The sequence below is a fragment of the Lolium rigidum genome, chromosome 3 (genome assembly GCF_022539505.1).
Source record: "Lolium rigidum isolate FL_2022 chromosome 3, APGP_CSIRO_Lrig_0.1, whole genome shotgun sequence".
Lineage (NCBI taxonomy): Eukaryota > Viridiplantae > Streptophyta > Magnoliopsida > Poales > Poaceae > Lolium > Lolium rigidum.
This window is the reverse complement of record NC_061510.1, coordinates 370,275,232-370,346,410: the sequence shown is the minus strand read 5'-3', so window position 1 is coordinate 370,346,410 and position 71,179 is coordinate 370,275,232. Positions and strand designations below refer to the sequence as shown.

The following is a 71,179-nucleotide window of genomic DNA, read 5'->3' as shown; positions in this document are numbered from 1 at the left end:
CTTTCAACAGTCCTTGAGCAGACAATCCAGACAGGGGAAACATGGGAACAAAAATTATTGGCTCCCAACCTCCAAGTGGCCTCACTCATGCTCTAACTAACTGCTGTTCTAACCCCACATTTCTCTCTCTACCACCCTACCAGCAGAGCATTTTACCACCTTATCTCTCCTCTCTTTTCTCTTCCCTCTATATATACACACCCCTACCCTGCTCTTGGTTCCTCTCTCTTCCACCTCCTAATCACCACAAGACATCTAGCATACACACATAAAGGGAGGAAGAAACCAAGAGATCAGCAAGCAGCTCAAGTAGCTAGCGTGGACGTGTCCAAGGTTGGAGGCTCAACGCTAGCAAGTACAGGCTAGCTAGCCAACCAGCTGCTCCACAGGAGCCGATGGCTGGCGCCGACGTCGACGTCGGAACGGAGCTCCGGCTCGGGCTGCCGGGAGGCGGCGCCGAGGCGGCCAAGACCACGAAGAGGGGCTATGAGGACACCATTGACTTGAAGCTGACGCTCCCCACCGGCGGCAGCATGAAGGAAGACGCCGCCAGCAAGCCGGAACAGGCCGCCGAGAAGGCCAAGAGCGACCCCGAGAAGCCACCTGCTCCCAAGTATGTCTGCATACATACATATCTATGCTATATTGCTATGTGGTAACACAAATCATTTCGTTAGTGATAATTTAGTCGGATGTTTTCTTAGTTCCGGACTTAAGGATTAGGATGTCTGAATTTCCTAGATGCTTCTGATTATCTCTTTCTCTTTCATCTTGGTAGATATGCATAGCAAAAGATCCATCCATATAGAAAAAATTAGGCGTATGCAGAGTTTGGGCATGTCAGCATGTGCAGGCTTTTCATTTTCCCTTTCTGATAAATTTTCTCGAGTTTGGATTCATTCTATATTTATAGCATGCTGAATAAACATTACATGCAAATGGGCAAACACTTAAAGTAGGGCAAAATATCCGGAAAAGAGATCCCATGGCAGAAAGCGCACAAGGCGACACCATCGTCTATGTTCTCTGTCGCCTCTAAAGCGCCCGGGCGAATTATTATCACCTTTTTAAACCATAACATATTCACACTTGATGCCTGCTTTGCGCGGCAGCCGGTAGATGTCAGAGAAAATTAATATGATGTATATTCTCTCTTCATCTTTTGGTAGATTCCACTGGAAAAGCAAGGGGTTATTGTGTTATCGTTTTCTGTTGTGGAAACGAAGAAATATTATTCTGAGCAGTGAGATGAGAGCACTATTTCTGTAGATAATCATGCCGGTCATGATTCATTAGCGCTAACTAAAGTTGATGCCGTTTTCATTATACACCATAATGGTAGAGTACTACCATAAAGTTGCCACAGGCATACACATTAGTTAACCAGAGCTGGCTCCCTGTCAGGAAGAATATAGTAACATGCATGATCGAGATAGATGGAACTTCCAGCTACAATATTAATTAAAGAATCTTATTTTGTTTTTACATCACAAGTAGTCTAGACTAAGAGCTTATCATAACTAATTTGTGGAAACAGCAAGTGTAAATGCGTAGCTAATTTTGCATCTTATGTATCCACCAGGGCACAAGCTGTGGGTTGGCCACCAGTCCGATCCTACCGCAGGAACGCCATGACCGTGCAGTCTGTGAAGATCAAGAAGGAAGAGGAAACCGAGAAGCAGCAGCCTGTTGCTGCTGCTGCTACTGCTGGTGGCAACGGCTCTGCCTTTGTGAAGGTGAGCATGGATGGCGCGCCCTACCTGCGCAAGGTGGATCTGAAGATGTACAACACCTACAAGGACCTCTCCATTGCTCTGCAGAAGATGTTCAGCACCTTCACTGCAACTGGTAAATCCGTCGGCCTCAGAACCTGCAGCAGATTATCAACTTGAACTTAACCATTTTGCCTCAACTGTACAAATGGAACTTACTTTGACTTAACAAGGGCCACAATTATCAACTATTTTTTACAGGGAATGAGGGGAAGATGGTTGAGGCAGTGAATGGTTCAGATGTTGTTACTACTTACGAAGACAAGGATGGCGACTGGATGCTTGTTGGAGATGTCCCGTGGGAGTATGTTACTTCATTCTTGCGCCCCTTATCTACTCCCGTATTTAAGACCTCATGATTAGAATGCAATTAAGCGAGGTCCAAAGTTCAGTTTCTTTCGTCGGCTGATCAAATACCCTGCAGGATGTTTGTGGCTTCATGCAAACGCTTGAGGATCATGAAGAGTTCCGAAGCCATCGGTCTTGGTCAGTGTCTTCAGCTAAAATTCTCTTCCAACTCAAGATTTATATCTTAATTCTAACCCCTATGAGATTTTTTTGTTTCAGCACCAAGGGCCAAGGACAAGTACAAGACCAAGAGCTAAAGATGGGGCAGTAATAAGAGGAAGAGTATGATGCCATAAGAATGGTGTTCTTGCAGTGTGCTATGGTTTTAGATATATGATGTTTTAATTAATAGTTGGATTAAAAGAAGGGAGAGTTGCCATGTTTAATTTGTTGATGGACCAGAAGCAATTATCTATCTGTGTGTAGCTGGATTGGTGTTATGTGATGTTCCCTACCATGTGTCAAAGAATCTACTTGGTGATTTTATTCCAATGTTGTTGATTAAGTATGTGTAATTGTTAAGTAAAGGGCATCAATGAGACTATTATTATTATGGTATCATGTAAGTTAACTTGTTTGTTAATTATAAGCACAATATTTTTGTACTCTGTGTGTGATCAAGTGGGGGGAACAAGCCATGTGCTTGGTGATGGGGAATCCATTACTATAACCTAGCCTATCTGTCATTGAGTTATTGAGAAGGTTGGGTCTTGAGGGATGATGGGTATGATCATAGCAAGAAGCTTCCTTGCTCTGCCAGAGTTATGGTGATACCAAAGCTAAGTACATTGCATAAGCAAATTAAAACATTATATATTCAGGATGCATTTATTTATGGCAAATAAATGTTTCTAATATATAAAAACAAGATGCCTAATCATGATTGGTCTGCAAGGTGGTACATTGCATTGGAATCACACAGCAGTACGATCAGATCATCAAAAGGATTACGTGAATGCTACGTGAAGATGATCAAAGGCATCTACATGTCACTGTTTGCATAACAGAAATGGATCTGCTAAGAGGACGTGTTATATGTATAAAATAGCATCTGAATACTTAATTCTCCATAAAATACTATGTACTACTGCTATTGCATAACTATAGCAGGAGAGACAGAATGCTATACTGCACACCAAACGAAACCAGAGGCACCTCAAAATTCGTGGTTGATAAAGTGTGATAACATCACAGGCTATACAAAATAAGAAGGTAACTGGCTTACATCAAAACTGGAGCTGGACCAATGTACAACAAATCAAGGAGATCTCATTCCTCCAGGTAGTAGAGCTTTGCCAATACTTTCAAGATAACACACAGCCAGAAAATAACATGTAAACAATCCACATGAACTCATCCATCCTGTACAGCCAGTTACTGCAAGTGTTCAATAAAACTTGCAAGTAAACATCACCCATGAATATGACATTCAATCTATCAGAAAGCCGTATCTTCAGGATCTGAGATGGGTCCAACTGGGATAGCATAAACATTGCTAGGTCCACGAGTCGCTAGCCCTGAACAGCCAACTCCTGCAAGTGATCAATGAAGACTTGCAAACAAATATCGTCGGTGAATATGACTTCAGATCCTTCAGAGAGCTGTGACTTCTGTGTCACAGATGGATTCAACCGGGCTAGTAAAAATCTGGCCTGGCTCCCATGCTGATCACATTTTATGAGTTTTGGCACCGGAAATCGGTCTGCCAATAGTGCCTCTGCGTCAACTTCTGGTGCTTCAAGCAGCTTCCTTAAGTTTTCATGGTTTGGGTCTTTATGATAGCCAAGCTTCCTCCACTGAGCAATCTTCGAGCCATAATGAATCACTATATAGAAGTACGAATCAAATAGCAAAATGACATCAGGAGAAATGGAGCTGACATCTAGCAGCACAGGAATGGGTGGTCCGTCAAATGAGTACTGGAATAAAGTTGGCTGGATCATGATTAGAGATCCCACAACTCCCTCCCTATTCAACATCAACCGGAAGAAAGCAGTTTCATCAGGAGAGCTGTTGACAACATCAATGAACTGTGACCTTCGAAGGTAGTACATGAACTGCGGATACAGAGAGAAATTAGTTGACAACCGAAATGTAGATGGATCTTCAGGGACATAGTTTCCAAACTTAGCAGTGAAGCGAATAAGCATCTTGTCGAGCCACCGTATTACATCTCTAACATGGTATGTCTCTGCTCTGTGAACAGCAATCCTGGCCATAACTGCTGCAGCAGCTTCCTGATCAAACCCTTCAGCAATTTCAGGAGATCGAGGTCCAGCCCATCTTCTCGCAACAGTTGTTACCCTTAGGCGATAGCTACCATCACCATGTCGGTACCTTGTCATAAACTGAATAAAGAAGACAGTTGGGGGCTCACTGTTGCGCTCAGTACTATGGCTACAATCAACTCGGAAGAAGAAAGCAATACAGGTTTTGTTGTTCAGTGTACTCATTTTCCAACAATTTGTCCCACCCTCACCAATTTCTTTATCACTAACTGAGCTATTTTTTCTGTGGAGGGAGATGCAGGGACCAAGAGCACCACAAATCTTGACCTCCCTTGATGTCACTATCTCAATCGTTGCATTAAAGTTCATGTTAAGGTAATCAGTACCCTCACGCTTGAAAGTTTGCCTTAAACAGCTTTTGAACTGTTCAGACTCAAATGACTCTGCAAGCACCATTAAGCCACCAGACACTTCAACTGGATACCTCAGTTCTGCAGCCCCAACCTGATCAAGAGAGCAAGCCAACAGATCAAGAACTAATGCACTATCTGTTAATCTCTTGGCAACTTTCTTATAGAAGTCCTGTGCTTTTTCAATGAGAGGCACATTGGCATTGAAAATGTCACGATGCGAACGAATTGCTTTCCCAAGATCGGTTTCCACCACAAGTCCTGGACCGACTGTCGTGGGACCAGATGTAAAAACTATAATCCGGCCACCAGTGTTAGACGAGCAGCAACCTTCCAGAAGAGCAATAGCTGTGGAAATAGCAGCACCAGTGGCTCTTAATGGGCGATGCCCACGTGGGCAAGCAGACATAGAGCTCAGGTCCTCTATTGCAGATGTGATGCTAAATTCACATTCAGAAACAGGTAACAAAAATCTCTGCACTTCAGTGGCCTTCAGTGCAGCCAACTTGCTGTATCGTGAATGTCGAACACCTAGAAGTTGCTGTATCTGAAACATAAGAGAAGCCCTATGAGGTACACAGATTAATGACAAATTATACAAAGAAAAGCAGTTATTGCAACAGATCGGTTAAAGACGTTAGCGGTGCACCAGTAACTGACCCAATTGAAAATAAGGATGTGTAATCAATTATCTATCCAAACATATTAAAACTTTCAACAGATTATATCTTTCACAATTCAAATTATTTCCAGTGAGTCACTAATCATAAATTGAAAATCATTGCTGTCCAAATCAAACATTTTCAGTCCTTGTGTAGAAAGAAGGGAACATAGACTCACTGTAGTTTGATGTACATGAGCATATGCAAGGTGTACTAATCCAACAATAATTATCTTATAACACAAAAACACACACCCTGCTTGACTCGTATGTATCACAAAAATTGCAGAGATCACGAAGAATATTTAGAGAGTTACCTATGCTGCAATTGGCATTGCAGTGGATTATGATAATAAATCTTTTCTAACCAGCTTTTATGTGCTTTACCGTTTGTTTGACCAGCTTTTTTATTATATTGTGGCAATTTTTTCACGGAAGATTATAATGTAATTTCAATGCAGCATAGTTCAGCAGCCGTAAACTGAACCCTTAATTTACAATGCACATTATTCAGTCCACTTGGAAATCAGAAGCCAAGACATGGCTCCATTTGGGAAGGGGGGGGGGGGGGGTATGCACAAGCCCCCGCAAGCATGGTTTGCCCTCGAAGCTATTCCCATCTGGCTTGCGATTTCTTCAAGAGATTTGCTTGAACTTGTTCATAATCAGTTTCAGAAGTAGACCGGTCAGGGAAGCTTTTTCTCTTAGCAAACAGTGTAAGTCGCCGCAAACAGGGCCGGGTTATAAATCAATATGTGTGATACTTAGAATCGGAAACCATTTTCTTTTCACCATATAACATGTTACATTAATTTATAGCAAAGGCAGTGGAAGCAAATGTGATCGCCTAGCACGTGCTGACTTACAGCTTGCACGGAGCACTGATCTACTTCACCATACAATCTAACTATGCAATAATTAGCGTTCATTCTAACTGAACTGAAGTAATTAGCATACAATCTAACTGAATTAGCGGAAGTAATTAGAATACAATCTAACTGAATCAGCGGAAGTAACTAGAATACAATCTAACTGAATCAGCGGAAGTAAATGTGATTCCTACTGACTTGGCACCTTGCACGGAGCACTGAACTGCGTCTATAATTAGCATACAAAATCTAACTATGCAACACCCTAGAAGTAGGATGACATTAGGAATTGAGAATCCACCAACCTTTTCCGACTCGAGCTCACGCTCCCCGTTGAACACGACGACCCTGGCGCAGCCCTCGAAGCCGAGATCGTGGACCCACACGGAGGCGGCGAAGGTGACAAGCGCCACCCTGACCCTCTCCGGCAAGCCCTGCACGACCCTGAGCACCTCCGCCTTGAGCGCGGCGAGCTCGTCCCCGTCCGTGGCCGCATCGATGACGAAGACGATCGCGGGCGGGCCACCGCCGCCGCCGCCCTCGGCGGGGTCGGGGGGGAGCGTGTACTCGACGCTGGAGTGGGTGGGGAAGAGCTCGGCGGGGATGGCGTCGGGGGAGAGGTGGCGCGGGTAGGGGTTGGCGGCGGCGCCGCAGAAGGCGCAGGACCAGCGCGCGGCGGCGTGGTTGACGCGGGAGAAGGGGTTGAGGGCGGCGGCGCAGGTGCGGGTGGCGCAGCGGAGCGGCGGGTAGGGCAGGATCGGGAGCAGGTCGGGCGCCGTCGGGTGGAGCGGCGCGCAGAGCACCGCGGTGGGCACGACCAGCGCCTCCGCGGCGGACGGCGTCGGCGGCCACGAGTGCCACGGCCAGCGCAGGCCCTCCACCGCCTCCAGCTCCGCGAAGTCCATCGGAATCGGGGCCGGATCGGATTGGTGGAGTGGCGACTAGGGTTTTGGTTTGTTCCCCTGCGCCATGGATTCCTTTACCTGCTTTCCTTTCGCCGGCCCTGTTTGGCTGTTTCCTCGCCCTTCCCCCATTCTCTCTTCTCGGGTGCTCCGTCGAGACCGTTAGATCCCAATCGAACGGAACAGGATTTCTCAACTTGTTTGATCATTAGTTTAAAAAAAACTTGTTTGATCTTTTTTTCCAGATGAATCTGACTCTGATCTCTTGGTTACAAACAACAGTAACTTGTTGGATTTTGCACACAGAAACTCATCCGAGGAAATAACAGTGGAACGAAACGGTTTCTCGCTCCGGGAAAAGGGGATTGCACAAGGCGACCCAGGAGGCAAACGAGGGCTCCCTTGCGTGCCGTCGGTTCCCTCTCTCTCTGTCGGCCGCTCCAGCGGCGGGAGGGAGGGGGAACCTCGGGTCTGTCCGTTTGGCGGGTGCGTGGTAGGGTCAAGGTTGTGGGAGACGCTGCTGAGGCCGTGCGGCGGTGTCGCGTCCGAATAAATTCCTCTCGGGCCCGTTCGCGCTCGCGCGAGGCCTCCGCCTCGTCTAGGAGCCAGCGGGGGGGGGTCCCCGTTACCCTCCAAAACCCACCGACGGGCAATGGCTGAGCAACACGAAGAGCCGGAAGCTCCCGTGGCCGCTTAGTGGACCCCCGGCACCTCGCGTCGTCCCGCAAATCTTCTAGCCACGTCATGGCGGTTGCTAGGGCGTGCCACCCGACCTAGACCCGATCGTGAAGGTGTTAGAGTGCTTCGATTGTTCCCCGCATTGTAGACACGTAAACATTAAATACGAGCCCTATCGGCCTCTCAAAGTCTTCTCGTGATCGGCTCAAGGAGCCGATCGCCCCATGTTTCACGTTGGATTTACAATGGCATGGGGATCCCGCTTGATCAGGACAAAGCTAAAACGATCCACGACAGCTTAGGGTTTTCACCGCATAACCGGAACGTCCTACGTGTGATCGGGCCTAGCAGCCTACGAAGATGATGCAAACCACCCCTACGAGAGGCCTAAAACCAACATAACGTCGATTCCCGAACATCCTCGCAGGACGGTGAACAACATCTAACGCACTACCGGATCCTCCGACCCCAGCCGTAAGGCCTAACTATGCGTATATTAAACCAATCCCTGCGGAGCAAGGAGCAACTATAACGGATCGGATCTACTAAGTAACGAACAAGCAAGATGCCGCCCTTACGTCCGGATAGACGTAAGGGCAGCTAGGTGTCGAGGGACGGCATCGCCACGCAAATATGCACGTGAAAGCATCAATGCAAGCCCCTAAACACCTAAGGATAAATAGTACCGCTCGCCATCAACAAGTCTTCAAAGACGAGCAAGCACAAGGTTGACGAATAAACGTATACTCGCTCTAGATCGCTAGGCAGCATGGTGCTTACCCGGGAGAAACCCTCGAAGAAAGGGGTGGCGATGCGTCTGATTTGTGTTGGTTGAACGATGATTGTCCTCCTTTTCCGATAACCCTAGATACATATTTATAGTCCAAGGGACTTTCTAATTGAGGTGTGCACCTAACCGTGCACGGGCCGGACTCTAACTGTTAATTCTAAACACGTTACGATCTAATAATATTACAGATACACGGGCGGTTTAGCCCAAACTCTTAGCGCAAATCCGCTTTGAAGATGCTCCACATGTACGTCCTTCAAGCCCATCTTCACTTACGGCCCATCTCCTGATTTGGCCAAAATCGGGCGGTAACACATGCCCCCCTGGTTTTGATAATGATAATTGCAAAATCATCTGTCTCCTTTGAAGGGTCATGTCGTGGCGGTAATCCGTCTGCAGCTTTTCTTCATGATGACGTCTTGCCTTCTCAACTTCTCTCGCACGACTTGACGGCTCCAGCCCCACGTCCTTGGGAACCGCTTAGGCATTAAATCATTATATCCCCTTTTTATTTGGCCGCATCGAATCGCTTCTCCTCTTCATCCTTCTCGCACGCACTTCCAAAAACCCTCCTCCGCCGCCATGTCTTCTTCCTCTTCTTCCTCCTCCACTTCATCAGGCCTTTCCTACGTGTCCTCCCCCATCCGGAGTCAACACGGAGCGGGGTACGCAGCGGCGTCACGATATCCTTGCCCCAACAAAGCATGGGACAAGGAGGACCATGACTCCTCCGTCTGGTCCGAGGATGACAGGTCCTCAACTGACGGGGAGAGTGACCTCCGCTTCCTCGCCAATGAGGAAGCGGTGGAGGCAAGCGATGACGACCGCTTTTCCTGGGACGGGTTCCCCTCTTCCGAGGAGGTGAACGAGGAGGAGGAGGACGACGGCTCCTCCGACGAGCCGCCGGCCAAACGCCATTGCCCCTGGCCCGGCACCTCGCCGATTTCGGCAGTCGAGGACGACGATGTTGACGAGGAGGATGAGGACAACGAAGGCCCCGCCGGCAGCCGCCACGCCAGCCGAAGACGAGCTGGCCGGGAAATGCCGGCCGACGACGGTGATGGTGACGACGACGACGATGAGGGGCAGCCATGGCCCCTAGATAGGAGCTTAGCTTAGGACCAGCAGTAGTAGATAAGGCCATGCACCCCCCAACTCTTCCTTTTGAGAGCAACCGTCTCTTTATGTAAGAAATCTTATTTATCAATGAAGAATTTCCCCAACTTGATTTTGCCGATTTCTTGACCGAGTGATTTAGCCGATTCTCCCTTATATGGATTTTGCCGATTGTTAGCCTGATCAACGCTCGACGAACCGATGGCAACGCATCGGTCTCTTATGATACATTTCGAGATAGATTAGTTTGGATACTCAAATTTCAGCCGAACGGGACCAAACCGGAATCGCGCACACCTTAAATCTTGGAAATCCAAGTCCTCCAAGCCTTCATGTTAGCCCTATTCGGCAAAACTCCAGAATTGATGCCTTCAGGGGAACTATAGGACCATTGCTGAAAATCTTGATCGCCTACAACTTTCGCCGCGAGGCTTTGTCTCTTTGCAGCAACAAACTGTAGGACAACGTAGCATAGAAAACAAAAAATTTCCTACGGCGAACACGCAATCCAAGCCAAGATGCAATCTAGAAGACGGTAGCAACGAGGGGATTATCGAGTCTCACCCTTGAAGAGATTCCAAAGCCTACAAGATGAGGCTCTTGTTGCTGCGGTAGACGATCACTTGCCGCTTGCAAAAGCGCGTAGAAGATCTTGATCACGGCGCCACGAACGGGCAGCACCTCCGTACTCGGTCACACGTTCGGTTGTTGATGAAGACGACGTCCACCTCCCCGCTCCAGCGGGCAGCGGAAGTAGTAGCTCCTTCTTGAATCCGACAGCACGACGGCGTGGTGTCGGTGGCGGTGGAGAAATCCGGCGGAGCTTCGCTAAGCGTGCGGGATATGGTGGAGGAGCGGGGCGCTAGGGTTTGGGGAGAGGGGTGGCCGGCCACTATAGGGGGCGGCCAAGGTGGTGGCTTTGGTGTGTCCGGCCCCCTCCCCTATGCCCCTCATTATATAGGTGGAAGCCCCAAGTGTTGGACTACAAGTCTCCGAATAAGACCCGAACCCAAAACCTTCCATATGGTGGGAAACCTTCCCAAGCTAGGATTCCCACTAGAGGTGGGAATTCCACCTACCATATGGGGGTGGCCGGCCCCTTGCGGGGAGTCCACTTGGGACTCCACCCCACTAGGGTTGGTCGGCCATGGAGGTGGAGTCCCATGTGGACTCCACCTTCCTAGGTGTGTTCTTCCGGACTTTTCTAGAACCTTCTAGAACCTTCCATAGAACCTTCCGAATCATTTTAATTCACATAAAATGACATCCTATATATGAATCTTATTCTCCGGACCATTCCGGAACTCTCGTGATGTCCGGGATCTTAACCGGGACTCCGAACAAATATTCGAACTCCATTCCATATTCAAGTTCTACCATTTCAACATCCAACTTTAAGTGTGTCACCCTACGGTTCGCGAACTATGCGGACATGGTTGAGTACTCACTCCGACCAATAACCAATAGCGGGATCTCGGAGATCCATAATGGCTCCCACATATTCAACGATGACTTTAGTGATCGAATGAACCATTCACATACGATACCAATTCCCTTTGTCACGCGATATTTTACTTGTCCGAGGTTTGATCATCGGTATCACACTATACCTTGTTCAACCTCGTCTCCGACAAGTACTCTTTACTCGTACCGTGGTATGTGGTCTCTTATGAACTTATTCATATGCTTGCAAGACATTAGACGACATTCCACCGAGAGGGCCCAGAGTATATCTATCCGTCATCGGGATGGACAAATCCCACCGTTGATCCATATGCCTCAACTCATACTTTCCGGATACTTAATCCCACCTTTATAACCACCCATTTACGCAAGTGGCGTTTGATGTAATCAAAGTACCTTTCCGGTATAAGTGATTTACATGATCTCATGGTCATAAGGACTAGGTAACTATGTAACGAAAGCTTATAGCAAATAACTTAATGACGTGATCTTATGCTACGCTTAATTGGGTGTGTCCATTACATCATTCATATAATGATATAATCTTGTTATTAATAACATCCAATGTTCATGATTATGAAACTAATCATCTATTAATCAACAAGCTAGTTAAGAGGCTTACTAGGGACTCTTTGTTGTTTACATATCACACATGTATCAATGTTTCGGTTAATACAATTATAGCATGGTATATAAACATTTATCATAAACATAAAGATATATAATAACCACTTTTATTATTGCCTCTTGGGCATATCTCCAACACAAACCGGCCCCAAGCCTGTCAATTATAATGGCTCTTTCTTCAAACTCCTCCTGTCAACCTGGTAATTTTCCTCTGCAAGAGTCCTCTACCCTTCAACATGGTTATGATGCAGTAGATGACCGATTTCAACACCGTCGGCTTTTCGCAGCGAATAATCTTCGTGGCTAGCTGCCCCCGAGCCTCGGTCAAGGCGAGAATGAAAGTGCACCAGCCGCATTGGGCCACTATCAGTTTCTCAACTGTGGTGCAGCATCAGCCGATTCTAACCAAATCGGCTTTTCAAAAGCAGAGAACCTTCAATGTGAACTACCCCCCGAGCTTCTTCAGTCCAATGAGGCAACCTCTGATGGGAATGCAGTTCAGTTCAACTGGATGACCGTCGGTCATTCTCATGATCCTAGCCTCCGATCCGCACGTCCATGCCGTTCTTGTTGTTGGCCGTGGCCGCAATCCTCCAACTTGCCGGCGACTACCAGCAGCTTAAATGAGAAAAAGGGCCGTCTCGGACGCCCAAACTGACGCTCCTGCTGGTGCTGCCAAGCTTGAAGTCTTGTAGAAGGAGTTGGAAGTCCTTGAAGAGAGGGCCTGAGTCACCAAGCAATCCCATTGAGGGGTTCCTCCAGTAGATGGCTTCCGCTTGTAACAGTGGTATCCCTTGAGTCGATGGCCGTGCATCGGCTTTGAATCCTTAAGTCGATGTCTACGCATCGGCTGTGCTCAAAAATTTCTGTATTTTGGATTTTTTGCGGTCGATTTGTTTATGTATCGGCCCCCCTCTTTGAGCCGTTCGCCGGGCGTTTGGCATGCATTCTCAGCTTCGTATCCTCGTGTCTTATCCATCTATGTGCCCCGAGCCGATTCTCGTCAAGTCATTGATGGTATCGGCTCTTCAGCATCTCGTTGGATCAATGCCGAATACGGACAAAAGGATGTCGATGATAATTTTGGCCGATTGCGGGAATCGGCCTCCTTTTCCGTTGCAATGCTTTGGCGATGGTTTGCAACTTCTTGGATTTCAACCGTAGCTGCGTGGCATGTCTGGAGATAAGATCCTTTGCTTTTCACTTTTTGAGGGCCGATCTCGCGGATCGGCTTGCCACGTACGTCCAATGTCTTGGATCTCGCTACTCTACTAGGCCGGTGGATAAAACCAGCCTTACCCCATTTTTCGAGGCTTCGATGCGCTCACAACCTCTAAACCGATTCCGAGAGCGGCTCTTGGTTATCTCGCTTCCCACACGCTCATGGCAGCTAATGATATCTCGATTGAGTCATCCGCCCGAACGACTTCCACTTCATCTCCATCCCACCGTATGATGCATTGGTGCATTGTAGACGGGATGCAACAGCTTAGCATGAATCCAGTCCCTTCCTAATAGGACGGCGTAATTGCTTTTGCCGTCGACGATGAAGAACGCAGTAGGTATGGTCTTCCGGCCTACGTAAGCTCTACATTCGGAACACCTTTCGCTCGATGCCCGGCCGTTGAAGTCACTTAATGTGATGTTGGTCTTGATCGGATCGTCGCTAGAATGCCCCAAACGACGTAGCATGGAATACGGCATTATGTTGACCGCCGCTCCGTATCAACCAACATCTTGCCGACAGGCTGCCCGTTGATGTAACCCCTCAAGTATAGGGCTTTCAGATGCCTGTAGCTTCTATCTCGTGGCTTTTCAAAGATAACTGGTCGTGGACCGCAGTCGAATTGAGCCACTGAAACTTCCTCGTCGCTTGGAGCGCGAAACTCCGACGGGAGTATAAACACCATGTTTGTGTCAGCCGATGTCTCTGCATCGGCCTCAGCCCGATGCTCGTGCATCGGCTTTCGCCTGTTTTGGGCGCCATACTTTCTTTGGCGGGCGCGCCTTCGTCTCCACTGTTTGCTGAATTTTCACGGCCGGATCGGGCCGTGCTCTTCTCAACGTGTACGGCATCGTGCCTCGGCTTCTTCCGAGGTTTCGCAGCCGCCGCACTCTACGCTTCCGAGAATGGTCGAGTCCATCAGGGCACCACCTTGGCCGGTGATACCTATCTTCTTCTCCATCTGACTCCTCGAAGTCTTCTTCTTGAGATGACTCAGCTCGCTTGTTATGAGGTGGGAGAGGTCCTAGACGCTCGAACACTGAAACTTCGTTTGTCCTTCTCCTTCGCTGTTTGCATTCTGGGCAATTCTCGATTGTTGGCAATCGGCTCATTCCTGAGTCCCAGCAATGTTTGAAGAAGGGACAGTCCCAATGCTTATCCACGTCGTCTTGCTCCCTTGACCTCCCTCTAGCGCGACGTTCGTACCCGTCGTTGTTCCTGTCATGCGTCGACGATACCTCCTGCTTTCCGCATCCGACCGACGATATTTTTCATCGTCTTCGTCGTAGCGTTGACGTCGGTCATACTGCTGTTCATATTTGTTGAGGAGATGCACGGAGAGTGGGCGCTGATACCGTATGCTTCTCACCTCCTCCTCGGTTAGGTACCGTCTATCATCATCTTGGGGCCGGTCGCGTGGAACGGCCTCCTCTTTATCCTTGCCACGAGAGTGGCTGCTCTCGGCTTTATCTTTGCCATGGCGGATCACAAACCCTGCCATATTGACATCAAAAGAGAACCCAGGTTCCCTTATGGAGTGGCTCAGGTCCACCATATTGACGTCCGGAAACGGACGCATGTCTACCTTCATGGCAAACTGTCCGAAAGTTAATCGGCCTGATTCTATCGCCATCTGAATTTGTGCGCGCAACACTTTGCAGTCGTTGGTGGCGTGCGTGAACGTATGATGCCATTTGCAGTATGGCCTTTTGTTCATCTCCTGTGCCGTAGGGATCTTGTGGCCTTCAGGGAGCTTCAACTGCTTCTCTTTTAGTAGCAGATCGAAGATCTGTTCAGTTTTGCTCACATCGAAGTCCAACCCTCTTGGAGGCCCTGGCGGGTTCACCCATTTGCAGGACACAGGTACTGGCGTCCGAGTCCACTCGGCTACCGCAACTTCCTGATCTTCCGCAGAATCTTCATCCTCATCAGCATTGACCAGGGTTATCGCGCGCTTGAACTTGTCCTGGTACAGTTCCGGATGGCGCTGTTCATATAAGGTCAGCCTCATCGACCAAAGTGCGTCAACGAGTTGTACTCCACTTGGAACGTCGGATCTTTGAATGACGCTGCAAGGCCTCGCCACGGCCAGCTCGATCGCTTCTTCTCGCTTAAATGAACCGAATAGCATCGGTTCTTGACAGTTCTGAAACGCTGAATGTACTCAGCCACTGTCTCTCCTCGTCTCTGCCGAACTTGTGCTAGTTCAGCAATACCAGCTTCCGTAGCTTCTGAATGATATTGGGTGTGAAATTGTTCCTCCAACTGCTTCCATGATCGTACTGAGTTCGGCTGCAGCGAGGTGTACCATCCAAAAGCCTGGACCGGTGAGGGATTGCGAGAAGCACCTCACCCGTAGCTGATCCGATGCCGAAGCCATGCCCAGCTGGGCCAAGTATCGGCTCACGTGTTCAATGGAGCTAGACCCTTCGACCCACTGAATTTGTTGAAGTCCGGAAGCCGGTACTTAGGTGGTAGTGGGATCAGGTCGAACTCATTGGGGTACGGCTTGGAATAGCCGATTATCTTCTTCTTCGGCAAGATGCCGAACCGATCTCTCGAGACTGCGCCGATCCGATCTGCGGTGGAGGTGGTGGCAGCTGAGCTTTCCTGGACTGGTGCAGTGGTATACTTGGCTAGCCACGCCTGTTTCTCAGCTTCCGCTCCCAAACTCCCCGCTGCTGCAGTCGTTCCTCCTGCCGGAACAATGGCTCCTGCTCCGGCAATCCCTCCTGCTGGAGCTCGGATCGCCTGTGTCCAGTTGTTGCAATCCGGCACAAAGTGCACACGTACCCGTGTGGGATCTCCTTGGGCGGCTCATATAAGAACTGGTAGTCGCCCGGATCACTTCCAACCTTGTGGACAACGTATGCCGGTGAACCTTGTTGATGTGGAGCTGCCATAGCGTACGGCAATGGTGGCCTGGTGTGGAGTTGCACCTCTCCTTGGTGAGTCCCTAGAGCAGGTCCTGAAGGGGAGTACCGACGCTCCATGATCTCTTGGACCACCCGGAACGCAACGCGCTCCAAAGAATTCACCAGGCTCTCAGAATGCCGATGCAGTGAATGGGCCACCACGTAGTTGATTTCCTGTCGCAGGGCTCTGGTTCGTTCATCTGAAGGGAGGGATAAATCCAACCCATCGAGGACACCTTGTGGCGTGAATCCTTTGAACCTGATGCCGTGCGAACGGGTCTTCTCAAAGGAGCCGATGAGTTCGGCTTCAACGATGGCCTTCAGACTCATCGTACTTCTTCTTATGATCGGGAGGAAGATCCTCGTATGTGATCTGTTCCTCCGCCATCTCGGATGCCGATGTTGACGTGGATGTTGCGTAAGGTGGTCCCACCGGCGTGCGCGAATGTGTTACCCTCCAAAACCCACCGACGGGCAATGGCTGAGCAACACAAAGAGCCGGGAAGCTCCCGGGGCCGCTTAGTGGACCCTCGGCACCTCGCGTCGTCCCGCAAATCTTCTAGCCACGTCCCGGCGGTTGCTAGGGCGTGCCACCCGACCTAGACCCGATCGGGAAGGTGTTAGAGTGCTTCGATTGTTCCTGCATTGTAGACACGTAAACATTAAATACGAGCCCTATCGGCTCTCGGGTTTCCTCGTGGATCGGCTCAAGGAGCCGATCGCCCCATGTTTCACGTTGGATTTACAATGGCATGGGGATCCCGCTTGATCGGGACAAAGCTAAAACGATCCACGACAGTTTAGGGTTTTTACCGCATAACCGAACGTCCTACGTGTGATCGGGCCTAGCAGCTACGGAAGATGATGCAAACCACCCCTACGAGAGGCCTAAAACCAACATAACGTCGATTCCCGGAACATCCCTCGCAGGGACGGTGAACAACATCTAACGCACTACCGGATCCTCCGACCCCAGCCGTAAGGCCTAACTATGCAGATATTAAACTAATCCCCGCGGAGCAAGGAGCAACTATAACGGATCGGATCTACTAAGTAACGAACAAGCAAGATGCTGCCCTTACGTCTGGATAGACGTAAGGGCAGCTAGGTGTCGAGGGACGGCATCGCCACGCAAATATGCACGTGAAAGCATCAATGCAAGCCCCTAAACACCTAAGGATAAATAGTACTGTTCGCCATCAACAAGGCTTCAGCACGAGCAATACAAGGTTGACGAATAAACGTATACTGCCTAGATCGCTAGATGCGATCTAGGCAGCATGGTGCTTACCCGGGAGAAACCCTCGAAGAAAGGGGTGGCGATGCGCCTGATTTGTGTTGGTTGAACGATGATTGTCCTCCATTTCTGATAACCCTAGATACATATTTATAGTCCAAGGGACTTTCTAATTGAGGCGTGCACCTAACCGTGCACGGGCCGGACTCTAACTGTTAATTCTAAACACGTTACGATCTAATAATATTACAGATACACGGGCGGTTTAGCCCAAACTCTTAGCGCAAGTCCGCTTTGAAGATGCTCCACATGTACGTCCTTCAAGCCCATCTTCACTTACGGCCCATCTCCTGATTTGGCCAAAATCGGGCGGTAACAGTCCCCGGATCTCGTCGAGGTCGCGGGCTATGGGGGCTAGAGGTCCATCGGCACCACCCGGTTGGGTCCTCAGATGGGAGATGGTTGCATGGAGACGAAGACCCTTCTTTCTCCTTGTCGGTGTGTTGGATTGGTGTCCATGCCTTCTCGGCGCTGGTGTCAAGGAAGGAGGAAGCAACGTGGTGGCAATTGCACTGTGGTCGAAGATGATGACTGCTTGCGTTTGGTTGCAGTTTTTTCTGCCGCAGGGGTCTTCTCTCAAGATTGTGGGATGATGACACAGGGCTCCGGAGATCCTCATGGGTTATGGTTGTCTTAGGGTGTTCTAGGTGTTCGTGGTCCTTTGTGTTTGTGTTTCTCAGTGCTTGTTAGGGGCAACAACTTTGTATTTTTTTCGGGATATGAATGCAGACAATCTAAACAAAAACGTTCTTGATTGATGGGCCGAGTCCCAACCCCATTTTTGGACCTCATTTGTCAACTGCATACATGGGCCTCTTGCTCTCTGGATAACTTGGGCCCGTTATAGTTTGATCCTTCTTCAGTTGGACATGATAGAAGCGAATCATGTTTCTCGACCGAGGCCTGCTGATTGTTGCCCAACCATGCTACAGTTATACAAGTTTTCTCCTATCCATATTATTTATTGTAGATTTAGTATAAAGTTATACTAAGTATGCGACAAGTAATATGGGCCAGAGGAAGTAAAAAATGCTACTTTTGCTAACATATAACAACGGAATTTGCTACAATTTGTCCCACTATAAGTTATGCAAAATTTAACTAGGTTGTGCGCTATTTTGAACATACCAAGATGTCTTTTCTGCAACATGTACCTTAACTGTAACTGCCTCGGAAAACCGTGACAAGATTTTAAAGTTTGGCAAGAGTAGCACTAATTATAAAATTAACTCTGGCATGCTTGTAGCAACAAAAAAAAAAGGATGATAATTAATGGCAACAAACACAACGGTATAACAGACAAATATGCTAAAATGGTGCCAACTGGTATGTGTGTGGACTCCTACTTTATGGCTTGTTTGACTCAAGGGATTCGGAACACGATTAGGAAAAAAATGATATTTTCCAGCGGGTTTGAATCCATATAAAATTTCCTATAAATGTGGTGCAAGAATATCGTTAGGAATTCATGGGATTTAATCCTACCAATAAAAAAAACCACTTGGAAAAAAAATTGGGCATTTCTCCAACTTTTCTATAAAACCAATTTGAATCATATAAACCTTATGCATGACCTATTCACATAGTCAGAGAGAAAATGTTGTTACATTCTCTCCAAAGGACCAAATTCCGTTAACTTGTCTCAAAAGAAAGAGAGAAACGCTCTGTATTCACGCTTGAAGGAATCATGGCGTGCAACGATTCATGCACAAATCGAACATCCACAATAGAGTGATGTCTGGCTTCTTCAAAAAAGTCTTATCCAAATTGAACTAAGTTAGTCCGTAGTTTGAATATAGCAAGATATATTTTCAACAACATATACCTCGACTATTACTGACCTCGAAAACCAAGACAAGATTTTAAAATTGTGCAAGTGTAGCACTCGTTATGAACTAACTATGGCATAATTATAAGATAATTATCGGAAACAAAAGCTTTGTCATATACTATGCCCAACAATTACGAATCTAGACAAGTCTAGGACGGTTAATATGGAAAGGATGTTGTACATAGTCAGAGAGAAAAGGTTGTCCCACTCTCCAAGTGACAAAATGCCATGAATTTGTTGTGGAATTGCATGATCCAATTCAACCATAATAAGACCAATCTGATGAAAGAGATTAAGCAATTATATTCAACGCTTGCCTATAAAAAAGAGATAAATGCTCTGAATTGAAGCTTGAATGAATCATGGCGTGCAGCAATTCATGCTCGAACTGGACATGTCTGGCTTCCTCAAACAAGTGCATGCTGTTCATTTTGCTTCAAACAAGGACAAAGGAAGAGAACCCCACTTTCCAAGCTGAAGTCCAGTTCTGAGGCTCACGGCAGGCATCTGTAGTGTACGTAGTAGCAGATATCCCACTTGAGCACACAAGAAAGCAGAGACAAACGTAAGAATAGGATACTCACTACTCGCGTTCGTCTACGGATTGACGGCCTCACGTTTAGATGGTTACTGCACTTTATTTTAATTACAATCATCACGGAACTACAACCTCCTATCGGATTTAATTGAGGCGAATATGTACCTATCGTTGCTCTATTCCGCGTCAATCTTTACCGATCGAAGGAAGTAGTATATTTTTGTAGTATCCTGTTTTGGCTGGACATGATCGTCAAAACATTAGGATTTCAGATTGTTGGTGATAGTCTGATAGTGATAGATGACCGAAGCCCCCTGTTCCAGTAATGACCCACCCTGGCCATCAGCCACACATGATCACGTTGTGTTCTTCTCCCCTATCCTTTTCGAATCATGCAAAAACCTTGCATGTGATATATTATAGGAGAAGGAAAAGGCCAAAAGAAGGCCAGTATGCTGTATGCAACAGCAGGTTACACTTAGGTGGACAACCTGAAAACGATAGGAAAGAGACGGGTCGCGGCCACTACTGAGAGTGCTTGAAAAAAACAAGGAAAAAGGGGGGAAAACAGCACAGGAAACTCCAATTAATCTGCCCAACGCGGATTAGCTGTATTAAGAGCATCTCCAGCCGCGTCCCCCAAAGCGTCCCCCAAACCGCGCTGGATCGAGCGTTTGGAGGACGTGTTTTGTTCGTGCCGCGTTTGGGGGACGTCGCTCCCAGCCGCGTCCCCCAAACGCCGCCCCCAAACATTTAAAATAATTTTTTTGGCTAGAAAAAAACTATTTACTAATATTCAAATCGGTTGAACATAAACAAATTATATATAAAACTTCGAAAAAATATAATTAAATACATATAAACTATCTACTTCTTCTTCTTCGCTGATGGCCCCGCCTCGTCGTCGTCATCGCGGTGGCGCTTCCTGCTCGTCACCTCTTCCGAAGAGGCGGTGTCGGCGCCCGACGCGTCGGAGTCCTCCTCGTCGTCGCCGGTGCTCGTCGGCTGCGCCTTTGCCTTGGCCTTGGCCTTGGCGGCCTTGGCCTTGGCCGCCTTCGCCTCGCACGGGCCACCGCCGCCGCCGCGTCCTCGCTCTCTTCTTCCTCCGCGTCCTCCTCCCAGCCCGGCCATTCCTCCTCGCCGTCAACCGGCGGCGGGGAATCGTCGCCGCCTGCTCGGCGTCCCGGCTCGTCCCACCAATGGCGCCGGCCGGCAGGCTTTCCCTCGCCTGGAGGTGTCGGACGGGAGCTGGGAGATGTAGCTCATCGTCGCTGGAGGTGTCGGATGGAGGCTTGGATGAATGGCGGCGTACGTACGCGCGGGTCTTATTGAGCGCGGATGAACGGCGGCGCAGAAGTCGAAGAGAGCAGCGGTTGTTCTTCTGAGGAGTCGGCGCTCCATTCCGGCGGGGTTGGTGCGTCGTCGACGCGGTTGCCAATGCGACGGTTCCGCTTCCTGGCAACTGCACCGTCGCTACGTATGTGGCGGTTGAGCGTCCGAGCCGCTGACGGGTCAGGCCCGCGCCTCCTCGCCTCTCATTTCGTTGTGTCCGGCGTGCCCGGTGCGTCCTCTGTGAGATGGGGACGGGCTCGGGACACCGGACACCGTATCGGGCCATGCCGGACAAAAAAGGCCTTTGGGGCGCGCGGCTGGAAACGTTTTTTTGTCCGGCGCGTCCCAAATCGTTTTGAGGGACGCTTTGGGGGACGCGACTGGAGATGCTCTAATCTTCTGCTGCTAGCCATGATCGTCAAGTAGGTTTACCATTAGTTGGTAGCTGTGTATGGAGCGGGTAATCAATTACTGAAAGAGTTGCCCTGTTCCAGTAGTGACCCACCCGTCATGACTCATAAGACACAAAATACATTGTATCTTCCCCTCTTATTTCCCCTCGTGGAAGCGATGACAATACTTCCTAATTTCTTGTCATCTCTTTAAAATTAATTATTACCTTCGTTTTAAAATACTAACGTATATGCTTTTTTAGAAAACTAGTTTAGCCCTTTTTTTTCTAAAAGTAAGTATTACCTTCGCTTAGAACGAAGATAATAATATTTATGCGGGCATGGATAAAATTCCACATAATTTTCTTGCTTTCGTGTGCCGATACTATGGACCGTCTAGGCGTCTAGTGTTCTAACGCATATATATAGCTTCCGTTCCTTAACGTGAAATCCTTCCTTTTGAAAAGAGAGGTTTTCTAATTATTTAATCGTCTGAACATGGATGTCGGTCTCAATGTCGAGTTGACCTCACTAGTTGTATTACCTTTCTTTGACCACAGAATCTCCTAGGATTCCACCGTCTGGATTGGATCTTGTCTGAACATTCTGAGGCACTCTGTCGAGCACTATGAGATCATGTCCAAATCAAATCGACGTACGGTATTTGTTTACGAAATACTAGAGACGGCGTGACAAAACTAGGCACAGCATAGAACTGACACGCCCGTTAATTTCCACCATCTGGCCGGGATGCTCGGAGAGGCAACAGCCCACAGCTGCGACACAGATCCTGTTGAGGTATTAGGATCAGTAAACATCACCTCCTCTGATCGCATGACGGTACAAACTTCTAAAGTAAATTGGATCTGGAGTATATATCAGCTTTGGACTTTGCTGACAAAAACCCCAAGGCAGCCATGGCAGCTTACTCCAGGAGGAATTATGTGCACCAAAGGTCAGATGAACTCAATATTGTAGCCAATAAAAAGCCAGCGGTGGGGTTCGTGGGAAAAGTCAATGTATTTTTCATGTAACTTTAGACTTCAGAAAAATTTAACAAAATATTTGCACGTAGGTATTGAATGCAACTACTTGTGTGCGAAATCTGAAACTTAAATATTTGTATTTGTGGCATATGTAAAATAGACAAAAATATGTATATCTACGTGAGTGGTTAACTCTTGCAGTGTGGAAGTCATGAGTGACATTCCGGAGTCTAGTAGGAACAGCTACTACTTCATCCTCCGTGATATAGATCAGTGAAGGACTGATTTTAACACTATTCAACTTAGCTCATGAAATTAGATGTTCTAACACACATGCTCGTAATTTTAGCTAGATCCTCTTTGTATTTCGAACATGGACGCCGGTTGTGGCTGCTAGAATCACCTGATACCTAAGTTGTACCGTTCATCACTAAGTAAATAGAGGTGTCAGGAACTCTCAAAAAAAAAAAAACTCATGCACCCTAATTGGACCGACGGACGTGAAAAAGAATTTGAGTAGGCGCGTACGTACGCATGGTTTTTTCACCTGAGCGTCAACGTCTCTGGCAGCGACATCGTCCGATCCGACGCGGCACTCGTACCTTCTGCGCCATTCCAAAAGCAAAACGACAGACACGGCCGAATCCTCACAGGGTCACAGTACAGTGATGAACTGACGGCGCATCCGAACATGTTCGACGATGCGCGCACGCCGGCGCGTCCAGCCGCGCGGCGACGAGGGAAGAGGGATCGTGCCGTGCGTGACGGCCGCCCGGCCGTGGCGGCGAGGGCGGCGTGAGGCGTGGCGGCGAGCGCGTGGACCAACCGACTCGATGGATCCATGGCATCCGATTCGATTCCCCCGGGAAGAACACACGCGGCGCGCGCACCCGCTCGCGTCGCCATCCGCGAGCGACCACGCCGACGGGCATCCCGTGCTGCTTGCTCCGTTTGCTGAACCTTTTGTGCCTTGGTCAAATCAAACCCGGAGACGCGCCGGGACCCGACCTGACGAACTGAACATGGCCTACAGTTCGATCGTCTGCTCGTGCATGCATTCCTCACGGCACTTGACTTGATTTCATTGGATTCATCCGTAATGGGACAGTGTGAAGTATATACTGTTGTGGGCCACTTACGGCCTCTCCATCGGCTCAACCCACTTCGGGCACAAATTCTCCATTTTCTGATCGTTTGGATTGAACCGCGGACACGAAATTGGTCGTCTGGCCAGCCTTATCCATTTAGGTGTCCGACAATGAGCCGACAATGTTCTTAGACAATATCCAGCGCAAATGGTAACACATGTCCAAATGACCAAGTCTATACCTCAAACTCGTTCGCGCAAATGACTAAATAGGTGGTGGGCGTCGTAGCTACTGGTTGGTTCGGAGATGACATTCAGCGAGTTGGGGCTTGTCATGGTGCCGGCATGTGCACGCAACGACGCCTAGAGTAGCCCTAGCTTCCGGCGAGCAATAGTCCCATCAGGCGGCACCAGCAAAGGCGACTAGTGTGGCAGGTGGCGGCGGGTGCGGAAGAATTGTTGCAAAGACGGAGGGGCGCGATTTAGGTGGCGAGTGGTTTGTGTGTTAGTGGCGAGCAGGCCCTCAGGAGCATGCACTGGACACCAAAATTTGACAACACCTCAAACCATGTACTCAATTCTAAAATGCAAGGCATATAATTTTATTCAAAAGTTAACATAGTCTAAGAGATCGACATAAAATATATTTTCATAGTATATTTGATTGGTATTGTAGATGTGGATATTTTTTATACATATATTTAATCAAACTAAGTAAGTTTTTTAAACTTTTAACTAAATTTATATGTGTCACATTCTTAAACGGGGTAGTATTACGTTGGGTTGGAGACAAAACCACTTGTTTAATCATTCACATGAATCATCCTTATTTAATATTATCGAGCTGACCAGTCACTGATGGGAAGCAAGATATATAAAAAAAAACCCATTTTCGCAAAAAAATACTTCTATAACAAAGTAAGGAGACCTCACTTCACAACTCTACCTATGGTGTGGTCTGCTCCCTTGTTTTTAAATTAGTGTACCTTTAGCCCTTACCTTAAGTTAAACTTTCTCACATTTGAGCAGCCATATTAGAAAATGCAGCCACATTTCTTACACTAAACTAGCATGACTTGGTCCATTTTAAAATACTAGGACAATTGCCCGTGCGTTGCCACGGGATAGCAAATTTTATTATAGACAGGAGATTGAAATATATGTCCTAATTTATGTGTATTCACATAATTGCTCTTGCTTACATTTCCTATTCTCATCAGTACATGTCTATCATCGTCGTACCTGTAAATATAATTTTCTAATGTTTCATACTTGTTGACATGTTAAAATGTATTATTTATATACTCCCTCCGATCCATGTTCAGACGAATAGGGAGATCAAGATGACCTATCAAACATGAGTTATGCTTTGTCATACTTGGTACAAGGATTGGGATAAAAAAGATAGAAGACATGTTTTCTAGTCACGCGGGAGCAAGCACTAAACTGAAATTTGAAACGGTAAAATATCATCAGAAAATTAACATTGTTCTTAAAGTCACAGACCCAAAAGATGCAATCCAAACATCAATCCCTCTTCAACATTCTCTGCCAACAATTTCTCCGAACAAATTTTACAAGTGTTAACAAACCAACTCTAACACTACACGCACACACAACATTCAGTTCTTCACGTGGTCATCCCTCCTGTCGGATCTTCTTTCTTCAGTTCAGTTAGTGGCTCACCCGGCGACTATTCAGCTCTTCAGTACTCCTCACAGCAAAACTAAATGTCAGTACCTATAAAAAAAAAATTGAAGCTTTCACCGGGGGGGAGAGGATCCCCACCTGAATATATTGCATCAAGAAATGTTTTGTCGGTTACATAGGGAGAGGTAGTCACGCCACAGGTCGGCGTGTACCTTCATTTCCGCTTTCTTAAAGCGGTGAGACCAGATTGTGAAGTCCGAGATAATGTTCCTAAGTGTCACCTCTACTGGTTGATCCACTGCTCGGAACACTTTGGCGTTTCTTGCATCCCAAATCTTCCATAGAATAGTGAGGGCGACGGAGCTCCATATCGCCGAGGGGAGTTGGCGAGGTAGCGGCGTGGACCAGATATCTGAGAAAGTGCGAGTGTATGGTGCTATGGACAGCCGCGTCCATATCGCTGCGGAAGCTGGGCAGTAGAAGAACAGGTGCGCGCGATCTTCGACAGGTGCTTGGCATCTCGGGCATTGTTGCGAAGTGATGATGTTTTTGTGCAGCAGGTTCGCTCTTGTATTGATCCTGTCAAGGTGAAGCAGCCATCCAAACACCTTGATCTTTTTTGGCACGCTGGAGGTCCAGATGTGTGAGGCGTCGGGGTCTTGGAGCTGGGTTTGTAGTTGCTTGTAGGCTGCTTTGGTTGAGAATGGAGATCCATCTAGCATCGTTCTGGTGTCCTGATCATCAGTGAGGTGTACATCCTGCAGCAGATTAGAGAGAGAAGCAAGTTGTCGGGACGCCGCATTGGTTAGTCTACACCGAAGGCCAGCAGAAATATCATTTTGCATAATGTCACATACCAATGCATGGGTTTGTGTATGGTGGGAGTATAGGGCCGGGTAGGCTGTGGCTAGGGATTCTGGTAAGAGCCATTTGTCATGCCAAAAAAGAACCGATTTACCATTGTGTACAATGCAAGAGGTGATCTGTAGGAGTGTGTCGAGGTTTTTGGAAATAATTTTGCTAAGGTAGGAGGGGTTTGAGGCAGTGTATGGATTTGGTGACTGGGTTAGAATCCATTGTTTCCAAGGTAAATCATGAGAATGCAAGAATTTGAAACAAAATTTCAAAAGAAGGCAAACATTCTGTGCGTTTAAATTTTTTGCGCCAAGACCCCCTCGTGTAGTCGGTACACATAACTTATCCCACGCTACGAGGCATTGAGATCCCGTACATGTTTCTTCAGCAGCCCAGAAAAAAGCTCTACGACGAGCGTCAATAGTTTTTAGAACGGAGATGGGAACGAGGAAGGATGACATGAAGTATGTTGGTAGGGCATCTAGAACTGAGGAGAGGAGTACGAGCCTCCCCCCTTTGGACAGGAGAGTGGCGCGCCAGCCTGCTAGGTACCTATCGCAGCTGTCTATAATAGGTTGGAATGCTGAAGGTGGTAGTTTGGTGGCGGATAGGGGAAGGCCTAGATATGTCTGTGGGAAGGAGGAGATGTGGGTTCCGAGGGTAGTGGCAATGGCTGTCGCTAGATCGATGTGGATATTCATAGGGACAAGAGTTGTTTTATCAAAATTGATTGAAAGTCCAGTGGCCAGTGCGAAATTATGTAGGATTGTCTTTAGGTTTTGGGCAGCTGTTGGTGTGGCTCGGAGAATGATAAGGGTGTCGTCTGCGTATTGTAGGACAGGGCAAGGGATGTCGTCAAGTAGAGGGTGCGCTAGAAGTCCGTCCCGGCAGGCAAAGACTAATAATTGTTGTAGGACATCAGCAACCGTAATAAATAGGTATGGTGATAGGGGGTCGCCCTGGCGTAGGCCTTGTTTACAGTTAATCCAGTTGCCCCGTAATAAATAGGTATGGTGATAGGGGGTCGCCCTGGCGTAGGCCTTGTTTACAGTTAATCCAGTACCTATAATCACTGGCAAATCATCACATAACACCAATTAATTGCTACCTTTGGTGATTTGCATTTCCTCTATGTGCCTATTCAGCTTTGTAGTACTCCTCACAGCAAAACTACATGTAAGTACCTATAATCACTGGCAAATCATCACATAACAGCAATTAATTGCTACCTTTGGTGCTTTGCATTTCCTCTATGTGCCTTGCCATCGCTCCATGTCAATGTATGCCCTAGGTCGATGTGACACAAGTACACTCTAGTTCTTTGGCATACCTTTAACAGATGAACACACTATTGAGCATGACGTACGGTGATCAACTGGACATAGTCCATGTCGACCACCCGAGGTAGCTCTACGCATTGGGTTGCACAGGCAAATACATGCGCATAGCTGCGTTTAGAGGATCATTCGTCATGAACAGCGGCAGCTCGTCTACAACGTGCAGCTACCTGCAGTTTCCCTATTGTGAGGAATGTTCATCAAGCAGAGCAGAGAACTAAAATAATCAAACAGCTAGCTGACAGTGAAAGAAAAGAGTATATCTAGATGAACATATTGACTCATCCACCCAGGAGAAGATTGAATACCACCTGAAGAGATCCACTTGAAGAAGTGACCATATTAAAAGAGCTTTCCTGCAATTGTGATATAACCATCAACACTATGTGAACGCAAGCATAATACATTAATGTAAAGGAACTATTTTAGCAAATGACTTCCACATTTCAACGCAATAACCACATAACTTAAAAAATATGTTGCAAAAATAACCTTTATGTGGAATCTTAGACCCATACTACTCTCCTATTTTTTAACCGAGGTAGTACAGTGAATTCAAATCAGGCTCTTATTTTAGGTTCTTTACCCTTCCACACATTATGCCTTAGGATGGTGGTGTAGATAGTTGTTGTAGTGGTCTCCACATTGTTGGAAGACTGACAGGTGTAGAGATGCATGAGCCTGAATCTGAACTTAGAGCAAAGATGGCACACTGGCACCTGCATCTCTTCCTCACCCAGACACACAAATAAAGCAAGCAGGCAACTATCGCCCACATCTTGTCCTCGATCGGAAAGGCAAATAATCCAAGGATGTACTATTTTCACCAAATATATTAATTGTATAGCTCAGTTTTCAAAAGCCACTTACCTCTCTTATGATCAAATCACATTGTGTCCTCGTGTGCTGGTGACAAATATGTTACAATTGCTGAAACTACGTGAAAAACAGTAACAATGCATAAAGATAATTGCACCCAAGTTTTATTATTCTGGATAGTTAAAGATCAAAATCTCACAGAAGTTTATATATTAAGAAAAAGATGCAATTACCACAATAAGAATTAAAAATATATTGTAGCTTGTTCTGAAAACTAAAAAAGTGAGAACTGATGGGCAAGGCATAATAGACATGAGAAGAATGGTGACTTATTGCATGATGCAACTGTAACGCTATATCTCTAGAGTGTATCTTGGTTAGGGAGAGCTCAGGTAGTATATATTGGCACAAATGAAATATCCACATATCTCTTATCTTCTGTGGCAATTTAAAAAAACTCGCAAACTAATTTTGAGTAAACCCTCTCGGAAGGATGAGACCTTCTAGATCAAAATGCTTCAACTTCATTGCCTATCGCTTAAGATATTCCAATATAAATGAAATTAAACAAACAATCTGGCAATATAGTTTGCTGCAACAAGAAGCAAATATAGCTAATTATGTTAACCATGCCTCAACTATCTGCCTTGGTGCAATTTTTTAATTCAAAGGAGAGCCATGTGTTTGTCACTCTCTCCGAGCCACCAGGGTTAATATGCAAATATCATTTAGGAAGGTGCTAATCAAGATGGAGCGAATCAATGTCACGCCGATAACTCTTATTGGCCATATATGTAGGTATGCACAAATTAAGTGGAATTGTTTTTGCTAGAAGAATTTATTTTCTTGGTCCAGAGAAACTTACCAACAGAGCATCTATCATGTGTATTTCAGACAAATGAAAGAATCATAAAGCTAATGAGAGATAAATTCTATGCTAATATATTTCTGTTGTTTCCGGGAGTGCATATAACTTTTTGTTGGAGGGCAATCATAGAGTTGGCACAAATTGCAGTCCCTGTTTTCAAAGAACGGTGTTGTCATGTGTAGCAAGAGTATGAAGAACTACTAAGATTAAAAAAAGCCTGCAATTAGGGTGAGAGGCACTTTTCATGTGTATTTCACGGCCTCTGCCGCAAACTTGCATGTGTAGTTCATGGCCTCTACATATACTCCGGTAGGTTGCCGATGGCATTAGTGAGCACACGGCCCCGCATGTACTCACTGGTACTCAATGTGGAAATGATGCACGTGTTTGAGATGTCACAGTAATCCCATCTTGCCAACAAAAGGAAAACAAACATGTAACGGCTATAGGTTTGAAATGCTAAGAATTTTTTTAGACAAAACACCATGACCCTTTTTCAAAGATGGACCAGGGAAATTGCTAGAAACTACACCAGTGGAGAAGTCTAGGGTTACTAAATCCTATATATGATATAGCTAGAAAATTTAAAGATACATGAGAGCATTTGATATTCTTTTAAATGACAACACTCTTTTAAATAGGGAACCATCTGTGCGTTGCCACGGGTCCTCAATATTAACAATGTAAGAGACTTTCTTGTTGATTAAATGACACCGATAACAACTAATATTTGTATTCTAATAATACATTTGTTAAGAAGGAATACACAGGGGGAAATGCAGGTAATGTGCAAGCACTCATGAGTAAACAGAGATTTATAATTCAAGAGGTGCAGCTATATTGGAATAAATAATTATTTTTGCTTGTGAGTTCAATTGATTATATATACACATAATCCCTCTGAACTTACCTTTATTGGAAACAAAGATGTACCTGAGATAAAAATCCACATAATGCACCGTGCTTGCAGAGAATTCAAGTACTCAAATTTTTGAAACCCTACATACAAAGAAAACAGAAAATATTCAGGTAGTCAAATTTATTGTTCATTCTTTTGAGGTAGCAGAGATACATCCAATTGGCAGCAACTACACATTATATGCAAACAAAAAATTGATCTAAACAACCATCACTTAGTAGTCCAATTTCTGACATCTTCATCAGGCAAGCATTCATACAATCTTGTGGCTCAAACCTGGAGCGGACGCAGCATGTCCACTCGCGACAGGGACACACGAACCAGCACCCGCTGCTGGAGACGCGCAATTGCCGCCTGATAAAAATTTATAGGAAAAAAATATTTTCCACGCAAGTAAATAACTGCATGGGCCTACAGAATACAAAAGCACTCTTAATAAAAGAGTTATCTACCTTTAAGTCATAGTTTAATTTAATGGTGGAACTCTTTATTCCATCAGGGGAATATTGTTAATCAGAGACCAACTTTGTTAATCAGAGACCAACTTTGTTAATCAGAGACCAACTTTGTTAAACGAAATTTCCGTAATCGCTACTGTTCTAATCATAATTAACACTCTCAACATAATTACTAAGCACTGCCACTAGGGCACACCATCCAGAACATCTAAAAAAAGCAGCTAGGAAAATGAAGTTGCACACCATTCAGAAGTTCAGAACACTAAAAAAGTGGACAAGCACTGACATATTCACACCATCCAAACTTAGATGTTACACTAAGTCGAGAATGCACTTACTTGGTGCTTAAAACTCTCATTTGAACAATACATCCAGGCTGTACGACAGGAATCTCCCTCTCTGTGTGGTCTTTGCCGGTTGCCTCTTTGTTCAACATCTGAAATATTCAATTAATGAATATGTTAAGCTGTTCAAGTGATTAATGCAACATTGCTGGATGTTCCTAGACTCCTGAAAATAACTCTTGACTTACATTCATAATGTTCCTAGCAGTCTTGCTGGCCTCTTGAACTTAAGGTGTGGTGGGTGCTCAACCATGGGAGAGCTGGAAGCTTCATTGGAGTCCTCACTGTCAAGAAACCACTGTGGAGGCAATATTTCAGAGGATGGATGATCAATACCTGCATTCGAATGAGATGAACCATCTCTTTGAATTTTTCCCTTTAGCTTTCTTCATCGGCTGAAAGAGACAGTGATCTCCCTCCAGTAAATGATTGTCACGGGAAAAATCCCACCAATAACGACTGCAACGACCTCCATCAGGTCAGACACGGAACTCACAGTGCCACTTCTTTCTCTGCCCAGGCAGCTGGAATGTGATAGTCTGATTTTTGTGTGGAAAGTGTGCAAGTGCATAATCTTTAGGAATTACCTGATCATAGAAAGGTACAAAATATGACACCAATGTAAGTTTTAACCGAAGTGTTAATACTGCAACAAAAGTGAGACACACCCAAGAGAATGGTTTCCACTGTAAAGCAAGACAAAGTTTTAAAACTGCAGAAACAAGAGAGCCGGAAACCGGCCTGTAGCTCCTGGGCTGTAGAGAAATTTGGAGGGGTCCTTCGTTATAAGCTGCATCAGTTCTTCCTGACCCCAACAAAAGAACTGAAACAAGAGAAGCAAAATTTAGCGAACAGATGCATAAAAGGCAACTAAGCAGTAAGCAGGACTGAAACCAAAACGAAGGAAATGACCTAATGCTCACAGCCCAGGTGTTCCGTGGAGCCCAAATCCTGCAGTCACCATGTCCCAGAACTTGAAGAGCCCAAATTTGAAGTGGAAAGGGGATGGGGAGCGAATCTTCATCCTGATACATTGTGGATGAAATAAATAACTCCATCGCATCAGATATCAAGATTGACATAAACAAGGATATATACTGGGTATTGATTAATAAGTTGTCACTATGTCAAACAAAGTAAATCTTAGAAGCTGGTAATAGCTCACATCATCCTTGTAACAAAACGGAGTGGTCCAGGCAGCGCATGACTTTTGTGGTGATCTCGAACTTCTTTCTTGACTTGGGGCTCGCAGTCTCGCACAGGCGCTCTGCAAAGACGCAACCTTAAAAAAATGACGACTCGACCTCCCGGTATCTTAGCAGAGCTGTGGAGGCCGAGGAGGGAGGTGAGAGGCAAGAGAAAGGAGTCAGCATGAGCATCCAGTGGCGGAGCTTGAACGAAATCTTAGGAGGGGCGAAGATGCAAAATGGCATGCATATTTTTTGGCTTGCCAAATCGTAATACAGAACAGCTTACAAAATGTATTTAAGTATTTTTAACATCAATATATATAAGCTACTTCAAAACAAAAAGGAACTATACCAAAGTATATTACTAAACCATAGAGTTTGACTGTTTTGTCATCAATCCTATTCGATTATTTTCGCTGCTGCATTTCATAAAAGTATCATATATTCCTCTTAGTTAATTAGTTGTACCTCTTTGTGATTTAGAACTTAATTAGAACTTGCCCCAACTATAAGATGCAAGGATCAGAACTAAAATAAAAATCAAAAGAGGTGGATACGGTGACTGAAGTAGATACGGATAAATTTACAGGGTGGCGCAAAGTAGATGGGGAAAAGCTTGCTGCACCTGCGAACAGTTTGGAACTTGAAGCAATGCGAGAGGATGTTGTGTTCCTCACTGCGCCCGGCCTCGGCGTGCCTGCGCGTGGCAGTAAATAGACGAGCCACAACCATTGATCAATCTTTGGCCTTCCGATGTGGCACCAGCGCGCTGCCACGGCCGTCAGCGGGCATCGAAGTCGATCTCCCCGGCCTCGTCTGCTGAGGCGCCATCGGTACGCCCGGGGGACGGCGCCGAGTCGCGGAACTCCGTGAAGGCGTGCTGACGGCCGCAAGGCGAGATTCAGATCGTGGAGAGCACGGGGCGTCACCGGCGACGCGACCCGGAGAAGGCAGGGTCGGCCGTGAGGACGGGGAACGACGGAAGGAGGTTTGCGCAGCAGGGGTCGTCGGCGACCACTGGAGTGGAGGGATCTTCGAGAGCACAGGGCGCCACCGGCGGCGCGGCGCAGAGGAGGCAGGGGCGGCCCCGAGGACGGGGAACGACCGGAGGAGGTTTGCGCAGGAGGGTCATCGGCGAGCGGAGGGTTCTTCGAGCGGCGGTGCACAACATGCCAGGGAGGAGCGGCAACTGTGTGCGCGGAGGTTAGGGGCGTTGTTTGTGGGAAGGAATCGACGGGAGGGGTGTCGGACGAAGCGGACGACCTATTGGGCTGACGATTGGGCGGAAGCGGCCCACGTAGGACGTACAACCAAAAGGTTTGACGTATTGGGCAGAATAAGGAACATGTTCCTTCTTTTTAAGTAGTGTAGAGTAGTGTAGATAGCTTCATAATATACCGATACAGTGCCATATGTTAGTGTTAAATTTAACAAGTTTAACTTATGTCAAAAACGAGAAATATACTTATTTGAGGACGGATAGAAAAACAGGTGGACCCATAGTGAAAACAAAGGTGATCCTATTGTAAGTCTTGGCCAGCTTCATACTAGCTATTTGACTATACTGTTAGGATTGTACGGCTGTGTGGTTGTCTCGGGCATAGTCCCAATCGAGGAGATGAGGACGATGTTTCACGGCTCGTGGTGCTAACATGGTGTTGTCTATGTGGCGAACGCCCATATAAAAACCTTGCGCATGCCAATTGTGAGATGGGCAGTCATTACTTACAACAGTTTTTACTAATGCAAGTCATATTTTAAACTTTTTTCCTTTTACATTTTTGGGTGTGTGCATCCTCAATCTCTTGACTAGCTTTTGATGCCATGTTGTTGCAGAGGCTGGGTGTAATTGATATCTTTTTGATATTAATATATTCTCTTAATCAAAAAACTTCTATTTAAACTAGGCTAATTCAACAATGCAAACATCCTTAAGTAGAAACTTGCAGTTGCATGGTCATTTTGGCTATGTAAAAATGACAAGGTTTTTTATGACAAAAATTCTTCTATTATGCAGGTCATTTACCGGTGTACATCTTTGCTCTATTCATGGTCGCTACTTCAGCGTTTGGAGGATCGCGACCTCTTTATGAAGATGTTTTTATGGTTGGAGAATACAGCCAAGGAGTTTATTTCCCAACATGGGTGGCTGCATAACCGCAGAATCGAAGCCAATGGAGATTCGAACTAGTTGGGCTTTTTTTTTCTTTCGTTTTTCACATTATTCTGTGTTACATACTAGACTATGAAACGGCTGTGTATCATAGTTATGTGGGGAAGACTTGGGTAGTATCAGGTCTTAGATAGGATCTATGAGAACAATTTTTTTGCAAAGACAAAACATGTTCAAAAAATCTGAAAAAGAATCACAACACATATCTATGTTATATATGCAACGTCAAAAATTTGCAACTTCAAATTCGACATACATTTGGAGAGACAAAAAAGATAAATCTGAGTGTGAATAGTGTGAAATACTACTCAACTAGATCTGACACTATTCACAATAGAATTTGTCTTTTTTGTTTCTCCAAGTGTAGATCAGATTTTAAGCTGAAATTTTGTGTAATTGTAGATACAACCTATATGCATGTTGTTTATTATTTTCAGATTTTTTCGCCTGTTCAAAGTATGTTTTTTCTGGGTTGATCCTATGATCCTACCTAATGGAGAGATCCTATACAAGTCTCTCCCATAGTTATGTAGAGGCTGGGTGTAATGCTTAAAATCTTTTGAGTAATAAAACGCCATTTATTGAAAAAAATATCCTTAAGTTTGAGTTTGACATCGTGTTTGATTTTATAATCCATTGATTTATGTAGCCACAACCTGAGTAAGCAAGATTAACACAACGAATAGGCACTACTCCCTCCATCCAGAAACAACTATAATTCTAACCTTGTCATAATCATTTCAGGCAGACAATTTTATCATCTCTTCGCAGCACCTTGAAAACTAATCTTTTTCACACAGTAGATTTTAGCAGGGAAGCAAGCATCGATGGTTGATGGAGAATCCCCTTGCACTCTTAGGAAGAAGCACCCCCTCTTTCAAGCTTATTTAAATTTGATGTGCGTGCAGTGATGGCCTTGGTGTGTCCCGATTTTATCTGAAAGAAAAAAAAAATAACAACCAAGATTTCTTGGGGGTGTGGGTTCTTCCTTTTTTTCAGCAGACATGTTGATGTCAAGCTTGGGTCGACTTCCAATAGCTGTATCTGATTTTGTTTAGTTCACTGGAATCTTGTAAGATCCCCAAAGCCGCTGTCAGGCTTGGATCTTATTTCGGCGTTTGTTATGGACTCGCTAGTACGGAGTACGTATGAGGTCACATGAACGTGTTTGCATACGGGAAAACTCGATCTCGTGCACAAAAATATTCATGTAGTGTATAAAGTCGAGTCTGCATTTTTGCTCTTGATGGAGCACGTACGTACGGTGGTGGCCGGGTTTTACCTGAGAGACGTCAGCGTCTCTGACCGCGACGCCGGCCGATAGCACGACACGAGCATTCGAGCCTGCTACGACAAGACAACCCCTTGCAGAAGGAAAAGGACACCGGCGGCGATTCTTCATCCGGTGGCGGTGGATGGCAGTGGCGGGGCCGCCGTAGAGTCCAACGCGTTCGGCGGCGCAGCGCGGGATGATGATGATGCGCCGCCGGCGAGTCCAGTACAGGCCAGTCCAGTGATCCAGTCCAGGCACGGACGTAATTGCAGGCAGGCCTGAGCCGGAGTCGTACGTAGCGGCGGTCGGGACCGCAGATTTGGCACCTCGCGAGAAGCGCGCAGCAGAGGAGGACTCGAAGATAGCTCGGCGGGGAACGCGTGGTTCAACCAACCAACTGCGACTGCGATCCGCGCAGCATCGTGTTCGATCCCCGCCGCTGCGCACGGAAGAAGCACCGGCCGCCCGCCTACGCCACCATCCTCCGCGACGGCATCTCTAAAAGGCCGATCCACTCGGCTTGATACTCTTCGTTTGGATCGCGTCGCAGATAGAAATTAGGACGCGGTCTGGCATGCTAAACCGGTGCCACCATTTTAGTGGGGAGAAGGGGCGGGCGCAAGGCCATTTTAAACTAACCCTAGCCATCAATGCCCGTGCAACTTTCAACGTCATCAACATCAATGTCGGTTCAGGAGTTGAGGCGGCGGCAGCGGTCAGCGATGTGTTTGATGGCCATAGTTGCTGCCACCGGTCAGCCTTCTGTCGTCGGGTCGCTTTCATATGGGCCCGCGGTGCATGAAGGAGGGCCGCAACATGTCCGCATAGACGTATCCGTCCACAAACTTTGGTGGATAGATGGTCCCATCGGATATGTCGATCTGTTTGGGTTGCGCCGCTGGAGCATACGCGACGATGCCCAGCTGCTATTCGCTTAGTTCGCAAATAACTATAGTATATATTTTTAGCTTTTGTATTGACTAACTTTAGTAACTTAGATGTCAAATTGGTACATAAGGAAAATACATTTGTTAACGGATGTAATGATACTAATACGGTGTTATAAATGTTGTTACGTTTTTAAAATAAAATTCAAATTTAAAAAGGCTTGACTTAAGACAAGCGGTAAAAGTATACTTGTCTGCAGAGGGAGTAGAACGTTCATCTAATAAAAACCACACTTAGTGCTTTTTGTGAACATTATATTCGTTCTGCGCGCTTATTGCGTTCCGGTTGATTCTTAGCATAATTTCTTTCTTTCGATGGGTGGTGGAGTTCTGCTCAATCCTAAAATTGACACGATGTGATAGCCACCCATGCTCCACTTTAAGTGGCCGGAGATATCACGTAGCCCCAAATACTTTCTACTACTCCATCCAGTATAAATTTTAAGATATTTTGGATATTTCAGTGTGTACTATATATGAACCGAGAGGTCCAAGATAAGGGAACATACACAATAAAATGTGTGTAGACACGTATGATTCAGGAAAACCAAAGCCCATCATTGCTTAAATGATTAGGTCATGCACATGCATCACATTGGTTCATAAATCTGTCTTGTATTACATATTCTATGTTAGTTAAAGGATATATCTTAGCATCATACTATTCAGCACTTATTGCTTGCATGTTTCTTAAATTATGACATGGTAAAAAATTAAACTTAGACACGTGTAACTAAAATAAGATATCAGATATCTACTCCCTCTATTCACAAATATAACGCTTTGTTTGGATGCAATGAATTGGATGTAGAATTGAATTAGATCCATAATTCCAAATTCAAGATGGAAATGAATTGGTTTCCAATTTAAATTCTGCCGTTTGGGTGTGCTTGAAATTTACAATCAGAATCAAAGGGTGTACTCAATTTCAATTTCTGTTTGGATGTACAAGCCGTGAAATTTGATGTTTATTTGAGTTTGGACAATATAAACTTGTGTATACGAAAAGAAAAATAGCATGTATAATTGTATATATGCACACATATTAAAAATTCACGTGTACAATGGTGTTGGCACTAGTCTATGACAGCCACCATTTTGTACGAGCGGAAGCACTCCTCATCCAAAAACAAATCGGCCAGAAACGACTTCGATCTCTTCGTAGGTTTTGGTACTGGTGAAGATGCTGGCCACAAAGCGGCCAGAAACAGCCTCCGCCGGCCCCTACCGCCGCCAGTACTCCCAACGAGCGGAGTCATGGATAGCCGGACCTGGCATATGAAGAGGTCAGCTGGGCGGGATAGGAAGAGGGGGTCCAGAGGGATGGGAAGAGGATAGCGGAGGGCGGGGAGCCCATACCTTCGCCGGAGTCCGCAGCCACGATCGAGGGAGAGGAGGCTCGGAGCTAGGCGTCGCGGATCGATCGGGAGTTGCGTATGTCTGCGAACAGGTATGAGGCGACGGGCGATTCCACGCCAATATGGAGGGTCGAACCTCCGTATTGGACCTTTCAGAAAAAACGCTTCGGGGACGGGGGTGCTGGAATTGGGATCAGTTTCCGGGCTACAATTTCACACCAATCCAAACACTAGAATTAGAGGTACTAATTCCAATTCCCCAATTCTGAGTCTAATTCACTGCATCCAAACACTACGTTAGACGTTTTAGATATTTTAAAGTGAACTAGATACATGCTATAGTGACTGAATCTACAAACTAAAATTAGATTAGATACATACCAAATAATCTACAAAAAAATAAAACATTTTATATTATTGAATGGAGGGAGTACTAAACTAAGAAACGCGTAGTCCAACCAACCAACTAACTTCGATACACCCCAGAGCGGCTCGCTCGATCGACACGAAAGAAGCACTCTACCAGCCGTCCGCTTCGCCATTTTCCGCTACATCCGTCGGCTAAAGCCGTTGCTAGCTCGGTTCGGTGAACCTCTTTTGCCACCACAACTTGCAAAGAGTGTGGTGAAGACAAAAGGCAACATGAGGTGCGGGTAAATAGCATTAAACATGATTTTAAAAAAAACTAGCATTGATCACCAAATGTGTCTGTCTAAAAAACCTACTACTACATAATTTTTCAAACATTTAGAGTGGATTTTGTACACCCACACATGGATGTGGGTGTTTCCGTCACCGTCTATTGTGCTTTGAGATTCGGATAAAATAAGAAGAAAGAAAGAAATCTTTCATCTACCATGGTGGGCATGAATCTCGAGAAATAAAAAGACGGTGACGAAAACACCCACACCCATGCGTGGGTGTACAACCACCTTTCGATGTGCAACCCTAAAATTAACATGACACGAGGTGCATGGTCATATATACTCAGCTTTAAGTGAGACATATGTATGCACATTGGGTGATAAGTCTAACTTATCTTACATATTATATGTTAATTAGGAAAAATAGTTTTCAATTGATATATCTTAGCGGCATTCTATTCAACATTTATTGGTTACACCTTTTCTTTCCTCTCTATTCCACCTCTGTAATCGCCCTACTCGACTTGTTGCTAAGATTATAATAACCTTATGCATGCCCTCGCCATATATCTCTTGTAGATGTGGAGTCAAAGTCAAGCCGTAGTGGACACTATGCCGACTTGTTGGATCCGACGTCGTAGTCAGCTGGCCCAATGAAAATTAGTGAACTCTTCATTAAGCAGCACGTACTACATCAATTTGAAAATACAAGTGTACTGATTAATGTCAATTTTAGCAAGATGGTCCCAATAGAATACAGACAAAGTAGAGCTGACCGCAGTGAGATATTTTCCCCCTAGTTGTAGTTATGACTTGGTAATTGATTAATACTATCTCCATATCAAAGCTTAAGGTTTATATTATTTTTAGAAAGTCAAATTTGACTTAGCTTTTACGAAAAATCATTAACATGCAAAATATAAAATTAATATCATTAAATAGATAATAAAATATATTTTCGTATGATATCTACAAAATATTTTATTTGTTAGTAGATTGTCTTAAAAATTTGGTCAAACTTTACTTAGTTAGAACTTTTCTAAAAAAATATAAGTGTTAAGCTTTGGGATGGATGTAGTATTAAAGAATGTTAGACCCTCACAAAAAAAAGAGTGTTAGACCATTTGGATCCTAGCATACATTGACTTGCAATTGACTATCTCAGAGGAAATCTCCAAAAAAGACTACCTTATAGGAAAACAAAGAAAAACTCCTGAGATGGAACAAGACAGTTTTAGAAAGGAAGCCAAGATAATCGCGATATTCCTCTCCGCCCCTCTCTCATAAAACTAACCAAAAATAAGACTATCTTGCATGTAAAACTAAGACTATCTTGCATGTTATTACTCTATGTTTACTTTCTAGTGTAACTAGTTTGAGTAAAATACAGAACAAAATAGAGTTGACCACAGTGAGATATTTTTCCAGCTTCGCCCCTAGTTGCACACAATTCAATCATCAAGTTGCTAAAATATCTCAACTGTGGCAAGATGACTTAGTAATCGAGTATATATTAAGGAATGTCAGCCAATTCCGATCCTGACACACATTGACTTGTATTTGACTCTTGTAAAAAAAAGCAAAAATACTCCTAGGAAGGAACAAGACAATTTCATCAGAAAGCAAACCAAAGATAATCGCGATATTCCTCTCCGCCAACATCAGACGGCCCTCTCTTTCTCAATAACTAACCGACCCGAGACCGCTCGTAACGAATCGCCTTTCGTTCTGCTCCAGATCGGCCATCAACGCGCCCCCGGCCTCGTCGCGATTTATTACCAGAAAGCCTTCCTTTCCGCGCAATAAAAAGGGCGAGGGCGCGGGCCAGGAGCGGTAGAAAACCCATCCTCCCGCCGTCCACCTCGTGGCGGCGGCGGCGGCGGAGTAGCGCGTTGGGGCCGCCGGAGATGTGAGAAGCCCTGCCCGCTGGCGAGATGGCGGCGGCTGTGGCTGCGGTCGGCGAGGCCGCGGCGGCGAAGAAGCGGGGCGCGTCCAGGAGCTGGATCCTCATCGACGCGTCCGGGGACGAGCGCGTGCTCGACGCCGACAAGTACGCCATCATGCACCGCGTCGACATCAACGCGCGCGACCTGCGCATCCTCGACCCGCTCCTCTCCTACCCCTCCACCATCCTCGGGCGGGAGCGCGCCATCGTGCTCAATCTCGAGGTAAGCGCCCGCCGCCCCCTCACTCCCGTATATCCCCGCCGCGAGTCCTTTGAACTATCCGAGGGGGAATTATCTACTGTTCTGATTTCCCCTGAATTATTACTCCCGGTTCATGGATGGAACCACGGAGCAGCGCCGAATTCCCGGAAATTACCCCGTTCCCCCACCTTTTTCCTAGGAGCTTTTCCGGGATCACGTGCCGATTTGGCCTCAGAGTTTAGGATCAATTTTAGTAAACTGAACTGTTATAGGAGTAGCTCTGCGGGTCGTTTTTCATGATTTTACCGTGGATCAGACAAGTCGAATACAGCTGCCATTTATTTCCTCTGAAAACAGCCCGATATTTATGCTTCACTCGTGGCAATCTCTGACGAATCTTCTGTTTTTTTTTCGGGTGGAATTTTCATCGCTGGATCAATCAGCACATAAAGGCGATCGTTACTTCTGAAGAGGTGATTTTCTCTCTATTTACTTCCTTTCGATAATTTATTATTTATTACGGGTAGAAGTTTTCAGTGATTCCTTCTCATAATCTGGTTTACTCCACCGATTCTGTGGGGACTGGGGAGTATATACACGTTCTCTGATTTAAATGGCTAGGTATCTGTAATTTTGAAACAGCTAACATGAGACTGGGGGAATTTTATACTGGTTCTGGCACAAAATGTAACAAGGGCAGCCTACATACAATGTCAGATTAACGTGATCTGTCAAAATGATATTAAGTTGAACTCTACCTCCACTGAACACTGTCTAGAAGTTTCAGCTCAGTTTAATATCCTAAGACCTGTAGCTTGTTTGATAGATACTATCTGGATCTGAATACTCTTCTTATTGTCCAGTAAATGTTGGTGATGTACTCACATTTTCTGGTTTTCGCTGGGCTCAGGTTTTGCTCAGAGATCCTTCAGATGAGAATGTAATTCCCGTAGTAGAGGAGCTCCGGAGACGACTAGCACCTTCAGGTGCCTCTCACCTTGATGGGAAGGATAACCTAAGTGGCCAGCATGATGGGGAAGGCGCTGAAGACGATGGTAAGTTTAGTCACCATTCTCTCAAATTACAGATGTTAGAAGCACCATCTTTAATTTGTCTGGTTTCTCTATATCTGTAATGCCGATCGTAATTACATTCATGACATTTGTTTGTGAGCAATATGCCAATTTTTTTCCGAGCCGCAATAATTGGACAAACAAGGAGCAGAATGTCTGAAAGGAATGCAAACATGTAAAAGGAAGCTATGGACATCAAACTTCCGACTGGGACGTGGCCAGTTGGCCACCGTTCTGTTATTTTCCGTTTTAGTATATGTCCATGTCACTAGGACATCTTTTGGCAAAAACTCAACAACCAGCCCAAACAGAAAAGTCCAAAGTATACAGTCTTGGTTTCTTGGCACCTAACTGTTATTCGGTGATTCCAGTCGTAGTGTTACTCTAGTAGACCTATTATGTTTTACGACACAGTATATTTTGCCCATTTTATTTGCTGGGAATCTGCTCCGAGCAATTTGAGATATTGCAATATTAATCCGGTAGACATATGTGACTGTCCCTTCCTTTTAATAAGGATGATTATCCAAAGGACATATGTATTTACAGGTTAACATTGGGCCAGCAATATTTTATGACACATGGCGCCAATCATATAGTTATACATAAACCAAGAACCTTGAGACCATACTTTATCTATATGTTGTCTTTGTGATCACTTACAGCAATACTATGACTTCTTCATCTGGTATATCGTATACAATTCGTGTGATAATTGCTGTGCCATCCTGACCCTCAGATCAAAAATGATTCTCATTTCACAAACATAGAGTCTGTCCAATTGGTTGTGGCCAGTTGGTACTTCAAAAACACTGCCCATTTTTTAAAGTAGTCTTGTTGTTCTTATTAAAATATTGGATTGTTTATTTCTGGTTTAGTTGCTAGCTATCTTTAATTCATCGCCAAGATAATACGCTAGTTATATACTTCTACACAATATGTTCATGCCCTGCAATTTCATTATGTGAACACCAGAATCTCCGTTTGAGTTCCGTGCACTGGAGGTTACCTTGGAAGCAATCTGCAGCTTTCTTGATGCACGCACTACTGAGCTGGAGACAGATGCTTACCCAGCTTTGGATGAACTGACATCCAAGGTGAGTGAACTCATGTTTACTTAACTTAATTCCCCTAGTATGAACTTGATTAGAACCTCCTATTAACAGCATGTATGTCATTTATTTGAAGTAGCACGTAGTATGCTATATTATTTACAGAAAGTAGAAATACATCACTTCACCTTGTTTTCAGAATTTTGAAAAAAGGACAATTGATGGGCAAACATTACTGCTGCATCTTATTTTATTTTACTATTGAATTTAATTGTATAGCTAGAATGCTGATGCGTAATGAGTAGGAACGTTTTGCATAGAATGATTGAAAAAATGTTATAGTTGCTATCTTGATTCTCTTAGATGACTTTTGGTCATATATGTTTCAGAATGCATTTATCATCAGTTTATTATTATTATAATGCATATAAGATGATATTACAAGACATTGCACTTAACTGCTCAAAGGAAGGCATGCAAGAAAAGTTACTTAACTATCCACTTTTCTGGTAGTATAGTCGTGTTATTACTCTGTAAGTGTTAATAGGTGTTGTATGATTGATGTTTGTTCACCACCAAATGTAATGTAATAGTAGCTAAAGTTTCAATGCGGAACTTTATGATGACATAAAGTTTCATTGAGGTTTTGGCACATTAGGACACCTATCTCCATAACACAATTCATATGCATTTCAATTTTCCATGCAACCATTAAAAGCCCGACAGGCTAAAATATTTCTAAATCCTCGCTGGCTTGTTGCATTCTCTTGATATATTATATGTACAAAAGATTCATTTTAACTGTTCTCTTTCTATTTTCTCCATATTAAGTTGCGCTACTGTTGGCACCACAGATTAGCAGCCGCAACTTGGATAGGGTACGGAAGTTAAAAAGTGGTATGACGAGATTGACTGCAAGGGTTCAGAAGGTCTGATTTCCTGTTCATTGTGTTTCATTTGGTTTGTTATCTGACTATATATGCTATTCTGTATGCCATATTGTCATCTGAATTTGATTGCTGGTGTATAAGCCAAGTTCTCACTATAAGTTAGCCATGTAAGTAAGGGGGCTATTCACGTGTGATGGGCCATGCCATGCTTTTCAGTTTTTTCCTTGGTTTATCAAAGCGTACACTATCACAATAGGGCATATGATTTGTAATCAATGGACGAGTGATTACTTCTAGAGAAGAAGTGAGCATCCAAAAGAAATCTGGAAGAGCATTCTTAGTATCATATACTATAGCTGTATTTGATAATGTAGAGTTTTTTCAAATTACTATTCTAATCGCCACTTAAACTTCACGGTTTTTTACTCTTGCATACTTGGTTGGTCTTGGAACGTTATCTTAGCTTTTCTATGTCAATTTTGTTAACTGTTCTCGAATCTGTATAGTGCTACAGTAATGTTTTTCCTCCAGTCCCATACATTCTCATGGATGAGCATTCTCTTTGTGCTATTCTTCCTGTGGAATATATTTTATTTTAATGACTAATTACAGACTGGTATGATTATTTTTCTTGTTTATGGTTTTCTAGTATATCACAAAATGCGCTTTAATTTCTAGGTGAGAGATGAGCTTGAACAATTATTGGATGATGACGATGACATGGCTGATCTTTACTTGTCTAGAAAGTTGGCTGGGGCATCATCCCCTATCAGTGGCTCTGGTGGACCAAATTGGTTCCCAGCATCTCCAACTATTGGTTCAAAAATATCAAGAGCTAGTAGAGCCAGTGCAGCAACTATGCATGGAAATGAGAATGATGTGGAAGAGCTGGAGATGTTGTTGGAGGTTTCTATCTGCTCATCTACCTGAAACCCTCTTGGTTATTCTTATCTCTGTCATTGTACTGAAAGTTACTTGTACTTGCAGGCATACTTCATGCAGATTGATGGCACATTAAACAAATTAACGACGGTAAGTTGGGGCAGCTAATTCAAGTTCACAGTATCATGATAGGCTAGCAATACCAGGCCTCCTAGGAGGCGTGTAACGGAAAACTCTTATCTTTCCAATGCAATGAAATGCAAAAGCATTCTGTGTTTTCTCGAAAAAGTTATATTAAAATCCTAAGATTCTTAGCTGTAAAGAAAAGCCTAGGATTTATCTTTTTATGGACTTTGTATTTATCTGCAACACCCTTTTCAGCTGAGAGAGTATATTGATGACACGGAGGATTACATTAATATTCAGGTACTGTTGCCTGTAATATAAAAACGTTCTTAGTGAGTCTTTTCACTCTTCAAGCACTGATTTTTTTAAATCTTCTGTGCAGCTTGATAACCATCGCAATCAGTTGATTCAGGTAATTTTGAAATCAGAAACCTTATGATTCTTTTTTTGTTAAGATGTCAGTACTTCAGAATAGATATTCATTTTAGGCAACCCTGTGCTTGTAATAAACATATGCTTAATGGGCACCCCCATGTTAAGTAAAGGTTTCACACACTTGTCTAGTTTAGAAGACTATAATATAGGACATTTAGTTTGCCAAAGAGTCTTACGTTAAGGAACAGAGATTATACAACAGTGGTCACATTGCATCGAAAATTGTACGTATTAGTTTGGATATTCATTGGCTCATTACTTGTTTAACATTTTGCTAGAGTACATCTATAAATTCCCTTTCCTTCATGCAGCTCGAGCTATTCTTGAGTTCTGGGACTGTCTGCTTGTCACTTTACTCGTTGGTTGCTGGAATCTTTGGTATGAACATACCTTACACGTGGAACGACGACCATGGCTTCGTCTTTAAATGGGTAAATGACAACGCCAAACAATAATATGCCTTGTACACTAGTTGAATTATGAATTATTATATAACAAGTATCTCACTCATCTATAACTCGTGGCAGGTGGTTCTTGTATCGGGGCTATTTTGTGCCTTCATGTTCGTCTCCATTGTTGCTTATGCTCGGCATAAGGGTCTCGTTGGATCCTGAGCAGCTGGAATAACCGCATTACTCGCTTTCCTCAGCTGTAAATCTTGAGCTAGAGCATCAACTTTGCGGATGATTCATCTCTTGTATCAAATTCATTAGTATGCAATTAGGGAAGATGAAAAGAAACAATAAATAGAAAAGAAAATAGAAGTTTGAAAGGGGTATGTGACGGTTGTCTCCTCTACATGTCAACAGTTCTCTAGGTATGTGACGGTTGTCTCCTCTACATGTCAACAGTTCGCGATCCTATCATGGAGTAGTTGTTATTACTATACTCTTTTAGTGCTGATCTGAAAAAAAAATAGGATCTTCTAGTGCTTTTGGTTTAGACAATGACACCGACGTCATACACAGTTTCCCAGTGTCACATTATAATTCAGCAGGGGGGAAACATTCTCTAGCAGTGCAATATAGAAGAGGCATATACACTTTTAGCCCCACATCTTGCTCATTAGGTGCAATTTAGTCCCACTTTCTGCAAAACGTGATTAGTTAGTCTCAGAACTTGTAACCCTGGTGCAAATTAGTCCATTAGAATCGAGTTCAGGCAAATTTGATCATTTTTGAGGAATTTCGTTCGCGGGAGGGTTAGAGCCACGTGTCGTGCTTTTGCAGTAAGGTCTAAGTACTGTAATTTTTTTGCGCGGCGCTGAGGCCCTTCCACACTATACGGTTCATGTACATTTACAAAATCCCCCTCGCTCCGCTCCACGTCGAGCAGAAGAGAAAAACGGCAAGTGCCGAGAGTTCTAGCGCGGGAGCGGGCGGTGACGATGAGGTGGCGAGGTCCGTCCGGCGAGGATTCCGGTTGGATCTGACCGGCGATGCACTACCGCGAGGGTGGGGAGGATCCTCCGCATTTTGGTACCGATTTCACCCTCCCTCCCTCTTTTTCCCCTCTCGCGACGGAGCCGGTGGTGTAGACGTAGGTGGGCGGATGACCTTGTCAATCTGAGGGTGTTTTAGTGGCGAAAATTGGTGGAGAAAGGTAGTAGTAGCACTGGCGCATCGAATAGAAGAGTAAAGCTGGGGTTTTAACACCGTTTTATACCAATTGAAATTCGGTTCTCCGCGGTTGCGCACTAGCTCATTGGCGGTGATTATTTCAATGAAGTTTGAGCAATAAAAATGTGTCTTGAATTGATTTCTACTGTTGCTATAGGGTTCATGCATCGTTTTGTTGTTGATTACTGAAGTAAAGCATGCTAATTTGATCAAAATTCAGTTATTAACTAAAAAGTGTCAATGCAAAGTTTAGTTAACTGAACTTTTGCAGTTTCAGTGAACTGAGCTTTTGCTGTTTCTATTGAGTTTCAGTAGTATTTGTGCAGAAATATGAATGCTTTCTTATTCTATTCACCTTAGGGCATCTCCAACGGCGCTGAGCGACCGTTTGCGTCCGTCGGGCCGAAAAATACGTCTGGTACCACCCAGCGGCGCGACGCAAAGTGACCCGGTGCATATTTGCGGGAGGTTTGCGTCTCCGCAGACGCTGCGCGAACGCGAAAAGTGTCCGCTCGCGTCTGTACCGGGCCCGCCTGGCAGCGAGCCTGTATCGAGGGCATAGCTTCGGCGGCCATCACTTCCGCGGTCAGCGCTTCCGTGTCTGTGCCGCAGCCTTCGCCATCAATGGCGCGACTGCCTGTTCTGCGCGCGCACAGCGCACTGGCGGGCAGCGGCTGGGCTTCTGCGCCGCCTTCAATGGCATCGTATCCCGCGCGCGGCCGGCCTTAAAAGTCCACCGGCCCCGTTCCTTCATCGCCCACACACCCACTCACACCACCACCGCCGCAGCGCCATGGGGAAGAAGAAGAACGACTTTGAGGCGTCCGGCAGCGGCACGAAGAAGGACGAGCGGCCTGGCAGGGTGGCGCTGCCCGTCAACATCGGGAGGCTGATGCACGCGCACTGGACGCCGTGCCACGTCCTGGAGGGACGTGCACATGCCTGGCGGCTCAGGCTACCGCCGGGTGCCCATCCCTTCGGTGCATGCGCGCGAGCCAGATAGGACCAACGAGATCCGGCGTAGGAGGCGGTACTTGCCGCAGGACCTCCGCGCCGATCCGGCGTACGCCATTGACTCCGATAGCTGGCGTACGTATCTCTCGACCAAGAGGGATCGGAGGAGGAGGGGGGATTCATGGGCGACATGGATTTTCCCTTAGACCGTCCACCGCCGCCTCGTCCTCGAAGACAGCAGGCGCCGACGCGTGCGCACCAGGCGTCGACGCGTGCGCAGTACAACGACGACGACAATGAGTACGACGACGACGACTACATCGATGCGCTGGCGTACCACAACGAGGAGGTCAAGGACGACAGTGACGAATATGTCGCGGTCGTGTTCCAGGAATGGCAGCTGGCCATGGCGGAGGGCCGCAACTTCGAGTTCCCGGACAACATGACGGACGACGAGATGGCGAAGCTCGGCGTCCTCGTCTCCGAGAACGACCCACCTGTGCAGCCGCCGCTGCCCCGCTACGCCACCGGCTTCATGCCGCCGGGCCTGTCGGAGGATGAAGCCCTTTGAGTGGCGCTACAGGACTCGGCCGCGCCACAACCGCCGCCGTACAACCCCTGGGCGCCTCCACCACCGCCACAGCCACAGCCCTGGGCGCCTCCATCGCCGCCACAGCCATATCCCTGGGCGCCTCCACCGCCGCCATAGCCACAGCCCTGGGCGCCTCCACATCCACAGCCCTGGGCGCCTCCACCGCCTCCACAACCATGGGCGCATCCACCGCCGCAACAACCCTGGGCGCCTCCACCGCAGCCAGAGCCCTGGGCGCCTCCACCTCAAGCACCGCCGGCGCGCCCGGCGTATGTTCCGCCGGTATCCAACTCGCCCTGGACGGTACCGGAGCTCATCGTGCTCGACAGCGACGAGGAGCAGCCGTAGGCGCAGCCGTTTAGGTTTTGTTTTCATGTGTTAAACTATGTAAATTATGTTTTCACATTATAAAAAAAATGATTCGAGCAAAAAAATGCGTCGAGCCGCTGGAGCCACCCCGACGCAAACGGACGCGCGGTCGACATTTCGGCCGACGCAAACGGACGCGCGCGGATATTTCCGGACGCTAAAATGCGTCGCGCCGCTGGAGATGCCCTTATCCTCCTCCAACGCGAGAATGTAGTGGAGGAGCATCACCTTGTCCTTCTAATTCCGCTCCTGCTCTGCCCTCCTTGCCGCCATCCTCGCCGCCTCCTCCTGCCTCCCTTTGCCCCTAGTAGAAGCAGGGGCCACGGGCCTGCCCCTCCACCGCGGCCCTCGACGAGCAGGCGCAGGGGAACGCCCGGTACGCTCCAAGGAGCCTTCAGTCTGCTCCGCCATCGCCACCAACGCAGCCGCGTCGCCTTTCTCGTCGCCTTGCTGCCGGTGCAGTGTCCCCTCTTCAGTTCAACACGAGTCAAGACAGCGTCAGTCGGTCGCGTGGAAGGGCCTCAACATCGGTCGGTCGTGTGGAATGGCCTCAGCGTCGCGTCGGTTGCGTGGAAGGACCTTTCTGTAAAAGCACGACACGTGGATGTAACCCTCCCGCGAACGAAATTTCTCAAAAATAATTAAATTTGACCAAATTCGGTTTAAATGGACTAATTTGCACCTGGGTTACAAGTTCTAGGACTAACTAATCACGCTTAACAAAAAGTGGGACTAAATTGCACCTAGTGAGCACTGAGCAAGATATGGGACTAAAAGTGTATACACCTCCGTGTTCCTGGTAGTTGTTGATGGTTAAAAAAGTGAAAATGGGCAAATCCTTAAAACTGGAGCCAAATCGGCAATGTGAAGAAAATGTGAACGAGCAATGTCGAAAATTTTCCCTTTCCTGATTCGTATATACATATCAAAGTTTGCTCAGAATGGGAGTGTGAAGTTATCGTCAGACCAGGTGTAAAATTCATCTTCGTCTGCACCTCGACCGCTCCCCCTTCACTGGTGGCCCGTGTCCACCCCTCGCCGCGGTCTCCTGCAGGGTGGGGGAGGTCGGCCTGCCCCGATGTTTTGGTGTAGTTGCACATCCGGGCGAAAGCCTGTGGACGACGACGCCTGCCGGCGCCGTGCTCCTCCGTGGAGGCGTCCTCTTGGCTCTGTGCACCTCCCGACACGCTTAGGGGCAGCGCCGCCTCTTGTCGGCTCGGCCGACCGCCCGCCTGTATACTTGCGGGACGAGGTTGTTGTCATGGTGGCCCGACAGAGCTGCCTGGACGTCCTGGGGTTGCCTCAGCTTGCGCCACCCTTCGACCACGGGGTCGGCACACCGGTGTCGTCGCCCCAGTCTCGGCTATCCGACGCCCTTCGACTGTGTTTGGTCTCGGCGGCACATCGCCTTCAGCAATGCCGGCGACACACCGGTGTTGCCGCACGGACTCGGCTATCCGACGCCGTTCGATCGTGCCGGGATGCTTCTTCGCGTGCTCTTGTTGGTGTCCTCGTATTCCACCACCTGCTCCCCTGGTCTGCCTGCCTGCGGTGTGTATTCCTCCCGGGATACCCGTTTAGCGGTCGGCTTGAGGTCCTCAAGGTGACGTCTGGTTGTGGCCTTGTCTGGTTCGTGCTTGTGGCGTGGCTCTTCCCTGCATCGCCCTTCGACCACGGGGTCGGCACACCGGTGTCGTCGCCCCAGTCTCGGCTATCCGACGCCCTTCGACTGTGCTTGGTCTTGGTTCTGCAGGTCTTCGTCGCCGCCCCTCGCTCGCATGCCAAGTCATAGTGATTGTCCTTTGAGGTGCTAGCCTCCCGAGGGGGTTCGGTTGGCTTCGTTGTGCTGACCTTCCCCTTCTCTTGTGTTCTTTTTTTGTTTTTTAGGTGTCTTCTTCTCCCCTGTACCCCCTGTATCTCCTTCTATCTGTTTGTAAGAACATGGGCCTGCCAGGCTACTTTCGTGGAAATATAACAAGCGGTGGGGTTTTTTCCCCCGTCAACCCTCGAAAAAAATTTCTCGGGTCGCCAAGCCACCATGGACCCGTCTTCTCTGTATCGGCCCATCAACATCCACCTCTATCGGCCCATTCATACCCACAGAAGAGTCCCGTCTTCGTCTAGTCGTTCCTTGGCTGCACTGATACATACTCCACATCTCCCAAAGGCCAAACCCTTCCGCCGCCACCTTCCTCCCTCCTCACCGGCGATCTGCCCAGCGTTCACGCAGTACACCATGACGATCTCCGCTCGTATCGCCGGCGACGGCCAACCCACCGGATCCGCCTCCTCTATCATCGCCGGCGCCGTGAGCGGCTACCATTTGCTAAGAATCGTCGGCTACTCGCGCACAAAGGAGGTCCCTAATGGCGAGTGGATCGACTCTTGCCCGTTCGGGGCTGGTGGCCGGACATGGCATGTTCGTTACTATCCCAACGGGGACTCCAAGAACGTGGATTTCATATCCCTCTTTCTCACACTCGATGATACCCTTGCCGAAGCCGAGACCGTGAAGGCACAAGGCAAATTCAGCTTACTCGACCAACATGGGAAGCCGGTGCCGGACTATACTAAGACTACCAGTATCAGAGACTTTGCCGTGGGTAGCGACTGTTGGGGATTTGGCAAGTTTATGGGAAGGGAGGCATTGGAGAAATCAGAGCATCTCAAGGACGATTCCTTCACTGTCAAGGTCGATGTTAACATCATGGGCGAGTGCCACACGCAGGAGGCTCCAGCCATCGTGGTGCCACCGTCTGACATGCACCTGCACTTTGGGGACCTCCTGTCAAGCAAGGCCTGCGTCGACGTCGAGTTCCGAGTTGCCGGCGAGACGTTCTCCGCCCACCGGTCGGTGCTCGCGGCGCGTTCGCCAGTTTTCAGAGCGCAGTTCTGTGGCCCCATGAAGGAGGGAACAAGCACAGATGCCATCCACATAGATGACATGGAGGCACGCGTGTTCAGTGCTCTGCTTTCCTTCATCTACACGGATGCGTTGCCGGAGATGAAGCAAGATGAAGAATCCGCCATGGCTCAGCATTTGCTTGTTGCAGCAGACAAGTACGGTTTGGACAGGCTGAAGCTGATTTGCGAGGATAAGCTGAGCAGTGATATCGATACGAGCTCAGTGGCGACCATATTGGCGTTGGCCGAGCAGCACCACTGCTGTGGGCTTAAGGCGGCTTGCTTGGCGTTCCTCGGCTCGCCCATGAATCTGGATGCGGCCATCAAGTCTGAAGGTTTTGAGTTTTTAACCAAGAGCTGCCCTGGTGTTTTGAAGGATTTCCTCATCTCCCATGTTGTTCCTAGTTTACTCGGGAAAAGAAAATCAGGGGCATGAACATGAGGTTGAAAACTTGCAATTGTCGGCCAACAAAGTTACTATAAGATCCTGCATTGCTATCTAATGCTAGTATTTAGTAGATTTATGTGTAGTTTGGTTCTCACAAGGATATGATGTACGTTGCTACTTTTTATTTGGTTGTCATATCCTTCATGGAGAATTATTATTAATATGGTTTGACAACCTGTGTGGAAACCAAAAACCATGTATGCTAATTAGTGAGCAGTTAGTTCAGAACTTATAAGCCTTTAATCTAGTTGACCTTTATATTTTACCTAGTTGTCTGTCTCGTTGCTCTGTATAAATCTGCTGCGAGCATTGTCCCGCTTCCAGAGTCCCTGTGTTCCTGTTCCACACAGGGCACTATTTGTTTTACTAGCAGGCTTGGATAGGCACCTGTCAAAATGTTGGATTGGGATCGGTGAAAAAAGTTGGCCTTCTATAGCTTACAAGTTTCTTACAGCTACAGTTTGCAGTGATGATATTCTGATACAGTGGTGGCTTCTAAGGTACTTCTTGAAAATTCACCTGTCTCACTCACATATTATAACTTGTGGCAGGCGGTTTTTGTATCCAGGGCTATTTTGTAACTTCATATTGCTCTCTATTGCTGCTTATGCTCAGCACAAGGGTCTTGTTGGGACCTGAGTAGCTGGGAATAGCCAGATCCTCGACTGCAAATCTTGACTTAGAGGATCAACTTTGCGGATGATGCAATTCATTAATATGGATTTTCTCTGAACAGATCATTGTCATTTCAGTCAATCGAAAGAGAATTGATCAGTTAAGGAAAACTATAAGAGATAGCTGGAATAACCGTATCGCTCGGTTTTCTCAACTGCAAAGTTGATGCAACTTTTTAAATGGTTCATCTTTTGTGCAGAACTAGTGTTGATGAAAAGAAACAATAAGTAGAAAAAAATTCAAAATTCATCAAAATTATTGTCCTGTCTCCTCTACCAGTCTACGCATCACAATTTATTTTATTTTTTAGGGATACTTGGTAAATGTTGTAACTAGGACTCTTAGTGCCTTCCTAGATTATATATGGCACTATATTGTGCCCATTTGATTTGCTGGGAATCTGTTCAGAGCAATTTGAGATATTACAATATTAATCCAGTAGATACATCATACATGTGACTATCCCTTCCTTTTAATATTGGGCCAGGGAGGCAGGGACATATGTATTTACAGGTTAACATTGGGCAAGGGAGGCAGGGATGATTTATGACACATGGCACCAGTCATATAGTTATTATATACAGTATAAACCAAGGAACCTTGAGATCAGACTTTATCTGTATGGTGTCTTTGTGATCATTTACAACAATACTACCACTTCTTCATCTGGTATATCTTATACAATCCGTGTGATAATTTTTGTGCCATCCTGATCCTTAGATCAAAATGATTCTCATTTCTCCGACATAGATTCTGTCCAATTGGTTGATGCCAGCTGGTACTTTAAAAACAATACCCGTTTTTTCTAAGTAGTACTGTTGTTTTTATTAAAATATTTTTCTTGTTTATTTCCGTTTTAATTGCTAGCTATCTTTAATTCATGGCCATGATAATAGGCTAATTGTACTTCTACAAGATATGTTCAGGCCCTGCAATTTCATTATATGAACACCAGAATCTCCCTTAGAGTTCTGTGCACTGGAGGTTACTTTGGAAGCAATCTGCACCTTTCTTGATGCATGCACTACTGAGCTGGAGACCGATGCTTACCCAGCTTTGGATGAACTGACATCCAAGGTGAGTGAACTCATGTTCACTATACTTAATCCCCCTAGTATGAACTTGATTAGCACCTCCTAGAAACATCATGTATGCCATTTATTTGAAGTAGCACGCAGTATGCTACTCATGGTTTTAAAGGCGCCAAGGTGAGGGGGGGGCTCCGACGCCTAGGCGCCTAAGGTGGGCGTTTTTCTAAGGCGGAGGGGGGAGCGCTTAGGTGATGCCTTTAACGGCCAAAGAGCAAGTGGACTGAACTGCTCTCCCTTACTATGAAGAAAACGGAGAGTAAAACTGAACACTTTAACTAGTCCATGCATGATGCTACTCCCTCCAACCCAAATTAATTGACTCAACTTAGGCTAGATACGCAGTGTCTAGATACATGCCTATCTAGACAAAATTGAGTCAATTAATTTGGGACAGAGGGAATATATTAATTACAGAATGTTGAAAAATGTCACTTCACCATGTTTTCAGAATTAAAAAAAGGACAATGGATGATTGCTGCCCATCTTCTTTTATTCGACTATTGAACTTAGTTGTATAGCTATAATTCTGATGCGTACGGAGTAGGAACATTTTGCCTAGAATGATAGAAAAAATATTATAGTTGATATCTTGTTTCGCTTAGATGACTTGTGGTCATATAACATGACTATGTTGATTCACCAATGTTTCACCATGCATTTATCATCAGTGTATTATTGTAGTGCATATAAGATTAAGATGTTACAAGACATTGCACTTTACTGCTGAAAGGATGGCATGTAAGAAAATGTTACTTAACTATCCACATTTCGGGTAGTGCAAGTGTAAATAGGTAGTCAGTCTGCTGCTTTATGATTGATTTTTGTTCACCACCAAATGTAAATAGGTAGTCAGTCTGCTGCTATTTTTGCTATGGAATATATTTCTATTTTAACGACTAGTTATAGACTGGTACATTATTTGTCTTGTGTATGGTTTTCTTGTGTGTCAAAAAATGCGCTTTAATTTTAGGTGAGATATGAGCTTGAACAATTATTGGATGATGACGATGACATGGCTGATCTTTATTTGTCTAGAAAGTTGGCTGGGGCATCATCCCCTACCTGTCACGTAGTGGGATATACGCCGAACCCCTGGACCTCTGCAGCGCGACTTCAGCCGTGGAGGGGTTGTCGCACAACAGAGGCAGAGGAAGAAGTAACGTGGGAGTAGAGATATTATATCTGATTTTTTCTTGATTGATTCCCGTAAGAGTCTAGGGGCAGGCATAAATAGCGCACGTACATTACTTGAGGCCTAATGCCAGAATCCTAACAAATTTGGAAAGTACTAAATAACTTGGAAACTACCTCTAGAGATTTGATCCTCTTAAATTAGAAGGATACAGATTGATTTCCTATGATTTGGTGCACCACTAAAGCCTTCACGAATCAGCTCGTCCTCGAGCTGATAAGCTAGACAGGGCTGCTAAAAATCAGCCGTTATCAGCTGAATTGTGATCATCGAGGAATGGATCCACCTCCATGATATACAACTTCTTGCAGCGGTGACCAGGGCCAAACTGCTCGTCATAGTTGAAACATAGGCCCTGGGCTCGTCGGGCTACCATCTCCGCCTGAGATAGCATGCGTCGAGGGCTCCCAGCTCGTGCTGCAACCACTCCTCCTGGTGGTGGGAGAGCCGGAATAGGGAGAACGTCAGAGTCCTGAAGCAGACCATTGGTTGCTCTCACGGCTGGTTCTGGGGGTACCCAGTTTGCCCGGCATTCACAAGTACATGCCGCGACACGCTCGTCCGCGCCGGCCGCATCGACACCTCCCAGTTCTCCCTCGTGCTATCTCCTTGGTCGAGGCGCGCCGGCGCCGTGTTGAGGGAGCTTCCTTTCCTCGCCCGGATCGAGATGCGTGGCATCCCGGCGCATGCCTGGGCGGAGCGTACGGCAATCAAACTCCTCGACGGCAGCGGCATAGTGGACGCCATCGACCTCGCCACGGCCAACCGCACCAATATGTCCGTCTTCAAGCTGGAGGCCTGGTCGCACGACGTCGCCTCCACCCCGTCCGTGCGGTGGCTGGCCGTCCCTGAGCCCGGCTCGGGGCTCCGCCTCCAGGTCCGTGATGGCCGCCCACGCATCAAAACCCCCAAGGTTCTCTGGTACCGCATCCGTATCCACGTGGTCAGCTGGCTCATCGGTGAGGCCAGCTCTGACTCTGACGGCCCCGGCGACGGCGGTGCCTTTCCTGCCCATGTTGGTGATGAGGCTCCGGACCGCCAACCCCGCAAGAGGCGCCGCCGTCGGGCGCCGCGCCGCCGCCGGGGGCGTGGGAGAGATGCGGCCGCCAACGCCCCAGCCCCGCCAAGCGACGCCTTACCTGCTGTCGAGACCGGCGGCGCCGCCCCTACCGCCGTCTCTTTCTCCGGGAGATGGGCTGCTGGACCTGCCAGTGGGGCCATGCTGGTCACGAGCGAGCGGCGAAACCCTAGCGCCCTAGCGCTCGCCACCACATGCCTACGACCCAGCCCCATGCAGCCTCCGCAGTCTCTGCATGCCTCGGGTGCTGTGGGCCCATGCGAAGTGGACACGTGGTCTGTGGAGGGGCCGCGCATGCTGACTTCCACGCACGCGGCCGTCGACCGGTCATGCGCTGCTTCCACGGGTTGGAGCCATGCGCCGTGTCAACGGCAGGTTTCCTCGGCTTTTTCGGATGCCGCCAATTCCCGGACTAGCCCGAGGCCCGCGGCCGCGGATTTCCTGGAAGGAAACAGGGAAGCCATCCAAGCTGCTGCCACCTTTCTCGCTGACCGACGATCTGCTGCATCTGCCGGACTGGTGCATAGCATGCCTTCCGCCTGCCCGTGCCCCTCGGTCGCGGGGCCAGGACCCCAGGGGCCCCGCCAGTTACGCCTGCCAACTCAGCCCTAGCTCTCCATGCCACGGGCCCGGGCTGCAATGACCCGCCTTCGGCCCAAGAGGCCCCCCCCCGTGCCCACCCAGGAACACGCGGATGGCGGTGACCTAGGCACTGGTCACGTCGATGCCCCTGCCGCACCTGGTCTCGTGCCGACGCCGGACGATGCCACGCTCGCAGCTCTTCTGCAACAGTTCAGGCTGCGGATAGATGATCCGTTGCTGCCGCTTCCGGACCCCAAGGTTGTCAGGCGCCGCCTTTTCTCTGTCCCCAAGTCTACGGCCAGGCGCAGCCGTCGTCTCGCGGCGAAGAGGCGCGGTCCATCCACGCCCACCATCAAGCGCGCGCAACGCATCTTGATGCAAAAGCTCGGCGTCTGCCATGAGGAGGAGCGCCTCTCGGCTGCGCAGTTGAAGGATTATGCGGCGATCTTCGCCTCACCCTTGGGTCCGGAGCAGCTGGCCGCCATTGCGGCCCTTTTCGGCCTCGAGTGCGTTGCTGGGGCTGACGAGGACATGGTGGTGGCTGCGGATGCTTAGGCCTGCCCTTGTTGGTGGCTTTGTAGGTCTTCCCCATGTCGAGCCCAAACGTTAATGTGGTCGTGTGGAACCCCAGAGGGCTCAATAACAAAGCCCGTAGATTAGTGGTTAGGGACGTCGTTGAGAACGCCATGGCCTCCGTGGTCTGCATCTCCGAGTCCAAGTTACAGCATGTAGACCTCTTCATCATTAAGGAAACGCTCGGACCCCGCTTCGACGGGTTTGTCTACTTGCCTGCTCTCGGCACAGCTGGTGGCATTTTGGTCGCTTGGTGCTCCTCCGACGTGTGTGTCTTAGGCTCCAGGACTGATCGCTTCTCGGTCTCCATCAACCTATCTGCCGCCGGTGGTGCCCCATGGTGGCTCACGGCAGTTTACGGGCCTACTGTGGACGCCCTCAAACCTCCTTTCCTCGACGAACTGCGTTCCCTCCGTGCAGCGATCGTTGGACCGTGGGCGGTGGCGGGTGATTTCAACCTAATCGTCGATGCCAGAGACAAGAGCAATAACCTCATCAACAGGAGGGCCATGGGTCTCTTCCGCAAACTGCTAAACGACCTTGAGCTCAAGGAGGCGCATCTCCTCGGGCGGCGCTACACTTGGAGCAACGAGAGGGCGCAGCCCACCATGGTGAGACTTGATCGATGGTTTGCCTCGGTCGACTGGGACGGTGCCTATCCCGACGCCTCCTTGACAGCTCTCTCCTCCTCGCTCTCTGATCACTGTCCGATCCTCATGGCCACGGCGGTCGGTATCCGGGCGAAGAGGCGCTTCCGCTTTGAGCGGTTTTGGACCAAAATGCATGGCTTCCACGACGTCGTCGTGACCTGTTGGGCTGACAACGAGGCTCCAACTGATCCGCTACGGCGCCTTGGCTTCAAGCTGCGCAAACTGGGCCGGGAGCTGCAGCGGTGGAGCAGGCAGAAGGTGGGTAGCATCAAAGACCAGCTCTTGGTGGCCCATGAGGTGATCGCCAGGCTAGATGCCGCGCAGGAGGCCCGGTCCCTTTCCCCGGATGAACTGACCCTGCGGAGAGGCCTGAAGCGGCGCCTCCTCGGCCTGGCGTCCCTCGAGCGAACTATCGCTAGGCAGCGAGCTCGTGTGGCTGGCATCCGGGAAGGCGATGCCAACGCCCAATTCTTCCGTATCTATGCGGCCAAGAGAAGCAAGCGGAACCACATTACCTGCCTGCGCTCTGGTGACCGCGTTGTGTCGGATCAGGCGGAGATGGAACAGGTGGCGACTGATTTTTTCGTCGGGTTGCTCGGCACCGCGCAAACAAGGCAGCATGATATATCCCTTGCACACCTAGCCCTGCCGGTTGTGGATGTTTCGAGCTTGGAGGCCAGCTTCTCTGACGACGAGGTTTGGGCTGCCGTCCGATCGATGCCAGCGGATAAATCGCCAGGGCCTGACGGCTTCTCTTGGGCGTTTTACCAATCTTGCTGGCAGATCATCAAGCAAGACATCCTCGACGCCATCGAGGCTCTCTCCTCCGTACGCGACCTCTTCTTCCAGGGCTTAAACTCGGCGTTCCTCACCTTGATCCCCAAAAAAGAGGATGCGGCTGAGGTCAAGGACTACAGGCCGATCAGCCTCGTGCACAGCTTTGGCAAGCTGTTCGCCAAGCTGCTCGCCAATCGTCTAGCCCCGCTGATGCCTGCCTTGGTGGACAAGGCACAGAGTGCCTTTATCAGAGGACGTTGCATTCAGGATAACTTCGTCCTAGTTCAGCAAGCGGCCGTCTCGCTCCATAGGCGACGAGTGCCGGCGCTCCTCCTCAAGCTCGACGTGGCAAAAGCTTTCGACAGCATTGCTTGGCCTTTCTTAGCCTCTGTCCTTCGGCAGCGTGGGTTCGGCCCGCGGTGGATCTCCTGGGTTGCGCTTCTCCTTCGCACTGCCACGACCAGGGTTCTGGTTAACGGATGCGCGGGCCAGGCTTTCTTGCACGGGTGTGGACTGCGGCAGGGTGACCCCCTCTCCCCGCTGCTTTTCGTCTTGGCGATGGATGTCCTAGCCGCGTTGTTCCGGGCCGCTGAGTCCGAAGGAATTCTGCATTCGCTCGCCACAGCGGGTGTCAAGCACCGCGTGTCCCTCTACGCCGATGATGTGGTGGTGTTCGCCAGGCCGGAAGCTTCGGAGCTTCACGCTGTCCGGGGCATCTTGGAGTTTTTTGGGCACGCGTCTGGCTTGCACGTCAACTTCACCAAGAGCGCTGCGGCCCCCATCAGATGCTCGTCGGAGGTGTTGCAGACCGTGGCTCCTGCCCTGCCCTGCCAGGTCGTTGCCTTCCCATGCACCTACTTGGGCCTGCCTCTCTCCTTGACACGCCTCCATAAGCGGGACCTCCAGCTTGTCCTCGACAAGCTTGCCAACAAGCTTGCGCTTTGGAAGACGAGGCTTCTCTCGAGGGAGGGTCGGGCTGCTTATGTCCAGTTTGTGCTCACTGCCTCGGTGGTGTACCATCTCCTCGCCCTTGACATGGAGCCCTGGTTCCTCCAGGCAGTTGATAAACTGCGTCGTGGCTTCTTTTGGGCGGGCAAGGAAGATGCCAGAGGTGGGTGTTGCCTCGTCGCTTGGAGCCAGGTTTGTCAGCCCAAGTACCTTGGTGGCCTCGGCCTCCATAACCTTAAGCTCCTCAACGCTGCTCTACGCGCCAAGTGGACTTGGCTCTCCAAGACGGACTTCAACAGGCCGTGGTCCGGGATGAGCGCCAGGGTGCTTCCTGAGGCCGCCGCCCTCTTCCGCGCGTCTGTCCGGATCACCATCGGGGACGGCGCACACACTCTGTTCTGGGAGGACCCTTGGATCGGTGGTCTGTGCGCTGGCGCGGTTGCCCCTGCCATCCTCCAGCTCGTCAAGCCCCGCTTCCGGAGCAAAATGACGGTGCAGCAAGGGCTGCAGAACAACTCCTGGGCCACGGTCATTGAGGGCGAGCTTTCTGTCGACGCTGTCGTCCAATACCTGCGTCTCTGGGAAGCCGTTTCCACCTGCCTGCGCCAGCCCGGGAACAATGACTGCTTCCGTTGGAAGTGGACCAGCGACGGCGGATTCACTGCGCGGTCTGCCTATCTCGCCTTCTTCCAGGGTACCACGGCGTTGCCTGGAGCCTCGAACATTTGGGAATCCTTCGTCCCCATGGCCTACCGGATGCACGCCTGGCTGGCCCTTCGCCGCCGCTGCTGGACGGCCGATCGGCGTCTCAGACGCGGGCTCCACTCGCATGTCCTGTGCCCAATGTGCACGACGGCTGACGAGACGATCGATCACCTGTCCGTGGGCTGTGTCTTTGGCCATAGGGTTTGGGCCGGGGTTAATCAGCGTTTAGGGTTTACCCTGCCTGTCCCTAGCCACGATGAATCGCTGGCTGACTGGTGGACATCGACGGTCGCCCACCTTCCTAGCGACCGGCGGAAGGATGGGAACTCCATCATCATGCTCGTCATTAGGTCTATTTGGCTAGAGCGGAACGCGCGTGTCTTCGAGGGCAAGGCATCGCCGTCTGATGTTGTTCTTGACATGGTTGTAGACACTTGGTGTGCCTGGATGGCAGCCCGCGGCAGGCAACCGCGAGGAGTTAATTAGCTAGCCTCCGGTTGCTTGGGTCGCGATGGCCTTTCCCCTGTATTGGACATCGTCCCCCCTCTTTTTCCCATCTTAATATAAAACGCGCAGATCTCCTGCGGGTACTCGAAAAAAAAAAAACAAGTACATGCCAAACTCATTGCCTCCAGTAGAGAAGTCGGCCGCCACATCTCCACTTCGAGTGTGAGAGGCTCCTGGAGATTAGTGGTGTAAATCATAACCTGTTGGGCAGATGGTAGGCGAGGCGCACGACCAAGTAGGGCATTGAACTGCTTGTTGAAATCTGCCACCAGGCCCGTGCGCTTGAGCGAGATGAGCTCACCCAGGGCGTTGCTGCGTGAAGGTGGACCAAATTGGGTATGAACCAACTCAGTAAACTGGTGCCACGGCAGCGGGCCGTAGACATCCTTGTACTGGCCATACCACAGCTGGGCGTCGCCCACGAGATGGAAGGAGGCAATACCCAGCTTCTCAGCTTCAGTTGTCCGCTGTGCGTTGAAGAAGAGATCGCAGCGGTTCAGCCAAGACAGCGGGTCAACCTCGCCATCGTAGGTGGGAAACTCCATCTTGAAGTAGCGTGGTGGCATGTCATCCGCCGTCTTGTTGATGGGGAGAGGAGACTGGCTAGAGGATGACAGGTTGCCATGTCCATCTTGACAGCGAGAGCCTTCTGATCCGCAGCAAGTTTCTTGTGGTCTGTGTGTTGCACAAAGCCAGCAAGGATTCCTGAATCTTCTCGAGCTTCTCTTCCAAGGACATGGCGACGTCGGACATGGTGGGAGGGATGGGAGGGATGAATCTGAATCTGATACCAAATTGTCACGTAGTGGGATATACGCCGAATCCCTGGACCTCTGCAGCGCGACTCCAGCCGTGGAGGGGTTGTCGCACAACAGAGGCAAAGGAAGAGTAATGTGGGAGGAGAGATATTAGATCTGATTCTTTCTTGATTGATTTCCGTAAGAGTCTAGGTGCAGGCATAAATAGCCCATGTACATTACTTGAGGCCTTGAGGCCTAATGCCAGAATCCTAACAAACTTGAAAAGTACTAAATAACTTGGAAACTACCTCTAGAGATTTGATCCTCTTAAATTAGAAGGATACAGATTGATTTCCTACGATTTGCTGCACCACTAAAGCCTTCCCGTGACACTACCAGTGGCTCTGGTGGACCAAATTGGTTTCCAGCATCTCCAACTATTGGTTCAAAAATATCAAGAGCTAGTAGAGCCAGTGCAGCAACTATGCATGGACATGAGAATGATGTGGAAGAGTTGGAGATGTTGCTGGTGTTTTTTTATCTGCTCATCTACCTGAAACACTCTTGGTTACTCTATCTCTGGCAGATTACTGAAAGTTATTTATACTTGCAGGCATACTTCATGATGCTTGATGGCACATTAAACAAATTAACGACGGTAAGTTCGGACATCTAAAGTCAAGTTTACAGTATCATGATAGGCTAGCAAAACTAAGCGTCATCACAACAGTAGCGCTGAAGCTCTATTGAGCCTTATTAAAATCATTAGATCTATCAGTTGTCAAAAAAGGAATCCTAGGATTGATCACTTTGTTGACCACCTTCTTCAGTTGAGGGAGTATATTGATTACACGGAAGATTACATCAATATTCAGGTATTGTTTCCCTGTAATGTGAAAATGTTCTTAGTGTGGATCTTTCATTCAAGCACTTATTATTTTTTGTTCTTCTGTTCAGCTTGACAACCATCGTAATCAGTTGATTCAGGTACTTTTGAAATCACAAACTTTATGATTCTCTTTGGTAAAGATATGTCAGTTATCCAAAATAATCATTCATTTTAGGCAACCCTATGCTTGTAATAATCATATGCTTAGTTGGCATTCCAATCTCAAGTAAAGGTTTCACAAACTTGTATAGTTTAGACTTTAGAGGACTGCTAATAGTTCCTAGTTACTGCGTACCACAGTGGTCACATTGCACTGTACTAGTTTGAATATTCATTGGCTCATTACATGTTCAACATTCTGCTGGAGTACATCCATAATTTCCTCTTACTGCAGCTCGAGCTATTCTTGTGTTCCGGGACTGTGCGTCACTTTACTCGTTGGTTGCTGGAATCTTTGGTATGAACATACCTTACACTTGAAATGACGACCAAACATACTTCTTTAAATGGGTAAATGACAACGCTCAACAATAATACGCCTTGTACACACTAAACGAATACTGAATTCTTGCAACAAGTATCTCACTCATCTGTAACTTGTGGCAGGTGGTTCTTGTATCAGGGCTATTCTGTGCCTTCATGTTCATCTCCATTGTTGCTTATGCTAGGCACAAAGGACAAGGGTCTTGTTGGGTCCCGACTAGCTGGAATAACCACCTCACCCGCCTTTCTCAGCTGTAAATCTTGTGCTAGAGCATTAACTTTGCGGATGATTCATCTCTTGTACCAAATCCATTAGCATGGAATTTGGGACGATGAAAAGGTACAATAAGTAGAAAGAAAATAAAAGTTCGAAAGAGATATGTGACCGTTGTCTTCTCTAGGTCTCGCCAGTTATTTTAGGCATGTACATCAGTTCAGAGTTTAGACACCTGTTGTCTGTACTACCCATCCTTGTCACATATAGACATCACTTGTTCACTGCAAACATCTCCTACAACGGGCTGTAACACCACAACTGCCTTTGAATTACCTTAACCAACTTTAGTGCCGCCAAATTAATTACTACTTGGGTTCTTCTTACTTAGGCTGGCCATAGTATGATACTACTACATGATACTATCTCTATAGTGGTTAGTATCATGAAGTAGTATCATAGTAATGTTATATTTATTGTTTTTTAAATCTCAATGTAAATTTATGTATCTACCTATGTTACTCTAAGGGCGGTCACAATGCTTCACTCTGGACTGTATCTAAAATGGCCAGCTCAGCTGTTTTGCTTAGGTGGAGCTGCAATTAAGAGGAAAGAGAGGATGATCGTCTCTTATTTGAGATACGGCTCTTGCCACAGCACCCGATGCAAATTAACTAGCATCTTGATCCATGTGGCGTGACTACTAGTGTGGCTGCTGTTTTCGTTCCTGCCAAGTGAATCATGCCTCGTCTCTTGCCACAACAGATCTTTGGATAGTTAACTTGTTAGGCCCACTACTAGATACGATGCATTGAGGAGTGGCGTATCCAGATGACATGGAAATCTTGGATACATCATTTTAGATACAGGCATTGGGAGAGCCCTAATCTCCTCTCTTCTCCTTAATTAGCTGCCGTATCAGTATTTTTATGGGATCAATATGCATGATACTAGCTATGATACTAGCACTATGGCTAGCCTTAAACGCTCAATACCAAAAAATCGGGAATCAAATTAAGCAAATCACCAGTCCTGCCGTTCTCTTTAAGACCAATTAGTAAGTCATTTAATACCACTTTGATATGTAAACAAAAACAACGAATCCAATCAACATTAAAATTAATGACATCCAACAGAGAGTTGGACTGTTTTGTTTTCTATGTTTTTATTGATGACAATGCTGTAATGTAGACTAATATAGAATAAATTTTTATTCTAAAAAAGATAGACTAAAAGAGAACGGAGGAGGATTTATGTCTAATGAAAGCAAAATTCCATGAAGACATAGATAATTTACAACAAGGAATCGACAATCTCTTCCTAATATCCAAACCAATGAGCTGAAACCAAAAGAAAAAATCATACAGATATGAGGTTGGCCGGTGGAAACGAAAATTCAGAGGCCATGACCGCTACTGTTCCACGATTGCTTGTAGCACGTTTTTCCTTGCAGCTGATGGTTTTCCCTTACACGAACAAGATGAACAACTTTTTCACCGTCAGACCGAGTGTAAAACTCATCTTAGCCTGCAGCGAAGTCCAGTTCATTTCTCAAGGGGCGATGCATTTTGGACATAATTTATATCCGTTTGCGTGTCGCGTAAGGACCAAAAAATGGTCACATGTCCACATGCGTCTGGTTTTTCTCCAGCAGCAGTGACGTATTTTTTGATCGCAAGGGCTCTGCCATGCACTAATTAGAAAGGAGAGAGACAAAATATTATTTTTGTGTGGTCACCATTAGGCAGCACATGGGTCTGTCCTTCATTAAAGGAGAAGGAGAGAGAGAGGGCCAGCTAGGCCAAAACGGACGGGTGGACGCGTCCCGCGCAGACGCATTCCTGTTGCATATTTGGTCCACGTTTCCGTTAGGACGGACGCTGCGGTCATTTTGCGTCTAGCCGTTGAAGCTCGTTTTTTGTCCGCGCAGACGCAACCGGATGCCGCCCTTAGGGTATCTCCAACGCGGGGACCCAAACGGACGCGTTGGGCCGTCCGTTTTGGGTCGTTTGGGTTGCCGCGCGGACAACGCCCCAAGTCCGCGTGTCCGTTTGGGTTGCGCCCAACGCAGCGGCCACCCATTTGGTCATTTGATCTATTTCTTGGGAAATAGGCCATTTGGCCACATAGATTTATAAATAAATATCTAAAAAATATAGTATAATATCATATAAAATGTAGCAAGACCAAGAAATGAAATGTGTCGTAGTGTGAACAAATATAAAAATTAAAAATTAAGATTGTCAACTTAATTTGTGCGCTCTAGGATCTCTTTTTGCCTCTTTTCGAACCAAGCTCTCTTCACCTCGCTCATGGCGGTCAAGTCGGCGGTCATGATCATGTTGTCATTGGCTTGCCGTTTCAGCTCAACTTCCTTCTCCTTCAGCTCCACCTCTTTGGCCCTTGCCGCTGCAATGAGGTCCAATTCTTTCTCTTTGAGCTCAATTTCCCTATCCTTCATCTTGGCATTGACCTCTTCAATCTCAAGCTTCCTCTTTTGGACATCGAAGTAGGTCTTCATGTCCTCTTCCTTCTCCCGGCGCCTCCTCTCATCCCTCTTGTCCGTGGACACCTCTTTGTCAGCATACATCTCCTATAAGGTGCCGACCAATTGCATGGCCGAAGCATCACGCTTCATGTTGGCCTTTGCTGCCTTATGGCCTCGTGGACGGCTTGCACAAGAAGCGGAGTTACCACAAGGCTGGCCACCATCAAGGTCAATGACCGTGGCATCTTTGGCGGTCTTGCTACCAACCAAACTCGCCATGTACCCCTCGTATCCCTCCTGAAACTTGGGGGTGCCCTCGAGTTCCTTCCAACAATGAGAGAACCCAAAGGTCATTCCTTCATTCGCCAAATTGAAAAAAAATCCAAAGCTTGTCACACCTAGAGCAAAGCGAGACAACAATGACAAACATATGTGTAAACAACGAAAGAACAAGTTGAGGTTAAGAATTATACCAACTCCTTCATGCCGATGCCGCTAACGGGAATCCGCTTCACGCGATCATACGCCGCCTGGAACTTGTTGCATTCCGTTTGAATTGTTTCCCACCTCTTTTGGAGGGAGCACTCGTTGCGGTCGCTGTCAAATCGGTCCTCCCCGTACCGGCAATGCTCATGGAAGTATTCATGGATGCAGCGCTAGAATGCGGTCCCCTTCTGCTCGGCACCTGTCAATGGATCTTGCTGAAAGAACATTTCCCGCCCTTTTGGGTTTTGTGTGTTTGATGTCAACACTAGGTATATATTTATGTGTGTTGATGTAGACAGGTTCAAGATTTCATGATATATACATGGCTGGTGGTATTGTATGTCAGTTCTGAAGATTATGCAGGTTTTTCATTTCTGGCGGAAGTTCCGGCCCCAGCTGGCGGAACTTCCGCCCTGTTGCTTCCAGCAGTGGCTTCTCAGCGCTTTTTTCCTTGAAGGTTTGTTCGCTGGCCGGAAGTTCCGGCGAAGAGGGGCGGAAGTTCCGGTCAGCGGAACTTCCGCCCAACTTCCGGGCTTGTTCCGGAAATGTCGCAAATGCGGCTCAGTATGTCCAGTATGGTTTTCTCGCAATTCCGGAACTTGGCCGGAACTTCCGGTCACCGAAAGTTCCGCCCTAGTTCCGCCCAAACCTCTATCTGCCTGCTCGTCTGATGCAAAAGGTTCTCGCCGGAACTTCTGGTGCCGGCCGGAACTTCCGGCCCTTCTGGCCGGAACTTCCGGTGTTACTGAAAAACGTCCACAACGGTCAGATCTGAGAGCTCCACTCATATAAATAGCTCTCTTCTCCAATGGGACAAGTTGCTCAATGATTGCACAAAAATCTGCCAAGCCTCACCACCATTAGAGCCACCTCAAGAACTCAAGATTTGCAAGATCTCCTCCTCACCCAACCAAAGCTCTTGATCTTTGGAGATTCGAAGGAGAAGACACCGATCTACATCCTCACCGAAGCGATTTACATTTCCCCCTCATTTGTTTGAGGGCCCCCTTGCTAGTGTTCCTCTTTGGATCCCTAGTTGATTTGTGTTGATGTATTGTTGTTGATTATTGTGTTGTTACAGATTTGGGAGCTTCCAATTCGGTTGTGGATGTGTGCCCTAAGAACTTTGTAAAGGCCCGGTTTCCGCCTCGAGGAAATCCCTTAGTGGAAGTGGGCTAGGCCTTCATGGCGTTGCTCAGAGGAGATCTGAGTGAAGCCTTCGTGGCTGTTGGTTTGGCTTTCGTAGCAACCACACTCCTCCAAACGTAGACGTACCTTCTTGCAAAGGAAGGGAACTACGGGAATCATCTCCGTGTCATCGCGTGCTCCACTCTCGGTTACCTCTATCCTATTCTATCTCCTATATATTGCTTAGCTATATCTTGCTTAGTTGGTAACCTTGTCATATAGGTAAATTCACTTAGTTGCATATCTAGAGAATTTACCTTTGTGTCAAGCCTAAATTGAAAAAGAACTAAAAATTGGTTAGCACCTATTCACCCCCCCCTCTAGGTGCAGCATACGATCCTTTCAAGTGGTATCAGAGCCTCGGCTCTTATTTCGGGCTTAACCGCCTAAGAGTATGCCGGACGATGGGCCTGCGGAAGGGGCCGCTAAGATGGTCTCCATGGATGACTTCAATTCGTTGAGGTCCTCCATGGAAGCTCAAATGGAAGGCATGAGAAAAATGATTTCCGAGCTTTTGACTCCGGTCCCTCCCATGGCTCCCGCCGTAGAGGTAAAGGACACGGGTGTGTTAGAAGAGGGAGGTGCTTCGGCATTACCCTCCTCTACCAAACCCGTGGATGGTGATAACTCAACTACTATCAAATCTCCCATTGCATCTCCTAGGGGAACTAGTGGAGGTGAGAGCTACAATCGAGTGGCTCCGCCTTTCCTATCTCCCGATATCCCGGTCCCTCATCCTCATATAAACATTCGGGGTGACCCACCTAAGTTTAATGTTAAATACTTCGATACATGGCAATTTGAGTTTCGTTCTCATGTTTGTAGTGCCTCCAATGAACTTTGGAGAATCATCGTGGAGAGCTTCAAGCCCTACAACCCCGACAAGTTGACTAGAAGAGAAGCGGTTGATAGTCAACTCAATATCACGGCCTTGCACATTAGTGTGGGGACAAAGGAATTGTCTCGTGTTCGGAACTTCACCACCGCCAAGGAAGCTTGGGATGGTTTGGCCGCTAGTTGCATTGGAAGTGAAAGCACGAGAAGGAACAAGTACAATGCTCTTCGGAATAAAGCCGAAGGATTCATGAGGCTACCGGATGAAGATCATGAAGACATGTATGGAAGACTCATCACCGTTGCCGATGCTTTCCGGAATGTGGGTGCCACCCACATCAATGACTCTTGGATCAAGGATAAGTACATTGATTGCATGATGCCGTTTGAGCCCATTGATGTCAAGACTCTTGTTGGGAGAGAATGCTATTCCTCTCTCTCACCTCTCAACAAGCCGTGCACGAGATGCAAGCCCTCAAGGTGCTCGAGCAAAACTCTCATGATTCTCGCAATCGTGCCATTGGTATGTCAAAAGGGAGCAATCTTGCCTTGACGGTCAATTCCGTGGAAGAAGTGATTCCTCAAGAACAATATAGGGCATCTTGGAGTATGACCTATCCGGAAGACTTGGAATTCCACTACAATGATCACATGGCCTTCCATGCAAAATCTTTTTGGGTTGATCCCTCCAAGGCCAAGGAAGACAACATCAAGAGAAACAACAAAAGTGGGTTCACTACCTTGGGTCCAAGAACAAGGTCATGCTACAATTGTGATGACAAGCGCCATTTCATCGCCGAATGCCCCTATGAGAATAGGGAGACTCATGGTGGAAGGCTCATTCCCAAGGACAAGAGCAAAGACTCAAAGGGCAAATATTCAAAGGCCCCCAACAACAAGAAATTCTACAACAAGAGCAAGAAGGGCAAGAGGCCTCGAAGGATTGTGCTAGTAACTAGGGAAGAATATTCTTCCGATGAAGTTAAAAGTTCTAGTGATGATGAAGAAGAAGAAAGCTCAAAGGAGGTGGCCGCCATTGTCACTACCAACATTCCCTCCTCATCTCTCTTTGAATCCCCCAATGAGAGTCCTCATATCAAGAATGCACATTGCTTCATGGCAAGGTCCACCTTGGACACATCTATTGTGCTATCAACTCATGAAGAATATTCCTCCGGAGATGAGGATGTTGTTGATGAAGAAGATGATGCTTCAAATGGATTGGTTGCTCTTGCCTCCCTCTCCACCAACTCTTCATCACCAAGTGAATCCACCAATGAAGTCATTCATGTGGAGGAAGAAAGTTGCCTCATGGCTAAATCCTCCGAGGTATCATCTCCCAACCCCTCTATGCCTAACATATCAAATGATCTAGGGGTGGACCATGCTAGTTTAAAAGTGAAACAAGAAATGCTTGAGTTTGATGAGTTCATTCTTAACTTACAAGGTAACACCAAAAAGCATGTTTCTAGTCTCATGGTTCGAATAGCTAAACTAAATGATACTCTTGAGAAAAAATGTCAAATAGAGAGAGAAGACTCTCTTGAAATTCATGCTCTTAAAAATGCTCTTGAGGAATGTCAAGAAACTATAGCTTCTCTTGAAGGGCCTCAAGATAAAATTAACAAGCTCACTAAAGCTAGAGATCTTGCTAGGGCTAAGACTAAAGTGCTTAAAAAGGAAAAGGCCCAATTTGGTGTTGATCATGAGAAACTTGTGAAGGATCTAGATGAACTAGACAAAAGCTCACAAAGCTTTGAAGAGTGAATACATTCTCCTATCCAAGTCGTATGAGCAACTTCAAATTAGGCTTGCTTCATATGATGTGCCTAGCTCCTCTACTCCTTCTTGTGATCATGCAAATGTTATTGAGGAAAATGCTAGGTTAAAGGATGAACTTGCTAAGGCCTCCTCTTCCCAAAGTAAACTTTATTTGGATGATCTTTTGAGTAAGAAAAGGTCAAACAATGGGAAGGAGGGTCTTGGTTATAATACCAAGGCTAAAAATGCTAACAAGAAAAAGGCCAAGCCCGCACAAGAAAAGAAAATAGTTATCAATAATGGTGAAGCCTCTAAGGGCAAAACTATTAATGATGATGGTGCGGGATTTGCTAACCCTCACTATGTTCTATTTAAAGATTATTATGGTGATGTCTATGCAAAATATGTTGGCCCATATGATGGTTATGTTGCTTGGTTTATTTGGGTCCCAAAGACCCTTGTTGCTAACAAAAGAGGACCCATTGAAAAATGGGTACCTAAATCCAAGAATTGATCTCATGTAGGACTATGCCGCCGGAGGTTCAAAATGGGTAATTGATAGTGGATGTACAAGTCATATGACCGGAGGCAAGAACCTCGTCAAGGAGTTGAGGCCCAACATAAACAATATCACCGTCTCCTTTGGCGATAATTCTACACCCGAGGTGTTGGGTTTTGGCAAGGTTGTGGTTGCACACAACGTTACTCTTGTGGATGTCATGCTTGTCAAAACCCTTGGTTACAATTTACTTTCCGTTTCCGCCCTTGGCAAGATGGGTTTCGCCGTCTTTATTGATAATGATATTGTGGTCCTCTTGTGGAGCAAGACTCTAAAAGTCGCTTTCGTTGGGTATCGCGAACATAACTTGTATGTGGTGGACTTTCGGGGACCACCACTTCAAGTGCGATGTGCCTATTCGGAAAGGCGGATGTGGGTTGGTTGTGGCATCGCCGCTTAGCCCATGTCAACATGAGAACTTTGCAAAGTCTTCACAAGGGGAACCATATTGTGGGACTAATGGAAAATGTTTCTTTTGCCAAAGATCGTGTTTGTAGGGCTTGTGTTGAAGGCAAAATGCATGACTCTCCACACCCAAGCAAGACTATCATCTCTTCCAAGAGGATCTTGGAGCTCCTTCATGTGGATCTCTTTGGTCCTACCACTCATGCAAGCTTTGGTGGGAAGAAATATTGCTTGATAATTGTTGATGACTATTCAAGATACACTTGGGTCTTCTTTCTCAAATCGAAAGATGAGACTCAACAAATCTTCATTGACTTTGTCACCGAGGTTCAACGCCAACACAACCTCCTTATTATGGCAATAAGAAGTGACAATGGCTCCGAGTTCAAGAACTACACACTCAATGATTTTCTTAGTGATGAGGGGATAAGACATCAATATTCCGCTGCATACACCCCTCAACAAAATGGTGTTGCGGAGAGGAAGAACCAGACTCTCTTGGATATGGCAAGGTCTATGATGGCGGAATACAAATCCCGCTATAATTTTTGGGCCGAAGC

The 71,179-nt window shown here is 47.1% G+C and overlaps 4 protein-coding genes, 1 long non-coding RNA gene and 1 pseudogene across 5 annotated transcripts; 4 read left to right on the top strand and 2 right to left on the bottom strand.

The window, feature by feature from the left end:
* Positions 1-161: 161 nt before the first annotated feature.
* LOC124704267 (auxin-responsive protein IAA13-like) lies at positions 162-2,725 on the top strand. The gene is made up of 5 exons (XM_047236514.1): positions 162-613; positions 1,583-1,848; positions 1,974-2,076; positions 2,197-2,258; positions 2,340-2,725. Exons 1-5 carry the CDS (start codon positions 396-398, stop codon positions 2,375-2,377), a joined length of 687 nt encoding a protein of 228 aa, XP_047092470.1. The 5' UTR covers positions 162-395; the 3' UTR covers positions 2,378-2,725.
* A 703-nt stretch (positions 2,726-3,428) lies between these two features.
* On the bottom strand, positions 3,429-7,218 carry LOC124704265 (protein transport protein sec23-1-like). Its single transcript, XM_047236513.1, has 2 exons — positions 6,594-7,218; positions 3,429-5,305 (listed from the first exon to the last, which is right to left on the bottom strand). Exons 1-2 carry the CDS (start codon positions 7,191-7,193, stop codon positions 3,632-3,634), a joined length of 2,274 nt encoding a protein of 757 aa, XP_047092469.1. The 5' UTR covers positions 7,194-7,218; the 3' UTR covers positions 3,429-3,631.
* A 23,890-nt stretch (positions 7,219-31,108) lies between these two features.
* Positions 31,109-32,613, bottom strand: LOC124700520. The gene is made up of 3 exons (XR_007001753.1): positions 32,534-32,613; positions 31,387-31,541; positions 31,109-31,305 (listed from the first exon to the last, which is right to left on the bottom strand). It is a non-coding gene; the product is annotated as an uncharacterized LOC124700520 (long non-coding RNA).
* A 7,599-nt stretch (positions 32,614-40,212) lies between these two features.
* LOC124704264 (magnesium transporter MRS2-I) lies at positions 40,213-45,850 on the top strand. The gene is made up of 11 exons (XM_047236512.1): positions 40,213-40,471; positions 40,894-40,923; positions 41,361-41,505; positions 42,499-42,620; positions 43,430-43,504; positions 44,144-44,371; positions 44,453-44,497; positions 44,729-44,773; positions 44,856-44,885; positions 45,220-45,339; positions 45,436-45,850. Exons 1-11 carry the CDS (start codon positions 40,238-40,240, stop codon positions 45,520-45,522), a joined length of 1,161 nt encoding a protein of 386 aa, XP_047092468.1. The 5' UTR covers positions 40,213-40,237; the 3' UTR covers positions 45,523-45,850.
* A 4,630-nt stretch (positions 45,851-50,480) lies between these two features.
* LOC124697415 (BTB/POZ and MATH domain-containing protein 1-like) lies at positions 50,481-51,782 on the top strand. Its single transcript, XM_047230008.1, has one exon. It carries the CDS (start codon positions 50,481-50,483, stop codon positions 51,780-51,782), a length of 1,302 nt encoding a protein of 433 aa, XP_047085964.1.
* Positions 51,783-54,291: 2,509 nt separating this feature from the next.
* Positions 54,292-62,942, top strand: LOC124697414 (annotated as a pseudogene).
* The last annotated feature ends 8,237 nt before the right edge of the window (positions 62,943-71,179 follow it).

Coding starts and splice junctions, on each gene's coding strand:
- LOC124704267 (XM_047236514.1), top strand. CDS start 396: ATGGCTGGCGCCGACGTCGACGTCGGAACGGAGCTCCGGCTCGGGCTG. Junction 2,077..2,196: donor GTTGGAGATGTCCCGTGGGA/GTATGTTACTTC, acceptor AATACCCTGCAG/GATGTTTGTGGCTTCATGCA. Junction 2,259..2,339: donor TTCCGAAGCCATCGGTCTTG/GTCAGTGTCTTC, acceptor TTTTTGTTTCAG/CACCAAGGGCCAAGGACAAG.
- LOC124704265 (XM_047236513.1), bottom strand. CDS start 7,193: ATGGACTTCGCGGAGCTGGAGGCGGTGGAGGGCCTGCGCTGGCCGTGG. Junction 5,306..6,593: donor GTGAGCTCGAGTCGGAAAAG/GTTGGTGGATTC, acceptor CTTATGTTTCAG/ATACAGCAACTTCTAGGTGT.
- LOC124704264 (XM_047236512.1), top strand. CDS start 40,238: ATGGCGGCGGCTGTGGCTGCGGTCGGCGAGGCCGCGGCGGCGAAGAAG. Junction 40,472..40,893: donor CCATCGTGCTCAATCTCGAG/GTAAGCGCCCGC, acceptor TGGATCAATCAG/CACATAAAGGCGATCGTTAC. Junction 40,924..41,360: donor CGATCGTTACTTCTGAAGAG/GTGATTTTCTCT, acceptor CGCTGGGCTCAG/GTTTTGCTCAGAGATCCTTC.
- LOC124697415 (XM_047230008.1), top strand. CDS start 50,481: ATGGACCCGTCTTCTCTGTATCGGCCCATCAACATCCACCTCTATCGG.